This window comes from Diadema antillarum, unplaced genomic scaffold, assembly GCF_040938485.1.
Source record: "Diadema antillarum isolate AM-2024a unplaced genomic scaffold, OU_Dant_1.0 scf00000047, whole genome shotgun sequence".
In the NCBI taxonomy this organism is placed as follows: Eukaryota; Metazoa; Echinodermata; class Echinoidea; order Diadematoida; family Diadematidae; genus Diadema; species Diadema antillarum.
The window spans coordinates 395,780-463,774 of NW_027270936.1; the positions used below are offsets into that span (position 1 = coordinate 395,780).

The 67,995-nt window shown below is 39.0% G+C and overlaps 2 protein-coding genes across 2 annotated transcripts; both read left to right on the forward strand.

The window, feature by feature from the left end:
- Window positions 1-2,743: 2,743 nt before the first annotated feature.
- On the forward strand, window positions 2,744-30,182 carry LOC139715347 (WD repeat-containing protein 36-like). The gene is made up of 22 exons (XM_071626925.1): window positions 2,744-2,893; window positions 3,233-3,260; window positions 3,911-4,011; window positions 4,490-4,607; window positions 4,879-5,011; window positions 6,907-6,961; window positions 7,964-8,096; window positions 8,934-9,109; window positions 10,785-10,905; window positions 11,544-11,693; window positions 13,482-13,630; window positions 16,201-16,315; window positions 16,790-16,955; window positions 17,777-17,885; window positions 18,527-18,606; window positions 19,407-19,514; window positions 20,439-20,536; window positions 21,416-21,582; window positions 23,755-23,871; window positions 24,843-24,930; window positions 27,721-27,908; window positions 29,481-30,182. Exons 1-22 carry the CDS (start codon window positions 2,750-2,752, stop codon window positions 29,628-29,630), a joined length of 2,694 nt encoding a protein of 897 aa, XP_071483026.1. The 5' UTR covers window positions 2,744-2,749; the 3' UTR covers window positions 29,631-30,182.
- A 13,162-nt stretch (window positions 30,183-43,344) lies between these two features.
- On the forward strand, window positions 43,345-57,270 carry LOC139715361 (uncharacterized). The gene is made up of 7 exons (XM_071626934.1): window positions 43,345-43,459; window positions 50,565-50,688; window positions 52,482-52,696; window positions 53,698-53,802; window positions 54,645-54,827; window positions 55,675-55,809; window positions 56,609-57,270. The coding sequence occupies exons 1-7, from the start codon at window positions 43,345-43,347 to the stop codon at window positions 57,268-57,270; spliced, it is 1,539 nt and encodes a 512-aa protein (XP_071483035.1).
- The last annotated feature ends 10,725 nt before the right edge of the window (window positions 57,271-67,995 follow it).

Here is a 67,995-nt window from a genome sequence, read left to right on the forward strand (position 1 = left end):
AGATATGAAGATTTTCTTTCTTTTCTTTTCTTTTTTTGATAGAAAACTGTCCAAATATTTTCACCCAAAGTGTACATCCGAATCTCAATTCTGTAAAAGCAGAATCTCTCTTTCTCACAGACTTGGTATCATACACTGTTATAAGTTATAATAGATTGACAGATTTCCGAATGTTTCGTCAAAAGTGTGCACCAGATCTGTCACTTTACTTCTAAAAATGCAAAAGTTCCTCCTCCCAATGTCCCCTTTCAATTAACCCTTTCCCGCTTTGTTTCCCTCCATAAATTTAGTAAGTAGCCCACATTTTTGGGATATCATCTTTCATTTTTCATTAAAACACAAACAGACAAACAAACAAACAAACAAACAAACAACAATGCATGGTATCAAATATGATAGTGGCGGAATGATGAGAAACACAAGGTATAGGTTGATTGAAAATGATCCCTTAACAAAAATATCAGGATGTAATCATGTGTAATCATTTATAATTGGATTGAAACAAACATGAATAGAAATGCGATAAGATTCACAACTCGAAATCAAGTCAATAAACGGATACGTGTACAGTATAAGAGAAAAGAAGAAAAGATGAAAACTCCATATTTAGATAATCATCAACTTGTAACTTAATTGCATCAAAAAGATGTTGTTCACATATTCTTCTTAATTGTCTTACAGTCTTACTGATCCTGAAAACTATATTCAAATTATTCCATAAAATGGAAGCACTATAAAATATTGTTGACATTGATTGACAGCTTCCCCGATTCCATCAAATGTATTACAATATAATTATATATATATATATATATATATATATATATATATATATACATATATATATATATATATATATATACATATATATATAAATTGTAGTTGTTCCGCGTATTGGCAGTACTAGAAATAGCAATAATAAAGTCACAACAGAGGAATGCAGGGAATGCATTAATAGCCAATCTTGATTTAATGAATAATCCGAATTTTCGAGGAACCTTCCTCTTCTTCAGGGATGACAGTGCGAATATTCACAATGATTATTAAGAGTGAGGTGTTACTACCCTGCTAGCGCGCGCAATAAGCGTAACCAAAACAACAAAAAAAAATATCTATTATTTGTTTGTTTTGGTTACACTTATTGCGATCGTTCTATTTCAATTCTAACAAGGAAAAGTAGAAATTACGCGGTGCGTAAAATATGTCCCCGCCGGAAGTAGCATTTAGTATCAAAATGTACTATATAGGTCAAAAGATCAAGGTCAAAGGTCAAAGAAGTCAAAGGTCAACATTCTGTGTAGAAGTTTTGAAGCCCTCACCTAGTGCCATCACATAAAGCAAACGGAATCGAAATCCGGTTAGAAATGGCGAAGGAGTAGCATTTTGTAGCCAATGTACAATATAGGTAAAAAATCAAGGTCAAAGAAGTCAAAGGTCAAAATTCTGTGTAGAAGTTTTGAAGCCCTCACCTAGTGCCATCACATAAAGCAAACGGAATCGAAATCGGGTTAGAAATGGCGAAGGAGTAGCATTTTGTAGCAAAATGTACAATACAGGTCAAAAAATCAAGGTCAAAGGTCAAAGAAGTCAAGGTCAACATTCTGTGTAGAAGTGTTGAAGCCCTCACCTAGTACGTGCCATCACATAAAGCAAACGGAATCGAAATCGGGTTAGAAATGGCGAAGGAGTAGCATTTTGTAGCAAAATGTATAATATATGTCAAAAAATCAAGGTCAAAGGTCAAAGAAGTCAACGGTCAACATTCTGTGTAGAAGTTTTGAAGCCCTCACCTAGTGCCATCACATAAAGCAAACGGAATTGAAATCGGGTTAGAAATGGCGAAGGAGTAGCATTTTGTAGCAAAATGTACAATACAGGTAAAAAATCAAGGTCAAAGGTCAAAGAAGTCAAAGGTCAAAATTCTGTGTAGAAGTTTTGAAGCCCTCACCTAGTGCCATCACATAAAGCAAACGAATCGGAAATCGGGTTAGAAATGGCGAAGGAGTAGCATTTTGTAGCAAAATGTACAATATAGGTCAAAGGTCAAGGTCAAAGGTCATGACTGAAATTCTGTGTAGAAGTTTCAAAGCTCCCATGTTATGCTATCATATAAAGCAAACAGAATCAAAATTGGCTCATAAATGACAGAGAAGTAGCAAATTGAAGATTTTGATCACACACGGACGCACACACGGACGGACGGACGGACGGACACACGGACACACACACGTACGGAGCCCGTTTCATAGTCCCCTGCTCGAACTCGTTCGGCGGGGACAAAAATACAAAATGCTCCATCGTGTAGGAGGGGGCTCCCCCCTCGCCCCCCCCCCCTCCTCGTATCAGGAATATCACTCATCGTACACGTAGGAGGGGGCTCCCCCCTCGCCCGCCCCCCCCCCCCCCCCCCCCCCCCCCTCGTATCAGGAATATCACTCAGAGCAGTAGGCCTACACAGTGATGTCACACACGCTGAACTGAGATACCGCGATATATAATAATCATAGTCAATTCATTTATCATTATCTTATCCCTCGCGTGGGGGGGGGGGGGGGGGGGGGGGATACCCCCTTCCACACCCTCTCCCTGCTCCCTCTCGAGTTCGTCGGTCGTCCCAACCCCTAGGTACCTTGTCACACGTGCACGCGCACCACGCACTACTACGCAGCACTCCGATTGCACTGCAGATGCACTCATATAAACCTAGTCCACATGGTCGCCGTTGCAGGTGCAAGAGAAAATAACGAGAATGGCCCCGGGAAGCAATATATTTGCGGGATACAGATCGTTAGGATTTGTATGTAATCATGTTTCTCATGGAATGCGATACCATTTAAGAACAAGGGATCACTATGTGATGACAGCCATAGGAAAAGCTTTTCAAACATATCGGGTAAGCGAGTTCATATTATTGTTGTAGTAGGGTATCTATTGCGTAGTCCCACATATTGGTAAATGTGACCTGTATTTCATATAACATCCAAAAACAAATCTAGAATCTAACCGTGGTGTTAGGTATTTACGCTACCACAGGCCATCTAGATGCTTTTGGACTTCATGTGCAGGCAAAGCATTGGACGAGAGTTCCATATGTACCCACGCTATATAAACATAAAAGAGTTTTGTGGTATCAATGACAATGTGTAAACTGAGTCACTGAGTTTCAAAGTAACTTTAATGACAATCATGACAATGTTTTTATGACTTGTTTTCTGTCCTTTTTTGCTTGCAGGTATCAAAACTTTCCATCGTTGCAATTAGTAAGTAACAATGAAGTTTTTCCAAGAGATGTTTCACTTCAGAGATGAAATACAAATAGTCTAGATTACTCGGCATCTTCCTGCTGTTGTTAGTGTTAGAGTGAACATTTGTGTAGAGTTTGGGTGTTGTGGTAGTAGAGAAGATCTGTTGTAATGTTATTGTTAAGTGTAAGCTGTTGGGATATTAGTGGAAAAATGAGCAAAGAAAATGGGATTCCATCGGGATTCGAACCCGAGGGGGGGCGAGACCTCCGGATTGCTAGCCCGGTGCTCTGCCGACTGAGCCAAGCTATATAAATTAAATTCTGTATTAAAATCTCCTGCCCGTAGGATTCTTTCACAAATTTGGCATAAAAAGTATTTTAACTACTTGCATTGCTTGTAATATTTACTTGTATTAATGACTGCAATGCACTTCGCTTCACTTCTTTGAAGTCTGTTAAGCAGGTTTATTACTGACTAAAAAGAAATCAAGAGCTGGACATCAAAAGAAAGCTGCAAAGAAAAAGAAAGATAAGTTGAAGAAGAGTAGGGAGAAAGAGATGATAATTGGGCTAGATGAGGAAACATTGGGTAACTTTCTATTTAATAGCTTTTGTTATTATTGGATATGACTTTTTCATTGATTTTTCAACCCCTTTCGTTTGTAGGTGACTGTCACCCCGATGAAATCATATGTCTTGCTGCTGATGCGTGGCTGGCCTATACTTCCTGCAAGAATGTCGTAAGAGCCTTCACACTGGGACAGAAGGTAATTGTGACTTCCAGACATGCTCATTATTGTACATTGTAGGTCACAGATCTTTTGATGGTCAGCTGATCAATGGGCATCATTCCTTCTCCTAGCAAAAGGTGTCCAGCTGTTAATGAATTAATGGAAATCTCATTGTGACCTTGACTATGCTAATTGCACCAATGGCAAGATGAAGCTGACAGAGGCATGTTTTATAACAAGTGTTGAATTGCTCAATAAATTCAGCACTCGGCATATTTCCAGAATCTGTGTTCGTATTTGTATCAATTAGCAAGCTGCTGGTTTTTATTTTAGTTCTCATGCACAAATAAGTCTTGCTGCCTACTACAAATGCTGCAGTCTTTAGAAAGAAAGAAACAAAAACTAATGAATTGTGTGAAAAGAATTAGCAACAATATCATGGCTTCTCATTGTGATTGTTCTATGCCTTCAATGCACTGGATGCTATTCTTATCCTTCGTGTGTTGATATTCAGGTGGTGCATACATACACTGGACATGAGGCCAATGTCCACCTTCTGCTGCCCTTTGGTGACCATCTGATTTCTGTGGATGAAGACAGCTGTCTGAAGATATGGGACATTGAGTCAGAAGGCAAGTCACATCCAAATATGTGGGAAGTAACCAAGCATACATGTTTGTACAGCATGTATTCATCAGAATTCTTGTACATATTTAATTTTCTGTTCATAATGACAAAAGGATGAATATCAATTACCACATTTTGTTTTTCGAAGTAAGATGATGTGTGGCAAACATGTTTAATACAGTTGTCTCCAGTATATGATTTCAATCATACAAACTCTCCTTCTAATCATAATCTTCATTATCATTGTCATATTCATCACGTCTATTCTCCTGGCAGAACTGTTCCTTGATCTGGAATTTGACAAGAAAACATTCATGGTGTCAGCCATCATGCATCCGGCTACATACCTCAACAAGATTATGATTGGCAGCCAGCAGGGTGGGATGCAGCTATGGAATATCAAGTCGAGGTAAGTTGGCTTGCATCCCCCGAAACTCCCTCTAGGTTGCTCAAACTCATTCTCACAATGTCGTACTGAATAAAGATATGATAGCTAAATAAGATACTAATCTGAGACAGATGTAAAGTTGCCAGTCTCCCTTAGCATGCAGGGGACTCCCTGAATACTTCAGCATTTTCTCCATGTTCTGATGAAAGGGTATAATCCCCACTGATACCGTAAAGTTCCGTGTATAAGACGCACTATTTTTTCGTCGGAAAACGTTGAAAATCGGGGGTGCGTCGTATACACGGGTACAGTCGAATCACGGAAAAAAAATCTGTCATGTACACCCAATTTTATAAGGCCAACTTGGGGCTATGTATGCCCATCGACGTTTGGAAGGTAAGCAATCACTAAAACTTACGGATAAATGAGCGATCTTTCAATCTGGACACACACAAAAGCTGCAAATATGAGATAAACTTACAGCGGCTTTGTGCAGTAACGATATATCAATCTGGCCATAGACAACAGCTGTAACAGCACTGCTGTATGCTACCGATGTCAGTCTACCAAGCTACCAACAGCCAACCTAGTAGCTGGAATACGCGATGTACAGGTACCATTGCTAAATTACCGATACCGTAAAACTTTCAATGTACTAGTATCAATATGGCCATAGACAAAAGCTGTAAAATACGGAGTAGGATCGACGCTGTCACCGTCAATGTGAACGATGTGTGAAGCATGCATGCATATCCATGTCGTTCGTTTGCTCTTCATTTCACGAGGCCACTGTACCTAGGATAGCATAGCTACACTGTACAGCAGCTAGCTAGCTAGCTAGCAAGCCTTATGGCAAAGGCAGCAGCTGCAGAGAGGTTTTTGCAATGGACTCGCGTGCACACAGCGATCGGATCGAAGCGCGCTTGTCCATTGCGCGCTGTGCGTGCAAGTCCATTGTTCTCTGTGTGCATGTACTGAAATTATCGCGAGCTGCCTTTTGCAAAAGGCTAGCACTGTGCATAAAAGCATGGTACAATGTACAAGAGACACACATGTTACTGGTAATCTCTCCGGGCGAAACAACAGTGAGTGTAATTACCGTACGCACCGTACGTCTTGCCGTATGATCCCTCTGCTACACTTGTTGATGTTTTTCTTATTTTTCGTAATGAACCTTCCAGTCTGACATGCGTCAATATGCGAGACACCCTCTGCTACCACAGCAAAGATCGTACTGTACACTCATGAGTACGATATGCATGACACATGTACCACGATTGAAAGGCGAAACAATACTGTAGCAAGTGAGTACCGAGACAAGTCGCGCATTTTGCGTCTTCCATATTTTGCCGCTTCCATATTTTGCCGATGTCCGATGAATACCGTTAAAAGAAAGTATAAAAGGAAACAAAAAATAGAGCAAATACATGCTGCATTCTAGGGAAATTTTGAGCTGAAATAATATGTATTTTACACACGCAATATCTGCGTGGAAATTTTCGTGTGTGTTTTTTTTTATTTATTTTAGGTCCGAAAGTAGGGGTGCGTCTTATACACGGGTGCGTCTTATACACGGAACTTTACGGTAGTTTTCTTTACCTACCGGTACATGTATATCTCCCCGATTGCTCCCTGGAACCTCCGTGAAATTGATGTGTGAATGTTGGTTCTCATGGTGATTACTATTTATTCTCCTTATCATCCTCACACCTCATTCATCGTACTTCTTCTTCTTCTCCTCCTCCTTCTCCTCCTCTTCCTCCCCACCCCTTTCATTCATCTTCTCCTCCTCCTCTTCCTTTTCCTCGTCTTTCTCTTCCTCCTCTTCTTACCCCTTTCATCCATCTTCTTTTTTTTTTCTTCTTGAGCTACTTTGTCTCCTCCTCGTCCTCCTCATTCTTCTTTTTCATATGCAGCAAACTACTGTACAGTTTTCAAGACTGGGATGCCCCTGTCACAGTATTGAAGCAGGTAAGGTGATTGGTCTGATTACCGTAAAAGTGGAAATTTTTGCACATTTCGAGCCACCAGAAACTAGCGCAAAAATTAGTAATGCGTACAAATATTTTTGCTTACCATATGTTCTAGTAGTTGATGTCTTGATTCTGCGGAATAAAAACATGCGGAACTCTTCTTACCTGGCCTATTGCGAAAAATTAGCATCTCATTCTTCATCTTCTGTAGCAAGGCCTAGGACCAGATATAAATGGAAGAGGAGGGTACAATGTATTTCATTTGAGATTAAGATGGGATGTGGTGGGAGATTGATTTGAATGTGACATTTGATGTACATACAAATGGGATTTTCCCTGTGATGCTGCCCTCTTGGGCAGAAGAAAGAAGATAAAACCGTTATGAACATTCATGTATGTACGCTTGATAGTCAGCATCCCTTTCTAGTAGCATTTCAAACTTGTCCATGCTTATGAAATTCATCAATGGCAGTGTACATTGTATGGAAGTATGGAATGTTTCTCGAATAAAGGCTATTACCTGAATCAACTTCTTAACTCTTAACGTGCCAGGCCCATGGTGTAAACCCCCTATGTGCCCCATTTCTCTGAGACAGAAATGTAGTCGTGCTCTGGAAAAATTTAGAATTTACTCACAAATCCAGTAGGGAACACCACTCTGGGAAAATTTATAATTACTCACAAATCCAGTAGAGAACACTGCTTGATAGTCACCACTTGATGTGAGCTACATGTGACAGGAATGGAAGAAACATTTTCGTTGAATCGTGGTATTTGGCAAGTTATATCGATCGCTTTGGGCAGGTTTGTGCGTTTGAGCAGAATATGCAAACTTGGCAAGCTGTCGACTGAGTCGGGCATGTGGACGTGGCACACACAGAGTTAATAGGAAAGTAAGCTGTTTATTGTAATCCACATCATAATTATCGTCAATACCCTCATCACCTCTTCTTCCAATGTTTGTACTAATTTTTTGGTTGTTATCATTTGTTTTTTAAAGTCACCTGCAGTGGATGTGGTGGCTATAGGACTGGCCAACGGCAAGATCATCGTCCACAACATCAAGTTTGATGAGACTATAGTGACCTTCACCCAAGACTGGGGACCTGTCACAGACATCGCCTTTCGCACCGGTACCTTGCTGTCGTTATTCTCTCTCTGTAGTCAGATGAGCAAAGTGTCATTGTTCTGTAATGCTTGGAAGTGTTTGCCATTTGTTTTCACAGAAGTGTTCAACCATGGAAGGTTACAAGTGGTCAGCTATCACACAACCTTGCTCATCCAATCGTTGATTGGTATTTGACTATTACCCGTGTAATATTACATAATCTAACTTACTCACAGTGACCTGCTTAGGTAACCACATTATATGTTAGTGGTTTACTTGCATTATCATCAAACTTAGTTTCATTTGTGTTACAAGAGGAATTCACAAAATGCGTCACAAATTATGTGTAAGGCTGTGGTACAATATACAGGTTGAAGGGGCGGTGAGTTAGCTCAGTCTGTACACGTCTACCATACAATCGAAAGGACTTTGGTTCAATTCCAGGGTCCCACTTATAGCAATGTTTTGTGTAATCATACCGTCCCCACTAGTAAGAGGAAAAACACTCTGTCCCTCAGATAGGATATAGAATGGACGTCCCGTATGTGAGAGAGTCACAACTCATGCACATAAAAGATCCCGCTTCAGTTATTCATCGCAAAGAGCAGGGTGTTAACCCAATAAAGTGGTTCCACTTTTCATCCAACTGGACCCCGTGGAAGACCGGCTATTGCAGCTGAATGTGGGCTGTCCAGCCATCTTCTCAGATGGAAGTGAAACAAGCAAAACAAACAGACACCGTGGCATAGGAAAAGGGAAGCAGCCAATAATACACTGAAAAGTATTAGATTAGTGGCAGATATCACTGTGCAACACAGTGCAAAGCAAAGTTGTGTGATATCCTTTATTTATGTTCACACAGATGGACATCCGATCATGATATCTGCCAGCACAGCTGGTCATCTGGCCATCTGGAACCTGGAGGAGAAAAGGCTACAAGCCCAGATGAGGGATGTTCATGAGGGCGCTATTGCAGCCATCACATTTCTGACATCAGAGCCGATCTTGGTCACCAACGGGGGAGACAATGCACTGAAGGTACACTACTACACCTCACTCTACTTTATGTACTTGCCAGGATTCTGTCATTCCCTTTTCGGGCAACCTCTATGTGTATGAGAAGTCAGTAGCATTGAGATTGTTGTGCTCAGAGGGCTAAGCTTGGAAATATTCCAGCTTCAAGATATTTTTGCAAGAGCATAGATTCCTGTGCATTCATGAATAACTAGGTTTTATAAAATGGGTTCAAGAATGTAGCCAATTGGAAGCGCTGAAATGAGTCACGTGTGCGTGCATCAATTTCTCACTAACATGCTCGGCCTGACGTCACAATATTTACACTAGCAGTGCGCACTCATTCAGTTGTTACAAGTGCGTCGCGCGCTACTGTACACGCTGTCAATCCTGTAAACAACTTCTAGTTCGGGCTCTGCCGGCCGGCCTTTCTTGTGTGCATAACATGTGTGGCGTACGTATACTCTTATATGTGTGGGATTTCTGAGTGCGACGTGCGTAAATGTTTGGGACGAACATCGACGAGTGATACATGTAGCTGACTGGTATTGACCCACAAAGGTACGTGAAAAATGCTGTTAGTTTTCGACCCATTTTATAAAACAAATGATGCACAGGATTATTTCGTGGCGTTAGTGGAGATGCAGCTCACTCTCGGGTATTTACAATGTAGTGCAACATGCATTCGGCTTCGCCTCGTGCATGTTTCACAATGGTAAATACCCTCGAATGCACTACATCTCAATTAACGCACTCTATCCAGTGCATCATTTGTATGTTAACATACCGGGTATGTAACGTATCAAGAATTTCAGATATCTATGTAATGTATCAAGAATTTCAGATATCTATGTATTTTGATTTCAAAGTTAATATCAAATAAGAAGAAAAATCAATGCATTTTTAACACAATCTGTAAGATAGTACATATGTGACCCTGCACCTCAAAACAAACAAAAAGTCGCCAGACATGAATTTTTAGTAAAGACAATTTTCTGAAAGAGCAGACTTTAAGCTTTAAAATGATGTATAACTCAAATCAAATGGACTCTCCTAACCTATCTAAATATTGGAAAGAAAGCACAAACTCAGGAAAAGTGTGAACTGAGAAAAGAGGCTCTGAAGTAGTGTCTATTCAACCGCTTAATCTTTACCAAACCGTGCTGGCTGTGCGATGAATGGGACAAAAAACAGGCAGTAAACCACCAGAGTAACAACAATGAAGGGATTATCAGATTAAATTGAAATTAAGCATGCCTCATTAACACATTCTGTCTATAATTACATGCAAACTTTCAAAGCCGTAGCCCTATCCTTTCAAAAGTTATTAGAGTTGAAAGTGAAGAGTGTGGACAAGGTTTTTCAGAAATGAAAAAGGGATTCTAAAGACACACCTAATCACACTATTCTACCAAAAATGTTCGAGATAAATTGCTAAAAAACACACTTTCCTGCCCGTTTTATGATACCAAATTTTAGCATAATGTAAAAGAAGACCCTCTCTTTCAGAAAATGTGAAAAAGTCAAGTTCGGCTAGGTTGACCCATTTCACTTATTTTCAGTCCTCACGCAAAATCAGTGTGTGCGACTTTATGTTCGTTTTGAGGTGCACGGTCACATATAATAGCAGCAATGAAGGTACAGTACCTGTAATGAGCTTGTACGTAGTCACTGTTGGTTATTTTCCTGACTCTTGTAGGTTTGGATATTTGACCAACCCGACGGAAGTGGAAGAATACTGAGAGAGAGGCGTGGCCACAGTGCTCCACCAACCAGCATCCAGTATTATGACAAGATGGGCAGTACTATTCTCAGTGCAGGTGGGTAGGAAGTCAAGTAAAGTAGGAAGGGCAGCTTGAGCAAAAGATCGCTCTCCATAAAACTTGGTCTGAAGAAAGGACAATGCAAAAGATCTGTCTGAGCTGATCTGAGATTGCAGGAGGGCATGTAGTTCAAAAGAGATTCAATGAGATATTCTAGAACCATTGAATGGAGATATTGGTATGAAGTCAGAAGCAGTGCTTCAAACTTTATGCCTGACTGGACTGGAAGCCAATGTAATTGCTTTAATTGAGACTGAGGTTGCTTGAAATTGTTTGTGTGTGAGAGAGATGTATGTCAGTAAAAAGTCAAAGGAATGTGCATTTCTCCTGAAAAATGAAATTGTGTGGAGTTTTCTGTTTATTTTCTTTATATCATGTTCTGCAGTGACTTACAAACTGCTGTTCTCATCCAGCAGTGGCGGCACAAAAAAAAAACAAAAAACAAACTGTGAACAGATTGCCCAATTTTCTTTAACTGATGTGTTTTACTGATATTGCTGCTTTCACTCAATCCACATTTTTTGGGAAACTCCCCTCTAAGATTTCCATCAGTATATCACCCAGACAAAAAGTTGTTACCCCAAAAGATATCACCTTTGTTTTATCCCTCCTTCCACTCTCTCCCCATACACCAGGCCAGGATAGTACCCTCAAGTCATTTTCAGCGGTCACTGACAAGGCCAACAAGGACCTCGGCATGGCAGCTTACAACAGGACTACGGGAAAGAAGAAAGGATCGAGGCGAGAAATGCGCCGCATGAGACCAATTACAGCCTTTGCAGCAGGTAGGTGTGAGGTGCAGAGAGCATTTGTGACCCTGCACCTCAAAACAAACAAAAAGTCGCCAGACATGAATTTTAAGTTAAGACCATATTCTGAAAGAGCAGACTTTAAGCTTTAAAATGATGTATAACTCAAATCAAATGGACTCTCCTACCTATCTAAATATTGGAAAGAAAGCACAAACTCAGGAAAAGTGTGAACTGAGAAAAGAGGCTCTGAGGTACAGTGTCTATTCAAGCGCTTAATCTTTACCAAACCGTGCTGATTGTGCGATGAATGGGACAAAAAACAGGGAGTAAACCACCAGAGTACCAACAATGAAGGGATTATCAGATTAAACTGAAATCAAGCATGCCTCATTAACACATTCTGTCCATAATTAATGCCAACTTTCAAAGCAGTAGCACTATCCTTTCAAATGGTATTAGAGTTGAAAGTGAAGAGTGTGGACAAAAGTTTTTCAGAAGTGAAAAAGGGATTCTAAAGACACACCTAATCACACTATTCTACCAAAAATGTTCGAGATAAACTGCTAAAAAAACACTTTCCTGCCCATTTTTGATGCCAAATTTTAGCATAATGTAAAAGAAGACCCGCTCTTTCAGAAAATATGAAAAAGTCAAGTTCGGCTAGGTTGACCCATTTCACTTATTTTCAGTCCTCACGCAAAATCAGTGTGTGCGACTTTATGTTCGCTTTGAGGTGCACGGTCACAATTACTCACCTTCTCATTGCCCATTATGCCTCCTGGTATGTAGAGCAGCAACAATGGTCTGCCATTCCTGTCAATCTTGGGCTTTCTTCCAGGTGCTTTTCCATTTATCCTATATTCCATTCGTACTGCGGGCGAAATTTGAGGAGGTTCGAAAGCCCGATCGAAAATGTGGTGTCTTGTCAAAGCAAAATGGAGACAGTTTGAGAGAAAAATTCATGTTATCTGTAGTACAATAAAGCATGTACCGGAATACTCCATTGCATTTTTGGCTGATGGATGGTATACATCGAAACCTACCGTAATGTAATGTAACACTCAATCTCAGATGTAACAATGCTAATGTCCCTCACGACAGGAATTGTAGTAGAGTATCAAAATGATGATATTACAGTCTTTCGTTCGAGCATGGAGAGCAAGCGTTGTGTTCACAGATATCCTGCTTCGTTGTTAAGAACCCGTTTCTGTGGCAATGAATGGCTATGACATCACACTTTGGTACTCTATACAGTTGGAAGAGAGTATACCTTGATACTAATTGTTGACAGTTTATTTTTGGATATCTGTGCAAGGGGGGCAGAGAAACAAGCCAGCGGATGTGCAAAGTGCCGAGCCTAATTGTGATGTTGATGGATAATGCAATGACGCCTGGTCCATTTTTTCCCCTCTCTCTCTTTGCTCTTTAACATCTCTGAATCACAACTCTGAATTACATTAGCATAGTTTGGGTTCGTGGATTTGAGCCCCATGAGGCCAGACACATTTGCCCTTCAGCGAGGCACCTTATCCACATTACTGCTCTCCACCTAGGAGTATAAATGGGTTCCCGGTAGGATGAAAATGTTGGTTGACAGCATGTGCGTGCCTGTAAGATGGCGACTGGCTGGAATGCTCCCTAGGTAGTGGAAAGTAAGCACTGCCTTGTGCTTGTGGGAAACAATGTAGGCCTATCCAGTGACCTGGGTAATGATAGTATGGATGCACCTTTAGCACTCTACAGAGCAGATTTGGTGCAATATAAGCCATGTTCATTATCATTGTTAGTATCATTATAGTTAACGTTTCATCCATTGTGCAGAGAAGAGCCATGAGGGAGAGTGGGACACCTTCGCAGCCTGTCACCGGGCCACGCCCATGGTTACCACCTGGAACTACCAGCACACCACTATGGGCAAACACAAGCTGAAACACGACCGTTTCAAAGGTCAGCATGGCGTGGAGGCCACGGTGAGTTCCTATCTTCATGCAGACTGTCTGTGCATTGACTGTGGACATTATCCGGAGAGCTCACTTTGTGTGGTGCTAGCCTTTAACCCTAAAAAGACTGGGGGGGGGGGGGGGGGGGGCCTAAAAGGCCCCCCCCCCCCCATCGACATTTTACGCAATTACTCTGCAACACGCTATGCTCTCGCCGCAATGCTCCATGACTTTTTTCTTTCGAGTTTTCCGCACATTTTGACACCAAATTTGTGACGCCCGGGGGTACGGTTCTGAAGTTACATAACTTTTTGTACATGCACATGAGACTGAAAATGGCTCAAAAATGTGATTTTGTGTACAAAGTCAATACAAATTGAGTTTTATCACATGGTTCATATAAATATGCTTATTTTTACTCTCAATGGCTAAAATCAATTTGTTTTAGTAGTATTATGCTTCAAAAAGGGTCTGCCACAAATTTTGCTGAAAAAAGCAACAAAAACAAAAGGTTGAAAAAACAGAAATACATAAGAAATTCATAAAACAATAAAATAAATAAGAAATTGATTTTGATACCGAATTTTTTTCAAGTACATTTGCTAAGAATGCCACAAAGAATATTTAGACCAAAAATGAGCACTTTTGGAGCTTTATTTACTGATTTAGATCAAAAAGTCTGATTTCTCGCATAAATTAGCATAATTAATCAAAATAAAATAAAAGAAAACTATTTTGGAAAATTTAAATATACGATCTTGTAGATTACATCGCACACTACCATTGTGCAAATTTCCGTGGCGATCGCGCGATCCACAGCCGAGATCTTAAGGGGGGGCCCTTTAGGCCCCCCCCCCCCCCCAGTCTTTCGAGCTACCAAAATAGCCCAGTCTTTTTAGGGTTAACCCTAACCAGGCCGGGCTTTTTGGGGTGTCCTGTGGCTGGGGGAGGGTTGATTCAGAGATCTCAGCCGTCAATCGCGCAGTCGCCCTGAAATTTGGCACATACATTAACTGTTGCATGAACTACCAAACTGTAAAAGAAAAAATTGAGTTTTTGATTTTTTATATTTTATATTAATTGAGATGAGTGAAATCATAAATTTTGCTCGAATTCAGAAAATAAAGCTAATGGCATCCTAATTTTTGATGACATTCCTTGTAGCATTCCTAACAATGTACTTGAAAAAAAAATCTGGTATCAAAACTGATTTCTTATGTATTTTATTGTTTTAAAAATTCTTTTGTTTTATCTTTTTTTTTCTGCAAAATTTATGACAGAACCTATTTCAAGCATAATCATGCTGAAAATAATTGATTTCAGCCGATGAAAGTAAAAATAATCATATCTTTATGAGTAAGGTGAGAAAACTCCATTTGCATAGACTTTATACATTAAATCACGCTTTTGAGCCTTTTTTGTCTGACAGGCATGTATAAAAGGTCACGCAGTGTCAGAACAGTATGTGCGATTTTCGCGAAAATGGTGTCAAAAGATGTGCGAGACTTGAAAGTAAAAAAGTCAGCGAACAGCGCGGTCATTTCGCATGGCGGAATAGTCGCGAACAATGTCAAGGGGGGTTGATTCAACCCCCCCCCCCCCACCCCCTGGCCCTTTTAGGGTTCAAGGGATCGAATAGTTTTGGTTTAGCCTTAACTTCAGGTTTTTATCATTTTTTTGGTGAGGTAGTGAGAAACCTGTTATGAAATATAAAAGAGCATTTAATTCCAAGATTCAATGTTTATTTGATGAAAATTGTTTTTGAAATGGCCGAGATATCCAAAACAGAGTGATCCCCTTAAAGTGTGGGACCCACATTTTATTACGATTGTTTTGTTTTACTTTGTTTTGGGATGTTTCAGCTATTCCAAACCTGATTTTTATCAAATAGACTTTGAATTCCTCTTAAAATAGTATGCTCTGTACTATTACATAACGTCGGGTGCCCGTGCATTGGCCGCTAACACAATGCAAATTGTATTGCATTAGCGGCCAATGCACGGGCACCCGACGATAAGTGTTTTCTTGGTATCTCGCAAAAAAAGTTAAAGCCCAATTTTCATCTCCACCAATACTGTACCATCCCTTTAATCTCATTGTTCGCAACCAGTGAATTTTTACCATGTGGTTCATAGACAGTAAAGTTGTCACCCTACCCAAATCATGTAAGGATTTGAGTTCAATACTGTTTAAAGAGAGACCAAAAAAAAACAACAACACTTCTTTGTCTAGACAAGTGCAGTTACTTTTATGTTGTAGCTTCTCTATGTACAAAAAAGCTATAAGAAACGTATGATAAAAGTCATTCACACTGTCTTCAGGTACAATGAATGACAAGGGGCAAAGGTCATAATTTTATGTATGATTTATGGAAATTGGGTCAAGGGTTGGGAAATTCATGTGACACTTTATTGCAGGCCCTGTAGTTATCCTTCTTCTTCAGTAGAATCAACCATGTAAATATAGATACTATTCATCATGGTTGTTTTTTTTTTGTCATAAATGCCTTATTTAGGGGAAGATTTTATGTGAGACATGTTTTCGTTGTGCAGCTGATTGTGTGTTTATCTTGTTTTTTCTTCCTTTGTTTGCCTTGACAGGCCATTGATATTTCTTCGTGTGGCAACTTTGTGGTGGTTGGCTGGAGCACAGGACACGCTGACGTGTACAACATTCAATCAGGGATCCACAGGGGGTCATTTGGGGCCAAAAGAGGTGTGCAGTCAGTACCTGTGACAGTCAGTAGTGTTTTTGTTGAGTTAGTGTACCTGTAAATATTTTCTGCCTATTTAATCCATCTGTCTACATACACATTGTTTCTCTCTTTCTGTCTATCTGCCCACATGCTTGCCTATCTATCTATCTATCTATATATCTATCTATCTATCTATCTACAATGTATCTATCTTTCTATCTATATCTCTATCTACATATCTATCTACTTTATTTATCTATCTATCTATCTAACTATCTATCTACATTTTTATCCATATACCCATTTCTTTGATTTATTTCAATATTGTGTAACATTGTAATGGGAGAACAGATTAGGATTGATTTTTTTTCCCATTGATTACCTGTTTTGTTTCTCAGAAGTAAAAACAAACAAACAAAAAACAAACAAAAAAACCTACTTCGCCTGCATTTTGCTTACAATACCTTTGCTGACCCTCTTTCCCTGCTGTCCAGCACATCAAGGGGCTATCCGTGGTCTGGCTATCAATGGTCTGAACCAGGTTCTCATGTCTGGCGGCGCAGACTGCCAGCTCAAGTTTTGGAACTTCAAGAAGAAAAATCAACTGAAGACACTGAAGCTGGATGTGGCCATCAGTCAATTGCTGCTACACAGGGAGAGGTAGGAGTCTGTGGGTTAAACCAAAGACGTTGGATGATGTGATTAACTCCTGGTGTGTCAAGTTCGAACTCCCGACTCGGTCAATGACTTGCCGACCTCTCATATTTTGCTCAAATGCACAAACCGATTGATCACAATCACAATAAGCCACAGTACATTGAAAGTGTCATGCACAATGCCATTCTTCATACAAATAGTGTGTGGTGCGTGGTAACTGAATAGCGGTGTTCCGTAGGCAGTTATGGAGTATATTCTGATTTTCTGTCGAAGTTGTGCATTCAAAAAGTCAGGCCTCCCAGACCTATATGACAACATAACTGAAAGGCGGACAAATTCTGTCTTGGGGTTATGTTTTTATTGCTGGCTTGCAAAAAAAAAGTAGCCATAGCTTTGCCTTAGATTTTACTCCACAGCAAAGCTTGCAATTTCCTCTACATTTTGAGCATAAACTCATCTGTGAAAAGTTGTGTGGACTTGTAAACAATATATTCCAATGGTCATCATTCAAAGAAGTCTCAGAATTGTATGGGTCATGGAGTTTACACCATGGTAAACTAAGAGCTAATATAAAGATTTTTGTATTGTTGCTACTACCACAATGTCAAGATTACCAACTAAATGAATATAACAATAATAATTGTGATGATGTTGGTGATGATGTTGGTGATGATATTGCTCTCATGGTTCTGATGGAGCTGTGATAAAGATGATGATGATGCTGCTATGATGAAGATGATCATGATGTAAATGATGAGAGTGTCGAAGAAGATGATGTGACCAACCCATTTGTTTTTTTGCCATACATCCTGATTTTCCTGCAGTTCTATGCTTGCTGTTGCCAGTGACGATTTCTCTGTATCTGTGGTGGATGCTGACTTGAGACGCATCGTCCGAAAGTTCTCAGGGCATCGCAACAGAATAACAGACATGGTAGGAAAGAATGTTCAGAGAGTGCTTGAAAGACAATGACTGATTTCTAATGAACAGCCAATACCGTCAATCTTGCTTAAGTCGACCTGGCATACATTGAAAAGTCGGCCAAGTCGAGGGTCTTTTCAAGTCCTCTTTTTGTATTCTATTGATTTTAATCCCTCATGAGTCAAATTTTCTCTAAATCAAAGTTATTTCTTCAGTCCAAATAGATTTGACTTAGGCATAGTTGACTGTACATACAATTGTACACTTGTACACACACCCTGCAGCAAGACATACAGATGATCAATTGGGTAAGTTTTTAGTGTAAATGAGATGTGAAACTCATCAATGTCAAAAGATAGTGTTCCATGTATTGATCATAGTGCTCTGTTCATCTGTGCTGTATTTGGGCACTGAGGTTCAAAGTGTGATAATGTCTTCACGTAGTGCTTATTTGTATGTGCCCATGCTAGTGAATTATCTTTCACAATTGCATGGTATATGCTGCAAGGCATTTTTCCCCCCACTTTCGAGTGTGTATTCAATTGCTTTGTATTACTTTGATTCCTTTTAGTTTGTGTATTTAAAAGGAATTATGTGATATTAGAACTAAAGCTTTAATTGAATTGAATTTGTGTAATTTCTCTGTCTGGCAGGCATTCAGTCAAGATGCCCGGTGGCTGATCACCTCCTCAATGGACTGCACAGTGAGAACGTGGGACCTGCCAACCGCACAGTAAGCCTTTCACCCCCTTTCAGCTACCTACATTATGATTGAATACAATGCTCATGTGTGGGATGAGTGACTACATTTGAGGCATTTTTGGTGCAAAAAGTTGGGGAGGGGGTGCCACAGTTATAAATGCATTGCTGGAGAGTGATATGAGTGATAACTTAATTTAATAAAATAAGAGCAGAAGCCAAACATATATTTACAAACTCATTCCCTATGAGATAGTCAAATTATGTAGACTTTACACAGGTTCCTGTGGATTACTCAAACCAGTGGGTCAAATGAAATTTATGATTTGCTTTAATGTCAGTGATGCATGTGTTATTTTCCCCACTAAGAACGATGAAGTGAATGCGATAGTTTAGTAATAATGTAATGAGGAAAAAGAAGCTCATTTGTTTTAGAGGTATAGATTTGAATTGAGACATCATTTCCAGCTTGTCAACAACAAATCAAGGATATTATCTTCTTGCCAACATACATACTCTTGTATGTGAATGTCCATCACACAGCATGGGGAAACAGGGGTACTCTTGATGTTTATGGTGTATTACCTTCCCCACCCCAACACTCAAACATTCATGAGATTAAGTCAGATAGAAGCTACTCCTTCAGTGTAGAGAAAAGTAAGAATATCAGTTGTTTTTGTTTTTGTTTTTGTTTTTGTTGGTAGTGGTCATGCATCGCCAAGATACGAGTTGGGCTGGTTCCCTGTACAAAGTATAGAAACATTCATCTACCATTTCATGCACAAAGCTCATATTGAGACCTCCAATCTCTCTCTCCATCACACCATCCATTAGACTGGTGGATTGTTTTATGCTGGATGTTGCAGCAACAAGTCTCGCTTTCTCACCAACAAATGACTTCCTAGCCACAACACATGTCGACGATCTCGGCATATACCTATGGTGAGTTGTGAGATGTACGGATGTATTTTTCCAGATAAAATGTCTTGTAAATGTAAATGGTTTCAGGTCAATTCTAGGATCAGTACTTGTGATTTGCGTGATACATGTGCATGTATGCAAATACTGTCGTCTATTTGTTATTCCCCTTTAACACACTAAGTTTGTACGTTTCATATCAATTGAGAGTATGTCTTACCAATTTAGCACATAAAAAGAATCTAGTAGATAACAAAATCTGTGTCTAACAGCAGAATAGCAAAATTGAAGTGTCCAAATTTGATGTTTTACTGCAATTCATATCCATTCAAGTGGACTATAAGATTTGTTTACAATGTGCTGAACTAAAGGTTCATGTCGTAATTAGTTGATGCATTGTAAAGGGTCCCTGCAGTCCAAATGTATGTTGACCTCTGTTGTTGCCGTTGGTCTACACATAACCAAATTACTAAATGCTTCATGATGATATTCATATATATATATATACTGTATATATATAATTTTTTAATGCAAATATTACTTGATAAAGTAAGAAATTGTAAGATACGTAACCGTCTGTTGTTCAGTTCGAATTTATTCAAGAATATAATGTCACTTTTCTTGTGCATAAATGATATTGCCTGGCAAACATGCTACATTTATGATGTGGTCTTCCAGTTCAAGACTCTGTTTACTGTAAAATGAGGACTGTTCGCATGCATTTTAATTTTGCGAATTTGGGGGGAGCTAAGATTTATGAAATTAAGATGCACATGCAAGTTCTTGTCTACACCATATTCGTTGAATAATAGAGGCAATTCGCGATAAATATCATGCCGCAAAAATATCGTGTTTTACAGTATCCTTTAGAATGATGACCTGATTCTGGTAATAGATTATAAAGTTCATATTAGATATAACCTCTTGTTTCTCTCATTATCTGCCCAGGTCCAACAAGACGCTGTATAACCACATAACCCTGAAACCCCTCCCAGCTGATTATGTGCCTTCTACCGTCTCTCTACCCGGCACTGATCCAACCACAGGTGACTCTTCTTTAACCCTTTCCGTGCCAGGGACTTTGGTCAATGTGTGCAACATCATTGGGTTTTCTGTGTCAATCAGCACTCAAAGCATACAATGGGTTAACCCGTTGAGGACGGGCTGATTTTGCTACAAAACGCATTTCCCATAGACACTTGCCCGAGTATACTTGGGACTTGTTCTCAACAGGTTAAAGATGTCCAGTGTCATTGCATCAATTTTTGTTGTTGTTTTTTATGCCTCCGCCACGAAGTGACACTGGAGGCATTATTTAATGTATATTTCTTAAAGAGTAATGGTCTGATGCAAACTTGAACCCTTACTATATTCTATGATATATATGTTTCATACATGTATGTGCACTTTTTATTTTTATATCTCCTGGATGATTGTATTGAAACAAGTTCATGTGTTATAAATGCATGCTCAGTAAACAAAGGTGGACCATTCTATCGGGTGCTAATTGCCAAGTCAGAGTCACCATGCTGATAAATTTTTGATTAATAAAAATCCTGCAGGAGACACTTGCCGGGCTGATATATGACTGAATTCTACATTTCAGGCTTTTGTTTTTGTCTCTCTTATTAATGTTGTTGTTTAGCATTTATTCTCTCTCCAGTAAAAGAGGAATTGATTTATCTTGTTCTGTATGAGTGACATTAGTCACTTATTTGTTAAATATAATTTAATCATATTGCAGCACTAGTTCACAAGGAGACTCATGTATGATGTATAATCAATGCAAGCCTCAATAGATTTGATCATCTTTTAACCCGCTCCCTACGGGAACCTAGTGGCCTTTGTATTATTTAAGTTAATGGGGATTTCAGAATTCAGTGTGGAACGGGTTAATCTGTTTTCGCTTATTTCACCACACTCAGAGCTCCCTGCTCCTGACGATGAGGAAGATGAAGAGGACTCTGACGTCGAGGAGGGGATTGAGCTGAAAGAATTCAAGTCACCAGAGCAGATTGGGGAGGAGCTGATCACACTTTCTCTTCTTCCAAACTCTAGGTGGCAGAGTCTAACGCATCTAGACCTCATCAAGGTGGGCATTGAATTACTGTACCAGCTGAAATTTAAAACAGATATATTCTTGAGTTGCTACTTCACAGTGATTTTCTCATGTTGTTAATGTGATAAACAAACACACAATCTGCAAGAATCTTCAGGATTGAAGGAGACAGATATGAAGAGTAATAATTCAACTGCATTTGTATCGTCGATGTGAATTTATTTATATACTTTGTCTGAATGTTTTTTATCTGTTTGAATGAAATAAACACGAATTGAATTGAATTGAGTAATAATAAGAAGAATTTTGCAGACACGAGAGGGTGTAATACCGCAATTGTATTTCACTGTTATCATCCCGATATGAATAAGAATAGGAAACCACATATAATACTAGTACTGACTGTTTTTGTCTCGCCCACTGGAGGTGAAGGCGAGACTAAGAGATCCAAATGGCATCCGTCCGTCGTCCGTCCGTCGTCCGTCACAAATGTTAAAGTTTACCTGCAAGACTCTCTTACGATGCATAACTTGGCATCTGTTACAGCAATGGCAGCCACACTTGGGTGATAGAAGCACTAGGGGTATCTTCATGTTGTGGTGTTGTCAGAGGTCATGTGATGATGTCAAAGGTCATTTGAGGTCATATATTAAAGAGTATGTGCAAGACTCTCTTTTCTATGTTAAAGTTTACCGGCAAGACTCTCTTTTGACAAATATCTTCACATAAGTTGCTTGGATTACAACCTAACTTGGGTCATAGATGCACTGGGGGTACCTTCATGTTATGGTGCCGTTGGAGGTCACAGGATAAGGTCAAAGGCCATTTTTGGTCAAACGTTAAAGTTTACTTGCAAGACTCTCTTATCACATGTAACTCGACACATGTTGCTACAATGGCAATCAAACTTGGGTGATGGATGCACTGGGGGTACCTTCATGTTATGGTGCCGTAAGAGGTCACATGATAAGGTCAAAGGTCATTTGAGGTCATACGTTAAAGTTTGCTTGCAAGACTCTCTTATCACACGTAACTCAGCACATGTTGCTACAATGGCAATCAAACTTGGGTGATGGTAGATGTCTCTTGGGAAGTTGAAGGTAACCACAAGGTCAAAGGTTACAGACAGGGGTCAACGAACTTTTAGGGCCCAATGTTAAGTTTTTAGGGCGCATTTCGTTTATGGCTCATAACTTTTGATCCCTTTGTCCGTTTGTGACCAAACTTGGATGGAAGATGTCCTTTGGGGAGGTGAAGGTCGTCACAAGGTCAAAAGTCACAGACAGGGGTCAACAAACTTTTAGGGCCCAATGTTATGTTTTTAGGGCGCGTTTTGATTATGGCTCATAACTTTTGATCCCTATGTCCGTTTGTGACCAAACTTGGACGGAAGATTTCCCTTGGGGAGTTAAAGGTCATCACAAGGTCAAAGGTCACAGAAAGGGGTCAACAAATTTTTAGGGCCCAATGTTAGGTTTTTATGGCGCGTTTCGATTATGGCTCATTACTTTTGATCCCTTTGTCCGTTTGCAACCAAACTTGGATGGTGAATGTCCCTTAGGGTGTTGAAGGTCACAAGGTCAAAGGTCATAAGCAGGTCAATTAACTTCTGGGAGTTATAAAAAATATTAATTCCTTGTACGCGAATGGGCGAGACACAATTTGGCGATTGCCTTGTCTGCATTCCCGGTATTGTGTACTTTCATGTTGTTTTGCCCCAGTTATTACTACATAGGGTTATGTTGTTTTGCCATGTCACTGCCTTTAAAGAGGGATATGATGTAAGAAAGCCAGTGACTTGGAAACTAGCTTTGAAGTGTGTTCATAGATATACCTGGTATACCCATGTGTATAGGTCTTCCTTAGCTTTCAGGTCCCCTTTAAAGAGGACATCAAGGCTATTAAGGAAGAGCTATTTAGTATAGGCGATTCCCATTATAATGAAGTCTTCGGCGCAGCAGTTTGGGTTTTTTTTTCTGTTACATTGAAATTTTGTTATAGCTGAGCCAAATAATAAAGTATCCCATAGATAGACAGTACTTTTGGGACCTGATTTTTTGTTTCGCTATATGAAAAGAAGAAATTCACTATAACTGTGTTCATTATGACAGGTGTGCACTGCATTTGAATCACATCATGGTACTGTAGGATGATATTATTCTTTGATATTTCTGTGCCTTGCACCCCATTCTGGTCATCTTGCAGAAGCGGAATAAACCAAGACACCCTCCAAAAGCCCCTAAGGCAGCTCCATTCTTCCTCCCCACCATCGCTGGCCTCACACCAAAGTTTGCTGCTCCCGAGGGAGACGAATCTGAGAAGGTATGTATGAAGGAGAAAAAAATAATATTTGTCAAATTGACTCTTCAACCTGTTGAGGACATGCTGATTTTGCTGTAATGCACGTTTCCTGTAGGCATCTGCCGGAGTATACTGGAGTCTAGTCTTCAATGACTTAAATGATATCTTGATTGTGATATGGTTACTTTTACACCCTTCATGGGATGAAAATCTTTGTTGTGATGACTTTGAATGTCCAGAGGCTAGGCCCGGCTGATTGTGGTTGACGTAAGCATGAGTACTGCATAGGACTGTTTAGCATCCACTCACTAGGATACAGGTATCAGCAGAAATGAAGTGTAATTGCTCTTCAATTTATTGTTTTTAATTCCTCTGCCCCAATAAGTTGCCAAGACATTGTGTCATCACAGTATTAGCCTCTGTGACTGTCCATCCATTGGGAATGCTATCTCCAGTGGGTTTGTGACTTATTAAGTATCAGAATGAAGTGGGAAATATTTCCTTCGAGTAAAGATGTCTGTCCGCAAGGACAAAGGTCAACATGAGTAAACTGCATCTTCTCATATAGTATGAACAGCCATAGCTATGGTAATAGGCCCATAGGGATTATGTTAAGGAGACATAAGTATCTTGGCTGACTATGGGTGGCAATTGTAGTGTTTTAGCTATTTATGGATCATCTTTATGTAACTTTCCCAGAAATATGAAACCCAATCCCAACATTGTATTTGTATTTTGCCTGTATTCATGTAATCTTCATAAGAATATGAAACCCAATCCCAACATTGTATTTGTATTTTGCCTGTATTGTATGGAGACTTTAAGGGTAAATCAATGTTTTAGATGTATAACTAAGGAGTTTACATAGTAGATAAGACAAACCTTTGCATCTTCTGCACATGTTTGCATTGCCTTTAATAATAATCACCAAGGATGTATCTTGTCATTTGTGGGTTTTAATGTTTCATCTCTGTGTGTTTATGTGTGTGCAGCCAACATCACAAGTCATCAGCATGTCCAGTGTGGAGCTCAAATCAGATCTGTGCAACCTTTTGGAGCAAGGCAATTCACCGAAGCACTGTGAGTGTTAAATACAGTGTAGGATGAAGACTGTTTCCCCTTTGATAGGACTATTACCACCTTTAGCATATCACCTTGCAGGACAGTCTGTCCAGTCACCTCCACCACTTTTTTCCATTGATATTGTTGTTAGGTTGTTTTTTGTCACAACACATTAGGCTCACAGGTTGCAGATATTAATTGCCTGTACTCTGTTTGTTATGCCTCCGCAACGAAGTGGCCGGAGGCATTATGTTTTCGGGTCGTCCGTCCGTCCGTCCGTCCGTCCGTCCGTACGTCCGTCCGTACGTCCGTCCGTCCCGTTTTGTTTTTGTCGATATCTCAAGAACCGTGTGGTGGTTTTACATCAAACTTGGTATGAGGGTATATCCTTGGGGGATAATACTTTGTGTGGATTTTAGGGTCACAGGGTCAAAGGTCAAAGGTCACAGGTTATTTTGTGAAAAAAAAATTGAAATTTTATGTTTTTCTCCATATCTCGCAAATGGTTCAAGTTATCTTCATGGAACTTAGTATATATGCTTGTACTGATGGGCAGTGATTATCTAGGGAAGTTGGGGTCGTGGGTCAAAGGTCAGGGGGTCAAAGGTCAAGGTCAACTCCTCAAAATATCACTACTTTCCTTAGAATGCAATATGCCTGAAGGTTTTTTTTTTTTTAAACTTGATGTATGGCATGTATTACCCAATATATATTTTTGGGGAAGTTTCTTGCCAAAAGGTCAAAGGTCAAAAGGTCAAAGGTCAAGTGGAAGTGCTAAATTGCACTTTTTCCTCCATATCTCGAAAGTAACTCCAGGTATCATCATGAAACTTACATATTTATGCATGTTCAACCTAACAGTGAGTCCCTTTGGAACTGTGAGGTCAAAGGTCAAAGGCCAGGTTTAGATAATGCTATTTTCCCATTTGATACTGAAATTATACTTTTCCTCAATACCTTGAAAATTACTCAATGCATAAACTTATAAAAGGGTCAAAAGTCAAGTAAAAATCATCAGTTCCCCAAATACCTGCACTCTGACATTTTAATCATTCATCCAATTGAACCTAGTTCTAGGAAAGTGAACATTCAGCACATTTGTGTCAAACCTGTCCTTTTAATATTTTGCCAATTGTGTGAAACTGTCATCACACATTGTCAAGACATTGTACTATAGACCTATTAGGAGAACCATGCATTATGGTGGAGGCATATCAGTAGCCGTAGCGATATGTCTAGTTTGTAAATACAATATCCATCTGTAAAGATTCTTCTAATTGTAATGGGAATAGGCATACTTAATCATCAATAATGTATTCTGTTGGCAATCTAAGTCCATTTCGTGAGATACTTTATAGAGTAACTTGAAATACTTGGTAATATTATATGACCTATATAGATATCAATGTGTGATTGGTCAAAATGCAGTCACGTGACCATTGTCACAAGGATGAGAAGCGTTATATTTTCATAACATGACGTAAATTACGTACAACCATGGAATATAACAGCGACCACGTTAAACAAATGCGTTATATCAGGAGGGGTGACGTCATCAAAAACCAATTGTTATGATGCGCGCAACATACACAGAGACGCTTTGCACACACACGAATGCAATCGCCATGACCACAGTACACAGCAGCACACTACTGTATTAAAAGCGTTAGCGGTAGACAACACTTCATGCACAGCATACACGCGCTACAAGCGAGAATTGCGAAATTGCAACAGATTTGTTTTTGTCAAACTGTTAGCAGTGTTGTAACTGGTATGGCAGCTTGAGAGAGAAACAAACTGGTGAATGTGCTGGAAGCTATAGAGCCTACTACTCCCGTTAATGTTAGACAGTCGTGACAGGGCCAGAAGGCAAAGGATTTCCCATTCCGTATTACCACCGCCTGAACTGAGTAAGTTTCTTTGACACCGGTAGTTCTATGCTACTAGCGCTGGACCTGGACCAGGGCCAGGTCCGTAGTCTACAGTTCATGTACCAGTGACTGCAGACAGAAGAGATTAGGCCCTACAACATTGTTAGAAAGTTCACATTCTCATACATCACCACAAACACTTACCTCAACAAGCTTGCTTTAGACCAACAGCGGCAGTTACGGTAGTCTTCTACAATTTAAAAAAAAATAATTTTACAACTGTCATTACAAAATCTAGCTCTAACGTTTACCGCTACGTAAATAGGCCCTCGCTACAGGCCTACGTATGATTGAATAGCGACTGTTCTAGGAATGCTCCCGCACGGCAATATGCCACGGAAGAACGAATTACCGATAGTAGGGCCTACGCGAAAGCCATCATAGTTATGGCTCGGTTTGGCTCGATTGCATACCACTAACAGTGCCGAGCGTTGTAACGCGCGTTCATGAATTTGACTGTGGGTTTGAAAACGGAGAAATCGTGTTGCTTTATACAGCAGTTTATTTCTTGTACTGTAGGTCATATAATATAACAGATATTGACTTTTTTCCTTCGGTAGGAATATAACATTTCATTTCCCTTGGGAAGTTATATTTTTGTCTCGAAATACTATATTTTTCCTCAGCGCTACGCGCTTCGGAAAAATATAATAATCCTCGACAAAAATATAACTTCCCACGAGGATCTCAAATGTTATATTCCACCTCTGATAAGTCAATATCTGTATATTATCATGCCAACAATTAAACATTCATTAAGCAAAGTCTTTGGGGTTGGGGATGGGATCACAGTTGGAACTGTAACAGGGTTATGTATTATGATGTAATTGTAAAGATGAGAGAGTTTGATATCAATTCTCATTTTCATCACACACAGATATAGCTGTACTGGAGCATCTCAAAGCCATGTCACCCTCTCGTGTTGACCTCGAGATGAGGTCTCTCGACCCCATCGGGGGCGGGTCAGTGCTGGCAATGCGGCAGTTCATTGCCTTCCTGCATCACCTCCTGGCCACAAATCGTGACTTTGAGCTCGCCCAGGCGTACCTCTCCCGCTTCCTGCAGGTAAAGTCGTTGTGACTCTGTGCTCTCACAGGATAATCTGCATGGGTTACACCACACATCTTTGCAACAAAGTTATCTACCCATTTCCTGGCACCTAGGTTACATTATTTATGAGTCATTCAAGCTGTGGTACATAATTGATTTATGCCCCATATCATGTTGTAAAGTTGGGCATGGTGTACCTTTGATGGAAAAATCTTGTGATGCATGGTTTAAAAAATGTTCCTTCCATCAATAAAATCTGATTTGTAAAGTCTACTCTATTCAAACTGTTGATTTCATGAATTTTGTGCTGGATAAGCCACTTTTATCTGTACTGGCTCTGAATATTTTTACACTGTCCTCCTCGTAAGTACTGTAGAGCATATTAAACACACAGGTACTTTTGTGGTAGGCTAAGTTTGATGATGAAGTTTATCTACAATGAAAAACAGAAATATTCTAAGAGCCCCTGAGATAAATATGAATTCCTGCCATGTCTTCTTCACTAATTGACATTTCTTCATCCTCGGTTTGTCTTCTAGACAAAATGTGACCGGCGACAACGGTTTCAGGCAAAAGTCGGGAATTATGAAAATTTGTTTTTTACTGAATCACACTGCCCATTTTCTAAGCTTTCCATTGATATCAAACACTTGTATTCTTCGGCATCATAAGTGGGCACAGAAAGCGAAATAAAATGGACTTTTTAAGTTATTAGCCCGACAAAATTGCGAGAAAACGGGCTTTGAAGATTCACCTCTTTCTCAAAGACAATGTCCGAGCGGCGATGCGAGGTGAGAATCACCCATCCATACAATAGTGCCAATCGATGTTAAGCTCCACCTCTAGCAACCACATCGCCTTCTGATTGGCTCACTGAGAGAGAGTCAAATTTCCCGGGCACCTTCCTAGGAGCTCAGCGTTTTGGAGCCGAAAAGCAATGCGTTTCGCTCGGCTTTGTTTACCAGTACGTCTTTCAAGATGGCGAAAGCCGAACTATGCAAACGTGTGCGACGCACCAGCCAATCACATGCGAGACCCTGCGCCGTAGCAACGCTGGGGATATTGGCGCGGGGTTTGAAAGAAGCTCGAAACTGATGAGAGCGATCCAACATAGGGTGCTTAAAATTGCATTTTCGATAGGAAAAACTTAGTATTATGCTATAAAATTTAGTGTAGATGTAGAAAACATATCGAAGATTCCATTTCTGCAAAAAACCTAAATCGACAAAAATAATGGTCAAAATCTTTGTACCCCGCCTAGGAGGGAATTTGCTCTTGCGACTTTTGCCTGAAACCGTTGCCGCGGGTCACAAATATCCTGAGTATAACTTACCAGGGGATAAGGATTTGATATTTCTGTCACTGTCTGATATAACTACAGTGGCATTTGTGTGAAACTGCCATAATTTTCCCTATGAATACCTTTGTTGTACTTAACGTTAGTCCCAGATTTGTAGAGGGTTACACTATTTTCACTATTAAAAACATCTTGGTACCCAGTAACTGGAGACTTAAGTTCATGGACACAGAAATGGCTGAGTAATCCTACATCCTGCTTTACTTTCCTTTCTGTCATCATCCGCCCAGCTTCATGGAGATACAGCTGCCTCAGATCCTGGTTTGTCGGAGGAGCTCCTGGCATTGGAGGAGACTCACCAGTCGTCATGGCAACGCATCCAACGGCAATTTGACCAAAGCCTCTGCCTCATCAATTACCTCAAGAGTGCAAAATTATGAGGATTTGGATACTGTATGTGACTGAGAATTGTGACTTGAAGGATCAATTTCGGTTGGCTTCAGTGATGCTTGGACTAGAGGTGATGATCTAGAGGTCACAGATACAATGTACATCCTGACCAGAGCCATGTATCCTAACTTTCCTTCAGAGGCATCAACACCAAACACCTCGCCAGTCCAGATGTCATTCCAAGACATTCATGGATACAGCAGTCAAAGTTGAAACACCATTTCAAAAGTGTATAGACTGTATTAAAGAGACAAAGGAAAGAGAAACCCCCTTACCAGCACCTGTACCACAGTGCAGGAATACGTCTGTTCCGTCGACATGGGGGTCTGCATGCATGAACAGTGCCCTGTCATGCATGAACACGTCAACGTTGGTGAAGTACCAGTAGGCTTTGTTCATCATGCAGATATATAAGTAATTTTATCTGGAAGATTAAGCAACAGCAATGTCAGTTTTTTACTCAAGTCTGTCCTTATGAATTTCCAGCCAGTGTCGAAATGTTACTCAAGATTTTAACATTTAAGGTAAAGAGCAGAACTGAATGTGAGCATGAGACTTCTTTAGAGGCCAAATGTGAAACTTCCATGCTGGGGGGGGGGGGGGGGTGAAATCAGTTGCACAGCAAAATCAGTCACACAATAGAATCTGTCAAGATTAATAGACAATGATTTTAAATTTCTCTTAATTGTTAAAAAAAAACCACACAAGTGGTACTCATTCACGTGTCTGTAAACATGAAAATAAAGACCCATTGGAAGTGAGTAAACATGAACATGACCCACAGGAGTTAAAGGTGAAACATAGTTTTCAGAAGGGCTCAGAATTCATCTCCCACCATTTGGAATTTGTTTGCAATATGTCCAAGGGGTCTACCAGCGAACTTTTCTGGCTGACACAGTTTGCCAGGGTAATGTGGGTTTTTTTTTGTTTTTTTTATAGACCAAAAGTGTAAATTATATAGATTGGAGTACACGACTTTTTATTTCTAAAGCACCATCCCCGTTCAGTAGAGGGTAGGTAGAAAGTTACTAGTATGTGATGATCGAATTTTGCCCGAGCAGTGGTATTTTCCAACAAGCAGCATGTGGTTCTGCTTCACTCTATCATGAAATATCGATGAAAACTGCTGTGACCTGATTTGTAATCAGTTATAAAATATTACATACAGTAGCAACCATGATCAGATATGTTCTCAAATTGCAATACTGTTGGCATTCCTTTTAGGCTAAAACTTACGTATTTTCATTGTTACCAAACTGACATTGTCTTTTTGAAGCATTATTTCACACATTTCTTATGCATGAGAGCAAAAACTGACATTTTCTGCAGGCATAAGGAAACTATGTTGTACCTTAAAGGACAAGTTCACCTTCATAGACATGTGGGTTGAGTGAATGCAGCAATATTAGTAGAACACATCAGTGAGAGTTTGAGCAAAATCGGACAATCTGTTAAAAAGTTATGAATTTTTGAAGTTTCTGCTCAGTCACGGCTGGATGAAAAGACTACTATAGCTTGTGATGTCACATGAGTACAACGATATAAAGAAAGAATATAGAAAATTCAACATATTTCCATTTTTCTCGCATAACAACAGAACACTCGACTTCTCTCTTTCAGAAGGCAGTAGGAATAATATTACCCTTAACATACGTCAGTAGCAAGTCGAAGAAATGTGCACTTTATTCAAAAAGTAAAGTTTTGTGAAATTCTCTTTTTATTTTCCTTATATAGTTGTACGCATGTGACATCATACACTAGTAGTCTTCTTTTCCAGCACTGACTGCGCAGATACTTAAAATATTCGTAACTTTTGGACGGATTGGTCAATTTTCCTCAAACTTTCACTGATGTGTTCTACTAATATTGCTGCATTCTCTCAATCCTTATGTATATGAAGGTGAACTTGTCCTTTAACAGTGTCACGTCAGAGACAAGTCCCCATTTGGCAGTGAGAGAAGATTTTGATTACAGTTGCCAACATCTATAGATGCTGAAGATTTCTTGTGCTAGGAGATAATTAGAGAGACTTTGCATCGTAATTTTCTCTGGTACAGTGCATTCCCATTATAAGGAACATGGTCATGATGAAATCTCATTATAAAGAAATAAAAATTCTGGTCCCAGAACCGTTGTCTATATATCTTTGTGTACTTATTGTTCAGCTATAACAAAAATTCAATATAAGAAAAGAAAACTGCTGGTCCCAAGGACTTCAGATGGAGTCGCCTGTTCGAGGCTTTTGAGCTTGAAATTTACGTATGTATAATTGGGCTTACATTATGCAAGAATCAAGGGGGAGATGATTTCCAATGTTGAGAAAGTGGCCACCAGTGGAAATTTTGCAGTTCATGCACAACTTCGTGAATTCATGTCAGCAATCAGCTGATAGAAACACAATACACTTCTGTGTGCTAGAAGAACCATATAGACCAAGATATTTGTATTTGCAGAACAATAGTAGGAAACTGGGATGGTCTTATGTGGGATGAAGTGATAACTAAATTAACCCCTTTACCTGACGAGATTCTGGAATCTCAATAGAATTTGTACAGGGCCTCTCCTGTTCTTGGAGACAGTGGATTGACCTGTAACGTCCTTGAGTGCTGTGATTATCGAAGAATAATAGATCTTGCAAAGGAAATGGTTAAACCATAGGAAATACTCCTAAGCCATTACGTGTACTGTGATACATGTACTGGCCATTACAGATGTCAAGCAAGTAGAGGATAGATCATTGTTAGATTCATTCCCTTTCAAATTCAAAGTATCCTGAATATTGTCAATGTTAAAGTGTTAGAACGCAGCTCGAACTAGATTGTGTTCGTCAGAAAAAAAAGTGAATCAAAATACAAAACTTCAATTTTTTATATTTAACCATACATAAGATTTCAGGGGACCTGGTAAAATAATCAACAGTGCTAATATCTTTGCAAGTCTATTTTCCATTTAGGTCCCTGGTTAAATAAGCCATTAGCGACAAAAATGTTTGTATTTTTGCATGACTCAATTAACCTGTGACCAATTCTATTGATTCTTTTCTGCATGCAGTTCCTGGAGATTTGTATACCCAAGACATCTAAATTAGAAATGCTGTTTAAGATATCAACAACAAAAAAAGAGAGAAGAATCCACACTTTCAACACTGATTGTCAGCAGTAACAACACCATCAACTAGTTGACCACACCAAGCACTAAAAAGTCTCCACATCGGATTTCGTCATCATTGATGGGGTTACCGAAACGGATAATGTCATCTGTAAGAGTCATATATTAAAGTCAATGTTTGAATAGCGAGAAGATTCAGGTGGGATGTACCACCCATAGAATGAACTGGAAGCCACATACAGATTTATCAAGCAGAAGCCAGAGACCACACTCTTATTCAGACTCTAAAGTCTTTAATAAACCTGTATAGGTCTTTTTATCACATACACCAATGCCACCTGATTTTTGTTTGAATATGATACGATTTTTAGCACTGAATTTCAAGTTTAGTGCAACAATATCAGGCAAATCAAAGTTGTCAAGCCTTGTTTCCACAATGGCAAAAATGTCATTATTACCCACCTGGTTTAAAAATTCAGGAACTTCGATTTTATTACACAAAACTCCGACATTGAGTAAGGAGATACATGTATTTAAACACTCGGACTGGAATATGAATGGTCGTTTGACACTTCAGAAACAAGGTCATTTGTATTTGAGTCCATAGAGAGTCTATGGGTTGAATAAATGGTAGTTTCTTGTTGTTTACATGAGACAGGGTAGGTATATGTCTGTCTTTCTACGCAAGCCTATTTCCTAGCAATGGGGAGATCAAGGCCAAGCTTAGCGTAATCAACCTCCGTAACTCCGAGCTTAAAGAGGTCATATGCAGTTTCAATCACAATCAGGTTTCTGTCTTTCATCTTGCTGAATAGTTTCCCATTCCTGCTGCTGACTCTCTCCGCAGTTGGGAGAGACTTTGCGTATGACATCAACTTGTATCGCAGGGTCGTCAGGTCCTCATTGATGTAGAACGAACCCTTGGAGATGGAAATGTCTTTTAGCTTTCGCCGATTTGCAAGGAGGTCATCCTTAAGTGGCTGGAGCGGCTGATACACCAGAGGGCAGGCGTGTGTACTGGAATAAGCCCTTGTGTGTGTGAATGGTCACCAACTCGCGTGATCGCCCATCCAGCTCCAGCTGCAGATATGCGTGACTCAAATCCAGCCTAGTGAATGATGTACCTCCAGATAGCGATGTGAACAGCTCCTCCACTCTCGACAAGGGGTAAATGTCAGTCTTGGAGACTCGATTGACTGTCACTTTATAGTCTCCACATATTCGCAATGCGCCGGACTCCTTTACCACAGGCACAATGGGGGCCTGCCCATCTTGAAAACCTCACCGATAGGATCATTCCCATCCTCATGTAGGCGATCCAGCTCGTCTTTTACACGCTTTTTTCTTTGAAAAGGGGACAGGCCGCGCTTTACAGAACTTGCGCCGAGCATCCTCATGAATGGCAATCTGCACCGTTTGACCCTTCAGCTTGCCCAGTCCATCTTGGAAAAGGTCATTGTACTCTGGGAGCACGCTAGTGAGGGAGTTGGTATGGTCATCCACTGCAATGGCGTTCCGGTCAAGCTTTAGACGTGCTAGCCAGTTCCTCCCCAACAAATTCGGTCCATCATCTGCGACAACCAGCGATGGAAGATCCAGATCCTGGGTATTATGTCTGACTTTCACTTGACGTGTGCCCACTACTGGTATTGTGTCCCCTGTATATGTTCTTAAAACCACGTCTGACTCTATTGATAATGTTGCTTCCGTATCGATCACCATGATGGTTTTACTGTATTTGGGAAATCCCCAATTCAAGTAACATGGGAGCCTCCCTTTTTGGTGATGCCTTGTGCATGTTGTAGTACTCTTCAGCATTTTCCTTGCGAGGTGTTTCCTCCTAACAAATGTTTGCTGTGGACAACGCTCCCAAATGAGATTGTGGAAGGATTCATTGGTGTTTTGACTCCCACCATGAGCACATGCCTGCAATAAGACATGGCGTGATAATTTTTCATACACAGGCTTAATTGCCTTAAGAACATATGGTGCAAGTGCATTGTTGTCCGCTTTGTCCTCCTTGCCTTGCTTGGCCGGACACCATGTCCCACAGTCGGTGTGGTCACCTCCTCTGTGCTTCCAAGAAGCCCACATAGCTTTTTTCATTGCAGCTACATCTCCTGCATTCTTTCTTATAGCACCTCCATAGTGCCCCTGGAGTCCTCTTGATTTTTGTCCCTGTTAGTCTCCCCTTCCCATTACCACTAATTCCTCTTACTACCTTTCCTTCATGCTGAAAGGTTTGGTTTTTTAGTTCTTTGGCCTTATACAGGAGGTGCATTCTCATCCGTTTTTGTACATATCCACAACATCTTAGTTGGTTTATCGTCACTCCCTCGTATATTGGTGGAGAAATCCTTGAAACACGGCTGAATGATTCTGAGTCCCCATCTCCAAGATACCCTGTATATTGCAGGTTGTGGGCTCCCACAGATCTTCTGAATATGGCCTCCTTCGCGTGCGGTTCCATGCCATTTGCTGAGCCTGTTTAGTTCCTGTTGCATTGGTTTTTGTGTGCATCATACCATTTGCGAAATTCTTCTTCATTGAGACATTTTTTATGTTTCATACGTATGTTACAATGGTTAAAAAGAATTTCTACATCTATCACTTTGGACTTCTTTACAGCAACTGACAGGACTGTTCCAATGCCATTCTTACTTGCGAAGCCTCTCCTTTGCCATGTCCCATCACATGACACTAACATTTGCTACTTCATCCACGTTCACCTCAGATCTCAGCTCATTGCCAGCATTTTTCATGGACTCCTCTGAACATGTCTTTGCCCCAGAGTGGATTTTCTGAAGATGTTTGTTCCATGTCCTCTCACTATGGTTGCATGGGATGTCCATAGCACCACATGATCGGCATCTTTATGGGTCGTTTATTTGAGGGCTCATTAGTTTACACATAGGCATAATTTGCCGTCTTTCTTTCAAACAAGGATGACTGAAGCAGCATAGATGGACTTAATTCTGTCATGATACCCTTGTCTACAAACTGTTTAAGGTGGTTCTGGACCTCCTGCCAATGGTGGGGAGGTATTCTTCAGTGGGGTACCTTCACTTGGATGTCATCTTTTGTGTAGATACAATGGGAGACATCCTTACATAAGCCAAGATCGTCCTCATCTTGACTGAAAACATATTTGTACTCTTCTGTGTAGCTTGCAAGGTGATGCTTGTTGCTCTGGAGAAATATCACCTACCTCTATTCGATCAAGGACAGTGTCAGCTGTCCCCTTGAACTTCAGCTTCAAGGGCCCTCTTCATATTTTGCAAGATGTTTGACCCAGTACCTCAGGGCACAAGCCTCTTTCTCCTTCCAACAGAAATGTCAGGAGGGTCATTCACAATAAGGAATCACATGTTACTGAAAGTCCTTCCAATTGCACAAACAGTCAATTCAAGGTATCCACAGTATGGAATATCAACATTTTGTGTACCTTTGATATTGATGAATTGCGACACGCCTATTCATGTCTCAGATGTTTCGTGATGTATCTTTCAGTCAGAGTGGATACCTGTACCCCGGTGTCAAACAGACATCTAACATATCTGGCATTACAAGTTGGAGGGTGACATCCAGACATTCACCTGCTGCTTTCTCTATGAAATGTGAGCTGTTGAAAGACTCTCCCTCTGTCAGGCTCTTAACGGTGGAGCACTTTAGTTTAAATCCTTCCACTTGGGGACAAATTCCATTGAAGGCGTCATCCTCTCTTGACTTGGTTGGTGACCTTGAATCTCTTTTGTGTTCCTTGGACAAATGCTTCGAAAGTGTCCTTCTTTCCCACAATCCCAGCACGTCCTAGGTGCCCTGGGTGGTTCCGACCTCTTTTTGCAGAGAATAGACTGTAGCTGCTCGAGTTGCTTCTGCTGGCTCTCCATTTGGTCTGCCTTTCTCTTCACGATGTCATGCAAAGACTGGTCTGAGGCAATACTTCGGACTGCTGCATCCTTTGGCTTGGGTAGTGATTGTCCCATCCAATCGATTGCACGATCCCTCAGATCGAAGAATGTGAGTCATTGTGACTGTGTGTTCAGTTACCTAATTCTCTGCAGGCTCTGCAAACCTTGTCTTGAGGGAGGAATCCTGGTTGGTTTCCAGTAAACAATCCATTTCCACATCCTCTCGTACAGCTTGACCTATTGTAGAGAGCAACTAAGCAGATCTTGTGTTGCACCTTGCGTTTACGAGTAGAATGTCTGTTGCAGTTAAGGTAGGTAGCGGCTGTACCAACCTCAAACTCCTTTATGAAGATTGCAAAGATCTTTTGAGGATCGCCTCTCACACTTGCCCGTCTTCTGCTTACCTCTCTCCAAGCGTCACTCAAAAGGTATTTTCGAATGAATGCCGCTGCTACTGGCTGTTACAATTGCAAATACATTTATGTGGGTCTAATACAGGTTTACTTGTCTTTACCTATGTTACAACTTTTGAGTTTTGTAAAGATTTATCCAATTGCCAGTAAGTTAGCTTGGCAAGCTCTTCAGAGTGACTGACTGGGGATTCAGTGAGAGCAATACCAATTCCTTGTGACTAAACAGCTTGATTTAAAGTATGACACCTGCTCAATGCCATTTACCAAACTAACAATAATTTACCAGGTAATACTGTGGGTCAACAGGAATACACTGGTCAGATCTATAACATGACGTCATGTCAGCCATATTGCAAAAACACCAGAATACGTGAGAATAAATTGTCTCATTTTGATAGAAATCAGTGTGTCCAGTGGTAATTCTGTTTGGAGTTAGTCTTTGACTGCCGTGCAGTGTGTGATATCAAGTACTCAAGCTGTTACATTGTAGGTAATAAGATGGAAATATGCAATTACGTTTAATTTAATAAGGCGGGAGAGTTTAACCACACCCTTCCGACCAAGAATCCTCTTTGACACTAAACACAAAACTACGTATTACAGGCAGTAACTAGCAGATGCAGATGACTGTGTTGAGTAGCAAAATGAGTCGTGATGACAGATCTCATGCTGCTGTGTGAAATGCAACCAATTCACCGTTCATTTTACAGAAACTTGAGTTGCATACAAAAACAAATGTCTGTAAGTAGAACAATGCACGATATTCATTTATTAACTCTTTATGTGCCATGATGGAAATCCCCTATGTGCCACATTATTCTTAGACACCAACGAAGTAATACTTTGAGAAAACATTCTGTTTTTCAAATCTATGTAACTTCTACAGATTTCTTTTGAGCTGGACATGTAATGAGCAAAGTTGTAGAGAAAATGTCAGGCGTTGTTTTGATGTAAATTGTATGTCAAAAATCTATGATTGTTTTTTCTTTCAAATGACCAATAGCTACATTACTGTAAAAGCATGACTTTTGCACACAGAACAGTGGGAGAAACTTAAGATTTACACGCAAATCCAGTAGGGAACACAGATTGCTATAGCAAATCACCACATAGAATGCAAGCTAAATTAAGTGAGGGGAAGCAAATTGCAAGAAACGCTTTCATTGTTCTGAGGCATTTTGCGATTTATCAATCAGTTTGGGCGGGTTTGTGTATATGAGCAGAATATGCAAAATTGATGCGCCGTTGACAGAGTCGGGCTTGCAAACGTGGTACATAAAGAGTTAACTATAATTTATGTTCTAGCAATCCATGAAATAGTATTTTAGTTTATCTAAAAATGAAATAGATTCAAGTATAAATGCAAATTCACATTCATAATTAATACAGTAGGTGTGCATTGAACAAGAATACAATGGTGACAATCGAAAACCGTCATCAAGCATAGGCTTCAGACATAGAGTGAACGTGGACACCTATAGAGAACAAGTTTGAATGTATATGAAGAGGCAAAGAGTTCCATTAATTAGATGCTGCAGTTTAAGCTATCATAATATTAATGTGGCATCCAGTTGTCATACATGTCAAATTCTTATTTTAGGCGTTACGGTCAAATAAATGTTCAAGTTTGATTCAAACAGAAGGAAATGATAAGTATATATATATATATATATATATATATATATATACATGTATATATATATATATATATATATATATATATATATATATATATTTATTGAAAATAAATGATCTGCTTAAAACAATTCAAGGACGCTGTAATTTCACACGCCTCAAAGACAAGTTAGGTAAAAGTCTTCCAAGAAATCTGTATTTTATATCTGTTCTATTGTAGACCAAAGATATGCGAAAGCAGTGTCATCCTTGTATGATTACGATGCCGATTTCAAAATTTCCATTTCACTCCTTCCTCGATATTTTCTCTGCATTGTTGAGCATAATTAAAGGTATATGTATATATTTGCATATGTGTTCCCTTCCATTTTCGAAATTTATTTCAATTTTCAGAAATGTGTGTTTTTAAATTCGTCCCGGACACTTTTGAATGCGAGAATGCTCGTTTGTCTATTGACGATCACTTCTGAAACATTGCCATTCACTCGTGTGTTTTCTTTCTTGTCTATATTGCAATCCAAGTTCGTCGTTGAAAGTAGGAGAGTCTTCTGGCATTCATTTTCGACAAAGTTTTGCTCCAAAACGTCTCTGAGATATACGGTATAATGTTGTTATTGTAGTAAATGGTTTAATCGAATCATTTACTCGTTATATTTACGTCGCTTTGAAGGTCCTGTTTACCTTTGAGAGCAGTGATAAAAAAAAAATGTTCAAGATATCACTTTTGATGCATGTGTGTAGGTCAGTCGTACCACAAAACATCCTACCGTACAACATTTTTGCAATAAAGCCTAGAATATAAGAAGATATCACTATTTTCTCGTTAAACTATAACTGTAGATGGTTTAGTCTGGAAGCATTTTTATGATAACTATTGTTTACATTTTGTATATTTTACAATACTTAGCATTGATTATACTAGTTCAATTTTTTACATTGGTTGTTTCCATCCCTAACTCACATTTTAGGACTATTTTGAAGCACTAAAGTTGGGTTTTTGTTTCATCTGCAAATGGTAAATTACATTTACCTTTCACAGTCACATTTCTACTCGACAAAAAACATAGAAACATGTTCACACAAATAATAATAATAATAATAATAATGATAATAATAATAATAATAATGATAATAATAATAATGATAATAATGATGATGATAATAATAATGATAATAGTAATAATAATAATAATAATAATAATAATAATAATAATAATAATAATAATAATAAGGTCTTATTTATCCAGGGTAGCCTCTTCAGTGTTACCACTGCTCTACCAGAGGGCCCTGCCATTATTATTACCCCAGCGTTGCCAGGTTGGCCTACCCATTTATACACCTAGGTCGAGAGGGACATGATGAGTAAAAACATCTTGTCCAAGGACGTAAGCACTAGGCGGGACTCGAACTTATCCACTATGCCACAGCGCCCCCAAATACGTGTAGCAAAGTGATCGATGAAAAGATGCTGTTAAGAATTTTAATTTCTAAATCAAATAGACATTATACATAATCTTTATATGCATAAGAAAACAGTTTACCGTAGTAAGCCCTCCATACCGAGGCTCACTGAACTCTTGATGAATATGAATGACGAAACGATACATTCTAATTCAAATATTATACATTTGTTGGGAAAAATGACAAATTTAATCCTAGCATTCTTGAATCGCTCAGCGGCAGAGACGAATCTCAGTGACAATTGACGAATTTGAATGTTCAAATATCAAAGTTGATTGACGTAAACAAATATGAATTTAAGTTTAACGAATTCCAACCTTAGGATTTGAACGCACTAAGAATCTCCGGACGACATTGAAAGTGCAAGTGACGAATATGGGCGGGAAAACCTATATATTTTTGGTTCTAAACATTCTCACCGATTTACTCTTGAGCTGAATTTTTCCTCCGAGTCGGGAAAGTGGATACACTAGTCATTTCTGTATGTCATTTCCATGTTTATTATTACTTTATTTGTTTCTTCTAGTTCAAGCACTGGTAAAATGTTTTCTTTCCCCACAGATCGGCTTCCGTTTTAAGCCGCCAGCCGTTTCGTCCGATTGTGTTACCTCTCCTGTCGCCCAAAATCTTGGGATTAGAAATTGAAAAAAAAAATGCAATACTGTGAAACGAGGAATTTTCGCGTGCACTTGAATTTCGCGAGCGCCAAGATTCGCGAAATTAAAATGCACGCGAAAATCCTTGTTTACACTATTGTGCATTGAACGCCACTGGCACTTCGCGAAAATTTCAAGCCACGAAAAAGGCTGTCGGTTCCAATTTGCGAAAAATTCATGCCGCAAATACATTATGTTTTACAGTAACACAGGTGAATCTGAATTATGAAGGTGATCATAAGGTCTACGAATCTAAAAATAAATCTTTAAGTTTTATAACAAGAGTAACTTTAAGACTTTGATAGAATATGCAAAAAATCTAGAATTGAGACTATCTGTGATCAACAGTGTATACGTGCCAGCCTCGATCAAAAAAAAAACCCACCTATTTTTATGAGCGCGGTGTCAACAAACAAATCTAAACCAAAATAAAACAAAAACCCGCAGAAATGACATCGATCTTCCGAAACAGATAAAACACTCTTACTCATTTCCTCCCACAGCTGGTCTCTGCTACCATTGAACATGGACACGGATTGTGGAATCCGTGTTTACACTTGATTCATTCAAGAAGCAGGAAAATGGTCCAAAATAAACTTTCATTGTTGTTGGATTTCGAATTTTCTACCGATCAGCAAACCACATCAAAGAAAACACAACTTTATTATCACACTTTCGATGAGCATGCTTTATCGAAACTCACTTGTTTGTTGTGCATTGTGAATTTTCGCATTATTTACTGTCATGTCTTTATTCGTACTTCAAGGTAATATGCCACGATATATTTTGTTGTGAACGAGAAAGTTATATCTACTTCTTTTTACCAAATTCAATTTCAATATATTTCATACTTCTCATATATCAATATTACATCAAACATAATCACGTGATAATAACACATGTTCTTTTACCTTGTCAACAATGTACAAAAAATACATACATGATAATAATAATAACATAGTAATCATAATGATAACTGGTCGAAATCGAAATGGGCTTGTACGAAGAGAAGTATGATGGGACCATTATGAGAGAAAAAGATCTAGAGGACACATTTTGCCCAATTTATGCTCAAAATATATACATTATTTGCACAAGCAACACTCAGAGAACATCAAATACTTCTCAAACAATGAAGAGAGCTGCATTAACGTAAACAAAGATGTCGGTGTCATGCTGGATATTTCCTGAAACTCGCCATAAGCAGGTTTAGAAAGTTGAAAACAAAGTCGAAATGAATAACATGAAATACGTGCACACAACATTTTCAATCACATCGATAATTTTGACATAGGAGATGTTTAGCGTGAAAGACTACATTATACGAGACTTTTTTTTTTTCTTTCCATGTCTCTCACAGTTCCGTGTTAAGTATTCGCCTCGCAATGTGTTGATTCCATTGCCGTCATATGGCAGGGGCATTATTCCTCTAGATGAGATTTTATTCCGGCCTCTGCTCCTAACACATCATCATTATTCTGTTTGTATATTCTTTTGTTTCATGCATTTTGCGACATTTTGTGAGTCACATGGCTATCTTTTCCTGAGCCCAAGCTCAGAAAAGGGAATTCCAGACAACTTCAAAGTTGTCTGAAAAAAAAGAGAGTAAAATATGGCAAGCAAAGCAGTGAAAGCTTGACCAAAATCGGATGAAAAGTAAGGAAGTTATGAAATTTCAAACACATGTATTCGCTATTTTTGCACAACAGACCTAGAACAGTACTGTTGATATGAATTTGAAGGGGTCGGTGCAATATAGTGCTAACCCACACTTCTGTCAAAAATGAGTTACATGCATTTTCATAATCCTTATCCTTCACTCTAACCTCCGTGAGAATATCATATTTGAATTCAACCAAAAAGATGGTAAAAAATGCATGCATTCATGTTTTATTAATGTACAATGTATGGACTTTCCAAACATTCAACAGCGATTATCTCAAAATGACTATTGTGTGGGTTAGCACTATATTGCACCGACCCCCTTCATTTGTAAATGAGTGAGTCGATCATGTCATCAATTCACAATTTTCTATAGATCGTATAAAAAAATAAAAGAATATTTTTTCTTGTTTTAAAAGTATAACAACATAATTGTTACAAGTTCTGAATAATGATCAGCCAAAATATGTGCATTATTTGAGATTGGGGCACTTTTGCATTTGATTAAAAAAAACCTGGATATTTCTTAAATTCATATGCAAACTGTATTGCACATTATGAGGGGATGATATCAGCAATTCATTATTTCCTCTTCATATTGACTGTTCAAGAACGCTTTCATGAAAACTTCCTCAATATTTTCGTCCGATTTTGACCAAACTAATACAGCGTGTACTGTTGTGCTCGTGAGATTTCACTCTTTCTTTTTTAATAGACAATTTTTTTATGTCCCGGATATTCCCTTTAATCTTTTATCTCTTCTAATCCCTCCATTTTTTTTTTTTTGTTATTCTGTTTGTCACTACACTATTGTATAGCTTGTTTACAAACTTCCAGCGAGTTATGCCTGACTACACTATGGTGTCAGACTTCTTCGGGCAGGAAATGTCAGCGGAACCCATGGCCTTGGTCCGGTCTGACTGGCCCGCGCTGGCCGGGGACGACAATTCAAGAGGTTTCCTCTTTGTCTCACGTCAGCGAATAATATGTGTCTTGATGTCCGATATTGGAATAAACTCAGTAAATAAACTAACTGACTACCTAAATATGATATGATAAATGCAGTAATGTAATATTGCGCATACTTGTAGGAGAACCACATTATGTAAACACGTAATAAAGAAGCGTAGGAGATTGCAGTCGAGGTGTCTCATGTCAAACACCAGGCAATGCCAGGCAAAATGGATCCCCACAATACTTGACCTACATCTGGTAAAATGATCTGAAGGCCGTGTCACACCTTTCCGGGCAAACTACGCGAGCTTGTTGCGAGTAGGGATTTTCCAGCACGCAGGGGAATTTTCCACGGGCGAGTTTCGCACGTGCGTCTTACCTGCTAGACGCGTGCTACTTACCTTCTACTTGTGCGTATTCCGTGTGACCTGCGTGAGAGCTTTGAAACCGATCCGTTTTCTGTTACGAGCAACTTACGCGTACTACAAAGTACCTGCGTTGGAGTTTCCTGCGAGGTGCTGGGTTAGGTGTGACAGGGCCTAAGCATGGTTGCGGGTAAAAAGATTTACGTGCACACCTCCAGGCGACTACGGGTGAGATATGTGCTAGGTACTGTCATGTGCGGGTCATCTGCTGGGACCTCCGGGTAGTAAAAATTGTTCTTCGCCAGTCGCACACAAGACTTGCCCGGAAAGGTGTGACACGGCCTTTACAAACATTTACCTAATATCAGGGAGGTGTTTCTTCTCACCTCCCTGCTAATATTGAGCTATCATTCATGCATAGGAAAGACATGATGACAATAGGGACATCGATGCTGGGTTTGCCTCGTTTTATCTACTACAATTGTATCTAAGAGACAAAAAGTTCTGAAGTGAATGTATGTTAGTTTCTGGTTCGTCATTCTGAAGGTTCGTAAATCCAAAAATGAAATAAGGTTATTATTCATCTTGAAGGTTCGTTAACGAACCTCCGGAATAACGAATCATATAATTTCTATCTTCAAATTAACAAACCTTCGGAATAACTATGCTTGGTTTATTTTCGGATAAAGGAATCTTCGCAATAACGTACATCACCCGACCCCCCCCCCCCCCCTACCAAAAAAAAAAAAAAAAAAAAAAAATCCATTTCGGTCTCTGATGTAAACACCAGCAGTACAAAAATAAAATTGAAACTCCATTCTACGGCATTAGTGCACAGTCACGTGGTATTCAGCGTATCTGTGGCAGCTAACCACTGAGCGCAGTGCAGGCGTTCAAAATAATGGTAGGCCTGTACTCTAGCGGAACCGCGACAGCCATCGAGAGTCGTTTCAGTGTTGATACCGACAGGTTATCGATAAACCCCTACGAATGGATGGCTGACAATTGTCCCCAAGTGATACCACTGCAACTGGAGGCAGTGTGACTTCTGTCATGCGTATCGACGATCGCTGACCCGTTTGCCCATGTTTCTGGTAGAGCGCACTTGGAAGTTTTGTCTGTAAGCCGGATCATAACGAATACCTTTGGAATATACGGGAATATATCCATAGTATAAGAAGATTTCAAGACAGGTGATGGATTGATTAAGGAATTCAGGTTTTCGGAGTGGTTTGTAGTTTGAAATTTTGTTCTCGTTGTTTTCATGATGCTTTAATTATTACAAGTGACTGCACGTGAGATGTTGGTTTACTGGTGTATTTCAACCTCAGTAACAAAGTCATGTCATTGTTTGTAGCGCATGCAGGTATGTGCGATGGTTAATAGCTAAAGAACTACGAATGTTTTATAGTTAGAAATATTCATGTTGCTGAGCATGAATTCGGTTACGTGTAGATATGCAAGAAATTATTTTCTGATAATTGAATGCAGTATAGCATGAATAAATGCAGATACGTGTACGTAGAGTATGAAGTTTTGGTGTGTTTTTTTACGAAATTCAAACAATTATCATGAAACCCGAGTTAACTCCATTTTTCTTAAGTGAGATACATGTATTTACGATTGAAACTGCTAAAATACGAAGAAAATAATTATATGACATTTTAAAATCATATTTTCAAGAATTTTCCTTGTTCTTTAACAAGTGAGGTATTACGGAATAGGTCTATCTGATGACGGATTTAATTCAAAATGTTTCTTATTGGCGCTCAACCAGTTTTTGCAGTCAAACTCTTCACATCCTATTTGTTCAGCGTGATTCATTTTTATTTCTTTTCTTTATTATAATCTTTCCTTACTCAGTGCATGGGCCCCTCCTATTGAGATCTATTGAATTATGGATATGATAGCAGCATTACTGGCCGTGGTTCTGGTCGAACTCAACTTACTTCTGGGCGTCGTCGAAGGCGGTAGGTACAAGTAGCGTATAGTTCACTCGACAACGTCCTGGAAGTAAAAATACGGTTGGTATGATTTATGGAATAACAAACGAATATAGAGCAGGACGAGAAAGAAGAGTAACAGCTACAATAACGTATAATCAACACTATTCTCGATAATGGCGTCATTATCACTTTTGTCATTGTTTGTTGTAACTATCATTTTGTGTTATGCTATCACTTTTGTTGTATTCATCATCGTCATCGTCATCATCAGCTTGGACTGTTCATGAAGTATGCCTGCTTGGAAAAACTGAAAAAACTTAGCGATACATTGAGCTCCATAACTTAATAACTTGATTGTCAGAAAAACAAATAAACAAACAAACAAACATGTATTGTATTTTAACAGACTTCTGATACGATTCAAAAGTGAGAGAAGTACAGGTATATCTGATATATGATTTTTAAACATTGCAACAATCGATGTAAAGGAATGAACAATAAAACAACATTTAAGAACTATTTTTCATGGCACCCTTGCGTTTAGTAGCCTACATAAGACGAGAGGCACGTGACCTTTCTTATATCAAATGTTTTTGATATGTGTTTATATTAAAAGAAAAATGAAAAATGTATGTAATTAATTCAATGTTCGTTATTACACCAACTAGTATTAAACAGTAGGTCATAGATGAGAAATTAAGACAGGCTTGAATAAGTGGAAGAAACTGTATTGAGAATTGACAAGCATGTGGCATCGACTGCCAACAACCCATGAAATTACGATGTAACGTTAATTCTAACCATTAAACATCAATTTAATAAACGATTACATAGTAAATTTGCACAGGAACACCAAGTGGCACTGCATGGGGTGGAGATGATTGAAAAGCAACATGGTTAAAACGGCAGTCGGAACACTATCAAGATAACCTTTTGATCGTGATACCGGAAGTCGAAACCAAGTGGTGACTCAGCGGACAAAATAAAAAGTCATGTTTTCTATAAGACCGACAGGCTTGTCTGCGATGTTGGTCCTGTGCATGGTGTGATCGTGTCTTCCTGCAAAACAAAGCCCCGCAGGCATACCTGATAATACATGTTCGGCCTACAAATATACTACTTTTCTATTTTATTTCCATTTCATTTTATTCTATCTATTCATTTATCTTTTAATTTTTCATTCTTCTGCTTGCGTTATATCATCCGTGGACAAACAATGTAACAAAAGTAGCGGACAATGGAGCATCGTCCTAGTAATAGTAGCGCATGAAATCTAGTTTAAATCTAGGAAATGTAAAATCAGAATGTTACAAGCCCATCCTCTCATTTTCAATATTTCATGGTGTTTTTATGCCTCCGCCACGAAGTGGTGCCGGAGGCACGAAGTGGTGCCGGAGGCATTATGTTTTCGGGTTGTCCGTCCGTCTGTTCGTCCTTCCGTTCGTCCGTCCTTCCCTCCGTCCCTCCGTCCCTCCGTCCTTCCGTCTGTAATCAATTTTGTGGACAGCTTAACTAAAAAACCGTTTGAGGTATCCTAAATGAAACTTGGCATGTGTATGTATGAGTTGGCGAAGTTGTGCCTATATCAACTTTTAGGTGCACATGCTCAAAGACAAAGGTCAAATGGTCAAGGTCAAATGCTCAAAATTTCACTATTCTCCCCCATATCCATGCAATGCTTGAAGGTATTTTCTTGAAACTTGGTGTATTTCATGTACTACCAAATAAAGATTCTTCAGATAAAGAGTGTTTCGGGTCATGAGGTCAAAGGTCAAGGGTCAAAGGTCAAGTCAAAATATTGAAATTGTACGTGTTTCTCCATATCTCGCTAATGGTTCAAGGTATCTTCGAGGAACTTAGTATATATGCATGTACTGACTAGCAGTGATTATCTAGGGAATGGGGGGGTCGCGAATCAAAGGTCAGGGGTCAATGTTCGAGGTCAACTCCTCGAAATGGGACTGCTTACCTCATATTTATGCAATGCCTGCAGGATTTTTCTTGAAACTTGAAATATACATGTATTACCCAATTGATATTCTGTGAGAAGTTTCTTGCCAAAAGGTCAAAGGTCAGAAGGTCAAAGGTCATGTGCAAGTGCTAAATTTCACTTCTTTCTCCATATCTCGAAAATAACTCAAGGTATCATCATGAAACTTATTACATACTAATGCATGTTCTACCTAACAGTAATTCTCTTTAGAACTTAAAGGTCATAGGTCAAGGGTCAAAGGCCAGGTTTGAATATTAATATTTCACCATTTGATACTGAAATTACACTTTTTCTCCATACCTTACTCAATGCATAAAATTATAAAAGTGTCAGAAGTCAAGTAAAAACTTCAAATTCCCAAATACACCTTGTACCTGCACTCTGACAACTTAGTCATTCATCCAATTAAACCTAGTTCAAGGAAAGTGAATATTCAGCACATTTGTGACAAACCTGTCATTTTAGTATTTTGCAAATTATATGTGAAACTGTCATCACCCATTGTCAAAATATTGCACTATAGACCTATTAGGAGAATCATGCATTATGGCGGAGGCATACCAGTCGCCGTAGCGACATTTCTACAGTGTAGTTCAACATTATGCTTTGAATTTTATGTAATGGGATCGTACAATTTTGTACCATGTAAAATGTAATTTGAACATTTACTTTGCATTCTTTAAAAGTAGTAGGGTGTACGTACCTATGAATCACAATTCAAAGCTTGTGGCAGGATTGGATATTAAATAAAAGGTTAACGATTTCACTCTTATACAGTCTGAAATCATGAGGAGATAAGTTGTTTAATGATGAATATTTACATCACAGGTCAATGATAATTATTGAATGAAAGAATGTATATAACATATTCGTTTTACTATGATTTTGTTCAAGTTTCGATTCAGTTAGTTGCTTTTCGTTGTGTTGAATTTCAAAAGTCCTGACGAAGGCCTTTAAAACGGTTAAAAGATTGCCAATAAAGGCACTGAAAGAGTCTAGAGAGCTATCACGCTACATCCGCTTGCTCCTCCTTCCCGTGTCGCAAGTTTTAGATATATTGTTACAGAGCAATACTGGTCGGTTGTTTATTTACAGACTCAATAGAAGCAAGATTCTCCTTTGTGATCTATCCCATGTTTGTCGCCCTTCTTGTCTGTTTGGCCGCGTATATCTTGTTCATCGTTATTTTGTGAAGTGCATGTCATAAAAATTACATCCTGCAGTATATCACTCATAATGTTGTTGTTCGCTTGTTATTATGGACGACCTTAAGAAAATATAGCAATGATGATGATGATAATAATAATAATAATAGTAGTAGTAATAGTAGTAGTAATAATGATAATAACAATAATGATGCGTCAACATTCACATCGAAATAATCATCTAGGTGCACCTTTGTCGTCTTTTAATGTTATGGAGACGCATATAGACGTCTTCCGAAGAGTATATTTCTTCATCTTTGAAGTATACACTGTAATACGTACTGCAGTAATGTTCTGCATTTAATATTTCCTATAGTGGCTTCTATACTGCGACAGAGCGTTCCAAGTAGACATAGCCTCCAGTGCACTCAACTTGCTCTGTCACACACACACACACACACACACACACACACACACACACACACACACATACATATAGAATCCAGAGGTCTTTATTGATATAAAAGCCTTTACTAGCAAGGTATCGTGGGGAATCACTGAAATAGTCTTGAGTAACACTGCTATCGATACTTCTATTCCTTACTTCATATTTGTGATTGCTCACGAAAGTATTTTATTTCATTCTAACGTATGTTCGCCCTTGTCGTTCTATATACTTGCCACTCGCTTAATGAATTAACCGTAAAACCCCGAAATTGTCACGAAAGACCGCGAAAAAGGACTCGCGGGAAATGATTTCACACTTGACCTAGAATCGATGTCAACATCTTTGAAAACAGGAAAATGATGATAAAAAAAAGAAACCACAATGTCACAATTGGGAAGTTACGCAAAACTATGGCATTGATGCAGAAGTATGTTCAATTTTATAAATTTTGCGAAAAGTCAAAACGAAAAGACAACCCCTTCTCGTCGAAGATATTTCAATATTTTGAATCCAGATTACATGACAAGTAGTCGTCTATAATAGTTATCTTATGATGTAGGCAAACTTTTTAGTCGCCAGTAAGACGACTTTTATAAAGGTATGCGTAATATTTTATGCATCATTTAACCGATCAACTCATGTAACCTCGCCAAGCATGACACAGGTTACCTAGTTAAACATGAGAAATAAGCATTTTACAAACTAGATAATATCTGATAAATCTATTAATAGAACTGTGAGGTTAATGCTACAGAGATGTCGACAGATATTTTGGTGAGCCCATATTAATATTATAGGAACAGTTTTCCCCTAGACTTATTCTCTTACATTAAATGCCTTGTCGGCATGAGGAATCTGAAACTTTGCCCGAGTAGAGTCGTGTTTGAATTTTTGATCTGTCTTTCGTTCTCTCTTGAGTGTTTGTTACCCGTCATTTCTTTGTTTGCTTTTTTTTTTAAAGACGAGCAGGAAAAAGGTCCGGTGACAAAATCGATCTTTGACATTCAAATTGAATTCTGATGGGCTCACCAAATATCAACAAAATGCGACAAAGGTTGTGAAGAGAAAACTTTCGAATTAAATCATGTACGAGTAAATGGAAGTAATTCAGACTATGAATAAGATTGAGAATATAAAGAGTCACACGCATAAAACTTCTTGCACAATAATACACATGGTAGTTGAATTGCTGCGTGTTGTTGTTGTTTTTTTTTTTTCGTATCCAAGGAGCTCCTACCAAAGAGCCCGAATTGAACGTTCGTCTCGTCGGAGGCTTCAACAAATACGAGGGTAGAGTGGAAGTCTACTGGAACGGGACGTGGGGGACGATATGCGATGACCGGTGGGACAGGTGGGTTTGTCAGAGTGGGTACAACGAGCCGTTGGCGTCCCCCTTCTTTTTCGTAACCAATACTCAATGAGTGTGTCGGGACAATAACTCCTACCTTTGTCCCTATCGAGATAGTTCACCCTCAGTTTGTGTCAAACATATCAAGAGAGTACTATTGTATCTCAACTGTCGCCTTAAAACAAGAAACATTGTTTCCTTTTGACCTGTTTTGTTTCCCTTCTCAAACTCTTATATTTTTCAGAAATATTGTGACCCCTACAATTATTTCAGTAGTATGACATTACAATGAGCGGTTCCAAGAGACGTGGATGGAACTATGCAATGCAAATGCATGTTGACATGCGTTGGTTCGTGATTTATCCTCGACATCACCTTTGTAGCCAAACGAATGTCTAATTACGTGGCACATATTTCATGATTTATTTGGTCACATTTTTATGGTATACACTACCAAATTAAAAGTGCCTGTACCATAATATTGCTATGTTACAATATACTTTGTTTTCATTCTAAAAACAAATATTGTTGAGAGTATGTTTGTATTATCAGCATCATAGTTAATTATATAACAATGACCAAATGCACAATGGAATATAGATAGATTTAACATAGATGCATCTCATTGGCATATTGGTGTTGCTGTTTTGTTTTCAGTGTTTCACGTCCTAATATACAAGCTTAGCTTTTTAGTGGAACACTCTTTTCCATCGTTATGATTTCTTCTTCTTTTTTGTTACCATGGCAAAGTGTGCATTGTTCTTTTCTTTCATAATACCATTTGTGCATATATTTTAGAGTGATATGTTCAATGATCTGTCCTCGGCTGGATGGAAGTCAAATTGACACATATACCGCTTTGAATCATGCGATTTTTTTATGGAAATAAGTATTGAATTGAATTGAATTGAATTGAATAATTTTTCGGCTACTTTGATACGCCCTCCCCTCCCTTTCAAAAACAAAACAAAACAAAACAAAAAAATTCGAAACAGAGACTCCCATGACATCATCTGTCAATCATGAAATACTAATATGATTAGTAAAAAACATTGCATGGGAACAATGAAATTTAGAACATAAAACAGTCTTGATAGAGGAAGGTACATTCCACTGTCTTTTGTTAGCATATTAGTATTTGCATTGATTGACAATTGGTGTCATTGACATAATCGTAACTTAGAAGGGTATTTTTGGACTTATCCAAGTAGTCTGCAGATAAAAAGATAAACAAATCGCAACTAAATAATATATGGCACATATTTGATACTCTTTTCGCCACACACTTAGTGATGATCTGGGCTGGTGATCAATAGAATTCACGAATCAAGTAAGTTAATTACTTAGTAGTTTACTTGGCTAAGTAATTGTATTCAGGTCACTTACATTAGCATCCCGACTTTGAGGCAAAAATACTTACCCACAAGATTCAATTTAATACTGGTATTAGCTAAGTATTTTACTTAGTCCGAAATCTGTGTAAAATATTTCAAATTCTGGGTTAAAGTATCGAATTGTTTTATAAATTAATACAAGTCAACATGCATTTGCATTGCGTAGTCCATCTAAAAATCAGGATGAATAGTCCTTACACCACAAGAGAGGTTTTGTTTTTGTTTTGTTTTTTCCGAAAGGACAGCAGCGCATCGGGCTTGTACGCAATGCCTGATGGCGTAAGAAACTAGAACCCATCCCATTATGTCCATAATGATTCTAAAAGTGACATTATCCGCACCTAAACCGTTTTCATCTCCCTTTCAAACAATAACTCTTACCAACGATGTTCTTAACCACAGACTAGACGCTTGGGTTATTTGCAAGCAGTTGGGTTTCGGCAGCCCGCTGCAGATCTCCAGCACGGCACACTTCGGTACGGGGCCCGGCCCAATCATGCTGGACAACCTCGACTGCACCGGGTTCGAACTCAATATCCTGAACTGCTCCCACTCGGGTATCGGAGTGCACGACTGCACACACTTCGAAGACGCCGGCGTTGCTTGCTCCAGACCACGTGAGTCTTACGTAATCAATCATCGTCTGCCTATGATATCACAGTTAAACGAACTTTAATGTCTTAACATTAGCATTTACACAGCGTATTTCATCATTGTCGCAGAGCGATGCACATCAAGGGAGAGGTGTTAAGAGGCACGAGATATGAAAAAGAAGAAACGTGCACAAGAGTGCACTAAACATACGTAATTGATTCAAAGCCACTGTAATACAAAGAAAAGAAAAAGTCTCTCAAAACAAAGAAGTCATTCAAGTATCCAAAGAGCAAATGGAGAGGACTGCATGGTCGGTTTTTTCTTCTTTGTCTCAAATCTGGCATGAATTACAAACAACGCACGTGACAACAATTTTAACAACAATTTACGAAACAAGACTTTGGCAGTATCGTTTATAAAAATCTCTCAATTTAATAGTCTACGTGTATAAGTCCTACCGAAATTCGTACACGGTTGTCATTAAAACAATAGATTGTAATTTCTATGCGACATACCAATTTACGTGTTATTATACCATTTTCAATATGTTCTTTGCATCATAACTATCATTGCTGTCGTCTACTATTGACATTATTCTGCTTCACTTTTAGAAAGCAGTAAAATTTGAAGTGATAGCAAAACCTTCTAAAAGCCGGGCCGGGTTTGAAATTACAACGTTTTGGATAGAATCATCTCGATTGCCTTAATCTCTCTCGTCCAAACGAAGAGGTCATTACCCGAAATTGTTTCGACTTCCTCGTAGTCACACGGAATCATCTAGGTTTATTTTTGCCCTTGTAGGTAGAGCAACAATCGTGTAGATAGGGATACAGAGTTTAGGTAAATGCAAATGTAGTCATTATACTTATTACTTAATAACAAGAAAGAATTCTGGAAGCGTTATTACGGTGAGCGCTGTGGCAATGGATGTGCGTGTGTATGGACAGTAAAATGTATTGGTTTAATACTGGTATAATCGTATCTCTCTATGTATTTGATAACTGATTCTTGATTTTACCCATAGTTCTTTGCGCGTCAAACCCTTGTCGCCATGGGATCTGTGTAGACTCTGCCGAGACGTTTCATTGCATCTGTCATCCGGGTTACAAAGGAACTCTTTGCAACGAAGGTACGTACCTACTACCTAGAGAGTAGACGTAATATTGAAAATTAGACCAAATGTTTTTGGTCCTGCAGGAAGACTTTGCCCTGTATGCAGTATGACCTGCATATTAATTGTGGATAACCATCACCCACGTTCCTAGAAACAAACCAACTGTGTTGGTAAAAATCATGACAGTGGAGATATTGAAAACATTGCAACTCAAAGTTCGTTAACTCATCAAAAGGGAAGACATGATGTCATGTATAGTGAGTGACGCAACATTTTGTGGGACAGCATTTTAGGTTTAATTGACCAACTTTCTACCTGACTTCGAGGACATTTAATTGGTTGTTTAAGTTCTTATAAAGTTTTCTCACAGTGGTATCTACTAGATCTAGCAGCTCTTCTGCTATGCAGCATCTGTAAATTTCTAAAAACTTATTTCTCACGTTTTCAATGTTTGAGATATTATGCCATTTTGTTTTATTTTTTATTCTGCCCACGTCAAATTATGGAAATGATGCATGGCTAAACCACATTGACCAAATCCTTCCTCAACGTATAGGCCTCTCCATGGTTAACAATGGAGGAGATTAAGTACATCTTTTATTTCAGCAAAAACCTTAAACTGCCGGAAAAGCATAATGTAAACAAGGTTAATGTATTTCCGAAATTTGGAAAAATACATTTTGTCGAAGGTCGCAGTAAAGGCAAAGTGTACCATGATACTGACAAATGAAAATGTTGATACCCACATTATCGAATTAATAACATGACGTACAACAAAGCAAATAAAAAGCTTTGCTCTTACAAACGCTATGTCTTGCAAAATTAAATAACTTGAATTTACTTTTCTACTCGAGCAGTCGTAGATTGCACCTTACCCCCAACTCCCCCACAGGGGGCTCACTTCGTGTCGCCGAAGAGCCGGTACGCCTACAATGACCTCGTCACCGTTTTGTGCAACGATGGCCCGAGTTCCACTTCATGGACGTGTAATGAACACGGCGGGTGGAACTTACATCAACTTCCCTGCGATGCATTGTCAAGTAAATCTCTCATTCCTATATACCACATATACTGCCTTTATAGAGGCGTTTGTATAGAACTTGACATCGTGTCGGAAGTTATATTTGCGAATATTTGCTAAAGAGATTACAACATTTTTTCCCCCGAAGCGTGCAGCACTGAGGGAAAATATTGCATCCAGGCAAAATGAATAACTCGCTAGGATTGTCAAATGTTATGATTATTACATTAATAGGCAGGGCAATATTTGTTATTCTATAAAATGTGCTTAAATACAGCTGCATTAGTCGCATGATTGCATTATGACCAATCACCGACCAGTATTAAATAGACGATATGCTATTCTATACTTTGTTTACTAACTGATGAAACTAACCGGTTTTTTTTTTTTTCTCTGCGAATGTATAACAACACGGCGATTAACAATTGAGAAACTTAAGTGTATTTCTAGCTCAAAGTTAATAAGAACATAAATATGACAATTGAAGAATGTTGTCATCAATGCTCGGATTATGAACATGTAGATATGCAAAATGTGTGTGTGACTGAATGATGACCCCAGGGAATAACAAACTGTATTTCATTTTCGGATTAACTAACCGTCGGAATAGCGAACATCATTCTATATGTCACCTATACATAATATTATCTTGAGTACATAGGGCGTTTCAAGCACATTTCGCATTTCATTCCGACATGACAATGCATGAGTTAATGTCTCAATGAGGCGTTTACCCAATTAATAGCCAATAGCCAATGTTTATGATTTGATTAGTCGAAGTATTGACCTCCATGTGTATTTTTTTTTCTTGCAAATACCATGATAGCCGCCTTCGTATCTTATGTTCTCGTCTTTTCCCTGGACAGGTGCATACACCTCAACCGCCGTGCATTCTTACACCGTGATCGGTATCGGATCGGCTCTTGTTGTTATCGGCATCGCTGTCTTTATCTTCATGATCATATTCTTTCGGTCAGTTCTCAGAAGAGCTCGATGGGCCCGTTTCCTAATCACAATCATAGTCTGTCTGATTTCCGTTAGTTACAACTTTAGCCACCCCCCCCCCTATATATAAGAATACTGTAAATGTACGTTGTCGCATGAAAATTTCATCGTGGTTGTCAATCCTATATGCTTTTCATACCCTTAACGATAACGAACAAGATTGAAATACCGCCTTTGCGTAATAATTCGGAAACCAAAACCTAATTATAGATGTGGATCAAGTAAAAAGCAGCGATATTAGTAGAACATATCAGTGACACTTTGAAGAAAATCGGAAAATCTGTTCAAAATATTATGATTTTTTGAAGTTTCGGTGCTGTCATCGCCGGATAAGGAGACTACTACACTTCATAACGTCATCATTATGGACAAAAGTATAAAGGAAATATATAGACAATATTCAACATGTTTTCACTTTTCTAGCAGAATGAGAGAGCACTTGACTTACCTCTTTCAGAAAGCAGAGGGAATGGACTCTCAACATATGTCACTCAATGGAATTTCTACTATTCATGAAAAAAAATGAAATTTTCTGGAATCCTGATATTTTCTTTTCTAGAGGATGCAGGGCAAGAGTTGTAAAGTTTGGATATAGCTTCTTTCCTTCTACTTTTTTGCCTGGCATTTTAGGCATTTTGCGGATCTTTTTAAATATCAGATATTCATTTTACTCATGATATCTGTGTTGAAACCGTTGCTGTGAGATTGGTTAAACGTTTTGTTGTTGATGATGTTGTTTGTTTGTTGTTGTTGGTTTTTTTTTTCATTTCATAAAGACGTGAATCTGCATGTCAGATCTAAACATTTTGTTTTGTCACTCTGAAATGTCCAGAATGAAGCGCCGACAGCCGGTCATGGATCCTCGGGTCGTTTGCCCGTCGCTCTACGTGCCAATGACTGGTGGTAACTCACCGATCCCGTCCCCATGCCGCTCGAACTCCACCGTCAGTACGGAGCCTCTCCTCGCCTCCAAATCCTCCAGGGCCCACATGGCGCTCCCGCCCACCCCATCTCAGCTCACGCAATGCACCTCGCCATCCAATAACCACCTGAGCGCCAGCACCCCGACAAACGCGGCATGCACGGATCGCGATCGGCATCAGATGGACGAGTTCGTGTCATCACCGCGCGCGGCAGCCGCACTTCAGCCAGTCGCTCCGGCTCGTGCTAAGAAGCCGAGCAACGCCCCCAAACTAGCGCATTTTAAGTTCCCCCCGCCGCCACTGCTCCCGACGACGCCAGCCCCACCCAGTGGTCTCCACGCCATCCTCTCACGGGCCAATGGGAGACTGACCCTCCAGAACAAGAGAAAACTATGGTCACAGAACGAGAGTATCAGCGAGGATAGCACTTCACCTGAAAGCTACATAGACATGCAGGGCAATGTACGCGGCGACTCCCATTATAACGATGAACACGATAACATTGGTGGATGCATTGAAAATCACAGTAAATGAGGGCCTATGGCGTAAAAGTGAACTTTAATGTGTATCACTTACCGCCTGATTTCAGACGGCTTATCATGGGAAGGATGGCTTATCAACGCAATAAGAGGTAGAAAAGACTCACACTGTTTGATTTAAGGCCTTGTGGCCATTAAAATCCTGCAATCAAAATCCTGATGTATGGCAATCAAAAAATCAATCCTGGCAATCAAAATCCTGATGTATGAAGAAAAAAAAAGAGATACAGTTAGGATTTTTACATCTTATGACAGCCTTTACCCAACACATTTTGATCAGTAATTTCTCTTACAGTGATATTTGCAGCCAGTCGCACCAGAAAAGAACGGTTCGTTGTTATCCATGATATATGTATGAATTTCTAATGTTTGGCAGAAAAATTATGTTCTCGTTTCCGTTCAGTAGGTTGTCAGAAGTACCTAGTTTGAAGAAAAAGAGTACAGGAAAGATGACAATAAACTCAAGAAAGTCTGAGCATTCTTTTCTTTGTAACGTTTAATCTGCCTGCGTATTGATCAGTGATTACTAATTACACATGACAGCAGGGGCCGCGGAACCGGGGGGGGGGGGCTGCAGCCCCCCCCCCCCCCCCCCCCCCCACACACACACACACTTTTGGTTCGTGAAAAAAAAGGAAGAAAAAAAAGGGAAAACTCGGGGAAAAATTACAACGCCCACTTAAATTTGAATTTCCGCCCTTACATAAAGTTCCCGTCTAAGCACCACTTACATTCCGAAAAATCAATGGTTCCCTCATGTATAAGATATCCCCTTTTAATCAACCCTTTCCTCTCTCAGTTCCCCGATCATTTTTTTTTTTTTGGGGGGGGGATAATTTCCCGAATATTTCATCAAATATGCGCATATAAACGAAATATCTCGATTTCAACTTTAAAAAGGCAAAAGCTCCCTCGTACGGGAAGGGTGGGGATAGCACTCTCCCACGCTTTCTCCCTGTTTGGCCCGCCCTGGGCATACAAGTAGACTAGATATTCCAACAGAAAAGTGTCCAAGTTGAATTTCAGTTCTAAATGAAAAAAAAAAAAAGCTCCCTCGAATATAGGAGGGGTATCTTGCCACCCTCCCATTGATTGGTCGCCTCTATAGACTTAGTATACTTTTGGGAATGACAATTTCCGAATTTCCCACAAAAAAAGGTGCTTCAGATCGCTTTATTTCAATTTTAAAAACGCAACAGCTCCGTCGATATGGAGGGGCAACCCCGCCCACACCCGCCCCTAAGCTCTACCTCACTAGACTTTGTACATACACAGAGATAATGCACACTCGGAATAAGAGCTAAATTCCGTGATTTTGCTGTTAACACTTTCCTGAAAAAAAAAAACCCGAATTATTTCCATTATCTTTTTTTTGGGGGGGGGGGGGGGGAGCTAGAAAAAATTCCACGCACTGCACCAAAAGTTTACACCAGATCGCTGAATTTGAGGTCTGAAAATGTAAAATCACCTTTGTGTGGGAGGAGAAATATCTCTTATGTTAACCCTTGTGTGCATGCCTTTTCTATTTGATTGCTTAACCGACAGCGTTCATGAAATTCATTGTAAGAATTAATTCGAGAAGTTTTTTGAATGCTGCCACTTTATAAGCAAATTGTTCAATAATAATCCACATCTAACATCCTGCTACCTTAAACAAGTGGGGCCATTTCAAGTCGATAAAACACGCAAAAACATGCATCAAATTGCACCATTTACAACATCAAAATGCAAAAAGTTCTCACCGTGGGAGGGGGGCACCCCCTCCCACACCCTCCCCCTCTCGTTTTCTCCGCTCGGGCTCGGTCGCTTTACTCTCTCGCATAGTAACCGCCCCCCCCCCCCCCCCGATCATATCCTCGCTACGCCGGTGCGTCTAAGGGGGGGGGGGGGGGGGGGGGCTTGACCATGACACCCCGGTGTCCGGCAGCTCCCCCCCCCCCCACCCTGAAAAACGTTCCGCGGCCCCTGCAGATGACTACAAATCATCCTATAGCTTGTTACTCTTTTACAGATATGACACGGTCTACGTACAGTGGACAGGTTCCAAAGTGAACTCTTTAGAATAATATTTATTTCCTGCATGCACATCATCTCATTTACGTTATTGCGCAAAAATATCCTTCTACAGCGACATTAACCAGTGCTATCCACTTCAATATCAGTAATGGTGAAGTGGATACCATACTCATAACTTTCATGAGTGATGAGGAATTGTTTGGAAATTGTGGGAAGATGTCAGTGGATGGGGGATGCTGTATGTGGAATCCAAAGGCAGCACTGACCAGCCAGCCAGGGGGAGGTGTCCAGTATTTAAATGGCTGAAACACTGGTGATCCCTGGTGTGCTGCTGACGACCCGTTGGCATTGGGATTGAAAATCTTTTCTATCTTTTTTTTTTCTTTGTACTGCGATTGTATATGAAGAGCTTGCTTCTAAAAGGCGCTCAATCCTTTGAAAAATGATGAATTTAGCTCCTTTTGGAAGCAAGCTCTTCATATTTTGGGATGTTCAGATTTATATGTCGCCAGAGGCATCTATTGTCATGAAAGCCATTCTCTAATCAAATGCAGACAATACAAATGACTTCTTGAATGCAAAAACAAACAAACATATAGTCCATCCTAGCGTGTCTATTTCGTTGTTTCTTGTTTCTTTATAGGATGATTTTTTTTTATTTATTCGTAATTATACTGTTCTTATAGGTCGCTTTTCTGTGTTGTCTATGTATTATGGAAGATGTCATGTCTTGTATTATATGGGGAGAAAAGAGACTATAACATTAAAAAAAAAATCACTGCTGTGATATGCTTCTGCTAATGTCTCCCTGAGTCACTTTCTTATGTCACTTTGATTTGGATAGAGTAGATTTAATCGTTTAGTAGAACACTGAAGAGAAAACAAATTTGAACATCACGTCTAAAGCATTACCCGTTATGACTATTTCACATATTCATTGTAGTGGATATGAACATCCCAACTACATAATTGGATTGTATTAAGACATCAGTATCATGAAACCTTCAATTGAATTTTTTGATGCAATCATAATTCTCGATTTTTTTTTTTTCGTCGCACTGAAATTGAGATATTGCTACAAAAACATAAAAGAATGACAGTTATACTTGTCCAGGTGGTACAAATTCGTTGCAACTCTTTTTGTGAATATGCATGATTAATTGAAATCCTTGTTTAGTTTATGCAGATGAAATAAAAGAAATACAAAGATAAGAGTGTAACGATAGTCTGTATGGCTTTGCTTGTTTCCTGTAAAAACAAGCCCATAGAGTTCTCAATATCTCATTTTGTGTGTGTGGGTGTGGATGCGCGAGCATGTCTGTATTATGGGTGTGTGCAGGACTGGTGTACACTGAATGTTTATTCATAAAAAGGAAGTATTTCTAAACATAAAAATAGTATGTGGATTCAGCAGAAACTGAAAAGGAAAATTGAAGATTCCATACAAGATTGATGACTTTTTAAAAGCTTCTGTAAATACGATAATATTATGGCATCTCTCTCAACATTTTTATTTTTCCCTATCATGATTGTCTATATTATGTGCTTTGATTCATACGATCACCAGTGCGTTTAGAGTATCTGAAATGCTTTACACATACGAGTTGCTATACCATAATAAATTATTTCAGAGGCACGTTAGACCCAACTGTGTTGAAATAGGATCAATGTGCAGGTATGGTGAGGGTTATCAAAGGAGATTCCTCACTGGAAAACGACTTTAGTCTTGCACCCTAGTTATTTTCCTGTTCTTTTGGTAAATTTTGTTTACGTAAGACACTATCACATGTTACTTGATATGAATATGACACCTCCAAATATGTTACGTAAAGGTTGACATGGCTCGAATTGTTCTCTTTTTCTTCAGTGCATGGGTAATTAATTGAAGTTAGTTCTCTGTCATGGGAACTAACCGTGCTGTTCGCATGTTAGGGACAGAGCCAAGAGATATGCTACGCCTATAATACTGTCTTAGTCATATCAGATTGATAACTGTATCAGGGTTTGTGTATTGTTATCTTTTTAGATAAAGCCTTTACTTGACCAGTCGTGATGTAACAACTGGGTCGGTTATTTTGATTAAGATACTCTTAGTTATTTCGTAATATGAAATGACCCAGTTATTTTCCGCGTCTGTTATGCCCTATAGCTTCGAAGTCGTCTTTCAAACTCTCAAAAATTTCAGGAATTTTCAAACTTTCCAATGGGAATTATTTTTGTCACTTGCTTATTTTCTGAGAATTATTGAAGGGCCCGTACATCTGCAGTAAGTCTGAATGAGCTGAAATCTCAGAGAAGCTTTAAAGCCCTGATATTCACCTTCATCCTCCCCCATCTATTCAGATGAGCCGCCGTTTCAGAGTTGAATTCCGGATATACTTCAAAGAAAATAGGCCGTCGTAGCTTCTGTGTATCAAATATAAATAAACCAACTACAAATTAATAAATTTAGGTCCGAATGATATGTTTTGTAGCACATTCGCGCATTGCATTCCCATTCCATGAAGAGAAATATTCGGGGATGTGAATGCAATTCCCTATCACGTGGAATAAAGACAGGAATAAACAAATTAAACACGCACTTTATAATTTCCACGGTGTGAAATTTGTTTGCTTTCTTACGTCAAAAGTCGTGTGAGTCTTGAAAATTATAATCATTAAAAATCTACTTTGCGAGAGTCACATTTCTCATGTCCCACGGACTTCAATTCAATCAAATTCAACATGTCATTCATGTCAATCCAACAAAAATTGAAACAAAATACAAAGCATATACATTTATTATTGTTTTATCATCTTGTAAGAAATACATGATATAATGATCATAAAGAATAAATTATTATGTAATTTCGTAGAATAACCAAGAATAGCAATGCACACTTTGCAAGGTTGACAAAGCTTGCAAACTTGATTTCGACTCATGCAACAGTATACTGTATTTCGATGTTCATGTTCTTTAAGAATACTGGTGCACGTCACGAGACCGACACCCGAGAATCATACAGCCCACGATTCATACAGCCCATGAGTTCTACAGCCCACGAGTTCTACAGCCCACGAGTCATACAGCCCATGAGTTCGACACTTAGCAAACAAGGCCCAAGAGACCGACACAGAACCGTGTTGTATCTGTCGAACTCGTGGGCTGTTTTCACCCGTATCCGGGCAATTACCCCCAGAGGGCAATGTTACCCCCCCCCCCCCGCTAAATACTGGTTAGTGGTATGGTTAGAGTAAAGATTAGGGTTAGGGTTAGGTTTAGGGTTAGGAGTTTCGGTTAGGGTTAGGATTAGGTTCAGGATTAGGATTAGGGCCAGGGGAAGGGTACGGGGTAAATACCCAAGGAGTAAATGCCCAGGGGGTAATTGCCCTAGACCCGTTTTTACCTAATAGTGTCGAACTCATGCCATTGGGCAGTATGACTCATGGACCTCATTTCAGTGTCGTACTCGTGGGCTGTATGACTCGTGGGTGTCGGTCTTGTGGGGTGACCTCGATAACTATCATAGTGTATTGAATGCTCAGAATTACAATAGCATAGCAGCTATAGAGAGAGGGAGTGTGTGGAATGTGTAAGAGAGAGGGAGAGAGAAAGAGTTATCCATATTTGCATATCAAATAATCTTTTAATTTGCTCTTGACTAAGAACAAACTAGTAGTAAAGATCCTGCACATAATCAAGTTCCTCTGTCAGAAAGTTGGTCTAGGTACATTTGTATATGAATTTCTTTTAATTATGGATTTGGGGATACGAGGCCAATGTATGAGTGTATTAGAAATCGTGTGGATAACACCGCTTCAAACATGAAACGTCTATTATTGGTGTAGGGTGATAGCCCCCCCCCCCCCCCATTGCAAAGATTATGTTCTCTTGTCTGTAAATGAAACCCTCCCTCAGTCATTGACAGATATCAATTACATTTTATTTGTCATTTTTGTCATTTATGTATATTCAAAAGTCAATCGTTAAATTGATACCATGAAACAAAACTTCCGATGACATGTTTTCGGTTCCCAAGTTACAGGATATTGACCTGCCGAGTAAGAGAGCCAATACTGGTTATCTCGTCTTTCATTGTTTATTTTTCGGTCATTTTCATCTGGGTCATGAGAATCGGACCAGATGAAGCCGAAAACTGGATTATCTTATTGATTGATATTGGACATATTTACGTTATGAAGGGTGATGTATTACTTGTCAAAATGTTAATTAACGTTTAAAGCAATTTTCATAGTGACCTGATTAGAAAGAAACTCCAAGAATGAATACAAGAAATGTATTTTACGTTAAGCCAGGTACGTATTTCTTTAGCCATGTGTCCCTTTCGGTACTGACTTTGACTTACAAAAAAGAAAAGCAATAAATAGTATCTATTTACAATAGTGAAAACTAGACAAACTTCCGAGTGTCCCTATGCACTGTAGTCCAATGCTGATTAATCCATTCGTTTTACTTTAGCAGATTTACGTTCGAGAATGTTAAAATTAGAGAAATTCTATCATGGCGATAGGTAATGCACTTAATGTTTTCATGACTGATGTAGGTTGACTTTACTCACTAGCAGATGCAAAAGAATACAGTTTATACACTGTAAAAACATCGGTGTTAGATTTAACACCACGGGTGTTAAATCTAACACCGATCAAACTTCAATAAAGGACCACACCCACATGTGTTGAAAATGCACTGTGATGGTGTTGAAAAGTGTTCACCTGACACTTCGTGGTGTTAATTTGACACCGTACCTGGTGTTATTTTGACACTGTACTGGTGTTGATTAAAAAATGACACCACATGGTGTTGATTTGATATTTGTTGGTGTTAATATCAATGGTTTAACACCCGTCCAGCTTCAATAAGAGACCACACCAGCTGGTGTTACTTTGGTGTAAATTTATTTTCACATTTTTTCAAAAATCTAGTATTTTAATGTAAAATTCTTGATCGTCTTGTTTAAATTAAAAATCAACAAAAAGTGCAGTTACTAAGAAACTCTTGAATAAACAGTTTAAAATTTGGAAATGACACCCGGAGGTGTTAATTTAACACCATAAATGAGCACCGAAAATTTAACACCAGCTCGGTGTTCACTATTTAACACCGGACTTTTTGCAGTGTAGTTACTTGAAATCCTCTACGAATAGCAACAACACTTTCCACTTGACTCTGTCACTTATCTGTCAATACTTTTATTTGCTGCACCCTGCAAGGAACAGCTAATCTATTAAAAAAGTGACTTGTACGCAAACGTTTCGTTGACGTAAAAGAAAAAAATATCTAATAAAAAACGCAAACATTTACCTGCTTGTTGAGCGACATTCATGTGGACAGGAATTAATATTTACTCATGTAGAATGATTAAAACGCATATTGTGTTCATCGATTTAAATCACGAGAAGGAGGGCGTCAGTTATGAGACTTGACCTCTCTTATGCGAACTTTTTGGTGAACCGTTATGTAAGGTGCTATAAGGGACTGAATACCAGTCTTGATAATAGGAGTGGCATCCCCGTTTGTCAAGTTAGAATCTTTGGAGTCTATATAAACATCCGAAGTCAGGGTATTTGAGCACATCGCTAGCTGCATCCTTCGATGGTTCCCTCAAGACTACAGGTTGGTGAGTATTTCGCTGATTTATTGCGTAAAATGCTTGTTGTTTTACTGTCCTTTTTACTGCCTTATATTCAAGCTTCCTCTTTCTCTCTTCCTTTTTTTTTTCCAAATACCATTTCCTATTACTTGTGCATTAGGGTGAAGTTCGTTATTTCGAAGGTTCGTTAATCGAAAATTAAATAATGTTCGTTATTCCAAAACGCACAAATTCCTGATACCTATTAGCTGTTCGTTATTCATGAGGTGAAATATAGGGTTCGTTAATCCAAATATTTATGACGTTATTCCGAAGGCTTGTGTGTGTTCGTAAGTCCGAATGTGAAATAAGGTTCGCTATTCCAAAGATTCGTTAATCAGGAAATAGATTTAAGAATGAAATGAAATGAAAAGGTTAACATACTATTTTTTCTTTATTTCGTTTTCGCATTAACGAACCTTCGGAATCGCGAGCTGTAACCGTGCATTATTTACCAGACTAATTTGCAAGGCGTATTCTATCAAGGAAGAATATTCATGTTAGAAATAAAAGATGACAACGAGCAAATCATAACGGGAGAAATTAATAATGAAAAGGAATGAAAACTCAACTCTAATCATCATTATGCAAGATGTTAATTGGGGTTTATCTCACGAAAACTTGCTCGGATCTTTTTTATTTGTTCTTCATTTCAATGGTATGTCGAATTCATAAAACATTCTGTTTATATTATCATTATTATTCGCCGACGATTCTGATGTGTTTCTTCTTAACTCCGCTCTTGATTGCGAATTAGTAGAATTTACTTCAATGGATAAGAGCTGATAAAAACAAACACGTTTTTAGTAACTTCCTAGAAAACCTACCTCAGAGTATTTTCTTGGACGATACAGTCATATTATAGATGTCCCTTCAATCAAATTCTTAAGTTTGATTTGTAATGATAAATTCACTTGGAATAGACACATTGATTATATAATATGTCACGCTAATTTTATAAGTAAATCCTACAGGTCCTATAAATAAAGTCAAATATTGCCTTCTTACAATAATAATCTTTAATAATGTTTCAACCTTGCTATTACCTTTATACTTAAACTATGGCATACTCGCTCGGGGAAACACATATCCCCGTATGGATATGTACATGGAAAGAATATACACCATTATTGCAGGAAAAAAAAAAAAAAAAAAAAACCTCTTCGTATTGTGTCAGATCATGGAGATGCCATAGTGATGTTTTGTTCTATAAACGATCCATGAGTTGCGCCTTTCTCCAATTTACATGAACACTAAGCAAACCATTCTCTCTCTCCTTGTTAAAAACAAAAGTGTTCATTCATATGCTACCCGAAAATCCAATGAATGCCACTTGCTATTGAATAGCACCATTTCTGCCAAATCTACATTGTCTTTTACTGAAGATAGATTTTGATATTCTTTTTGTAACAGTATAAATAAGAGAAGCTTCAGGTTTCAATGTATTTACTTTAATATAAAGATTTTTTATAAGTTCTTACATTGCAAAGAGTAATAATCTGGTAACCCCTAACTTCAGGTCTTTTTTTCTTACTTTTCTTCCAAATTGTTTATAGTCTCAAAACACAAGTCTCAAAACACAATCTCTCTCTCTCTCTCTCTCTCTCTCTCTCTCTCTCTCTTTGAACCTTGGTGAGCCCATGCATCTCATGCCACTCTTGCTTTGGTACAATGTATTAACCCTTCAACTCCTCTTCCTTCGCCCCTTTTCCCTCCTTCTGTCATTCCATTCACACACAAGAGATGCCTCTTGTGTGTGCGTTTGTGTGTGTGTGTGATTTTTTTTGTCTTTCTTTTCTTTTTCTTTTTTGTATAAGGCAATCTGCCTTGGTTTTGTTAGTTTAGTATTTACAGTAGTTATTGTTCGAGGGGAGACTGCAAATCACAAATCCCTGCTTTCCAGTAGTCCCTTCTATTTCCAACAATTTTGATTTTGTATAATCATATATATATCGTAGTATTTATTGTACTTCGGTTCGGTTCGCTTTATTACACTGTTGTACTAATTCTGTGTAATTATGATATGTGTACATTTTTGTGTTGTTGGAATTGAGATGAATGAAATAAAATTGAATGATCCATAAAAAATGAACTAATATTACTACTTTTACTGCACTTCATCATTTTCATCAGAGAGACAAAAAGACTGTATATTTAGCAGCACTTTCTGCGGTTCTTAAAGGGGATGGCTAGTAACTGATCAGTGGGAATCAGTGGGAATGCTGGGGGATGATTGTCCAATTCTTGTGGGTTTTATTTAAGCGTACGTTATGTATCTATTGTTGTGTGAAAATTATTTGCTTCAGAACGGTCTCATATTCAAGAAACACGAGTGAGTAATGTTCAGTTTAATGCCCCGTCACTGTACAGGCATGCTAACCTGGAAACATTAAATTGCACATTACTTGAATATGAGACCATTCTGAAGCAAATAATTTTCACACAACAATAGATATATAATGTACTCTTAAATGAATCCAACAAGAATTGGAACAATCATCCCCCAGCATTCCCACTGATTCCCACTGATCAGTTACTAACCGTAGCCATCCCCTTTAACATTTCGCAGTACATGAAATAATATTCAGCATAATAAAAGAAACGATAAAATATTAGACATTTAAAAATCATTAACGTTACATTTATATTGCAATATTTGTAAAAGCTGAAGATCATACCAGAGAGAATGAAATATACTCTTCTCAAATCAAAAGTCTCGTTAGATATTGCTGATGTGGGATTTCATCTTTGATATGAGAAGGTTTCGCGGTAGTAACGCTGTAATGCTGGATTTGGCGATGGATATGTTCAGAGCTTGTATGTTGAGACTGTTGTTGCTCGAAGCCAGAGCTTGTATGTTGAGACTACTATTAAATGACAGTTAAGGGCTTTTTACACTTGTGTTTCTTAACCCCGGACTTTCTCTGACCCAGGACTATCGTTAGTCCCGTACCAATTTTTTTCAGCTTTTTACACTCGCCAATTAGTCCCGTACTATCTCTTGTCCGGGGCTAAGGAGAAAACTGACCTTTTTACACTTGTATTTCTTAGCCCCGGACTTTCCAAACCACATG

What these genes read in the sequence shown, in the direction of transcription:
- LOC139715347 (XM_071626925.1), top strand. Translation starts at nt 2,750, where the DNA reads ATGGCCCCGGGAAGCAATATATTTGCGGGATACAGATCGTTAGGATTT. An exon ending in CTGTCACAGTATTGAAGCAG is followed by an intron (nt 6,962 to 7,963) that starts GTAAGGTGATTG and finishes TGTTTTTTAAAG; the next exon opens with TCACCTGCAGTGGATGTGGT. An exon ending in GCAACAGAATAACAGACATG is followed by an intron (nt 17,886 to 18,526) that starts GTAGGAAAGAAT and finishes TCTGTCTGGCAG; the next exon opens with GCATTCAGTCAAGATGCCCG.
- LOC139715361 (XM_071626934.1), top strand. Translation starts at nt 43,345, where the DNA reads ATGGTGTCAGACTTCTTCGGGCAGGAAATGTCAGCGGAACCCATGGCC. An exon ending in AGGTTTCCTCTTTGTCTCAC is followed by an intron (nt 43,460 to 50,564) that starts GTCAGCGAATAA and finishes TTCGTATCCAAG; the next exon opens with GAGCTCCTACCAAAGAGCCC. An exon ending in CAGAAGAGCTCGATGGGCCC is followed by an intron (nt 55,810 to 56,608) that starts GTTTCCTAATCA and finishes TCTGCATGTCAG; the next exon opens with ATCTAAACATTTTGTTTTGT.